At 37.1% G+C, this 72089-nt stretch overlaps 1 protein-coding gene across 1 annotated transcript; it reads right to left on the bottom strand.

The window, feature by feature from the left end:
- Nucleotides 1-28091: 28091 nt before the first annotated feature.
- LOC110461948 (insoluble matrix shell protein 4-like) lies at nucleotides 28092-68889 on the bottom strand. The gene is made up of 4 exons (XM_021515691.1): nucleotides 68860-68889; nucleotides 68276-68347; nucleotides 29749-30387; nucleotides 28092-28199 (listed from the first exon to the last, which is right to left on the bottom strand). The coding sequence occupies exons 1-4, from the start codon at nucleotides 68887-68889 to the stop codon at nucleotides 28092-28094; spliced, it is 849 nt and encodes a 282-aa protein (XP_021371366.1).
- Between the last annotated feature and the right edge of the window lie 3200 nt (nucleotides 68890-72089).

Genomic DNA, 72089 nt, shown 5'->3' with positions numbered 1-72089 from the left:
TAAATATCTAAATCAATCAATAGCAACATATAATATAAGTCTACCTCTTCGGGAATGTCAAAGGTGCCCGATTCATATTCGAAACATCTTTAGTTTATACGTAATTCCCGTTTTAAATTTGGAACGCTTTTAGGTTGTATATTATTCCTTTTTAAAAGGAAATCGATAACTGAGTTATCCAAGAGCTTGTAACTAGCGCCTGGTATATTGCGACAGAAGCAAACGCACGAAAGCTCTTTACAGTGTTCGGCAACACATGTCAAAATCTGGGACTAAAACCAAATTAATAGTCCCCGCTGGGGTTCTCCCAGGGGTGACTAAAAATCAAATGTCAATTTGAATATTGAATGTGGCTTTAGTAGTGATATTTTTTGGAAAAGACCAACAGTGTCAGGGAGTCTAGAATTGTTGATGTATTCACTGTTTCAAAAGGAGATACTAGACTTATTATCTGTCTATACATTAGTGTTACTGTAACATTGATGAGTTATATCTTGCAGTGATGAAATAACTAACGAGTAATTACTGAGAATTTATTCCTTTTAACAGAAAAGGGAGGAATACAGAGCATTCGGATAATGCTCGGAAACACCAAGACAAGTCTGGACAACGGAGGCATATAACACATTTAAAGAATACACCAACACCGATACAAATGTCTGTTAAAAGATAACTTGGAACTCGCAGACAGGTGTATTATATATACTGTCTGGAGGCTTGATTTGGATTACTATCGTCATGATATCTCTTCTTTATACATCATTCTAAAACAAAATGGGATGTTCCAGACAGTGTTTGTCTTAGTCGATGATTGTAACAGCGCTATCGCTTTTGATTGCAATGTTAGGCAAATAACAACCGATCCTATATAAACCAGAGCTGTAAGCTAAAGGCTAACCAAGGTAAAGTATTGCAAAGCAATCCATAGTCCCTCACCAGAAATGATTTCTTTATTCACTGGGCAGAACACTTACTTAAGTTGAAAGGTAACCGAGATAATTTCTGTATTCCCTCCCAATGGCAAAACATACTTGCAAACAAAATATTGTTAGCCCTGATGAACCAGTTTTGCTGAAATCGTCCTAGTAGTTATGGAAGAGTTGTCAGATTTGTAAAAAAGAGTCATAACTTCTTAAAAAGAGTCGAAATCTGATGCATGACGTCTGGGCTTATTACAATATCTGTAAACTTTTATTGAAATCAGATCATAGTTTAGTCGACAAACACATTTTTTTAACAAAGGGCCATAACTCCTTTTAAAAGGGTGGGAATGAAAAAATATTAGTTGGATTCACAACGTCATGGGGCAGTAACCATATCTGTAAACTTTGAAAATTGGCCGAGTTGATTAGGAGAAGTTGTCAGGACAAGGATTTTTCAACGAAAGACCATTACTCCATAAAAAGGGTATGGAAAATACCTAAATGCACAACCTTTATTTAAATTTGGCCAAATAATTTTTGAGGAATTGTCTGGACAAATGTAAGATTGAACTAGAACTATAAGCCAAATGCTTTCCGCTCCTATATTGGTTTAGATTATTTCAGTATTATTTAACATCACCAGCTATGGTCATTAAGGACAGCCTCCCCTGTGTGCAAGATGCCTGCGTGTAGTGTATGCGTGTGTGTATTGTGAGGCTGCGATATATATTTGTGTTTGTGTCCTTGTGATAGCGCGGAACTGATGCTGAATTTATAGTGCTACCTCACTGAAACATACTGCCGAAGACACCCAGCAGGACACCCCACCCGGTCACATTATACATTATAACGTGCGAACCAGTCGTCCCACTCCTAAATTGCTGAGCGTTAAGCAGGAGTAGCAACTACCATTTTTACAGACTCTGGTATGAGGGGGACAGAACCCAAAGCCTTCATCACAGGGGCGAACGCTCAACTAAAGGCCAACAGTGAGGCATTGTCACGTGAGATTGGTCCATTACTTTAGAAAGTGTAGTCTATGGACTTCGTTGCGGGGTACAATAATTCATTTGGAAAATCGAAATTCTATAATGCATTTTTCCGTTGAAGGGTCCTGGCACAACACAGAACAAAGGGTAACCAGTGTCCAGTTGATTCACATAAGTATACACAAATCTAATAGTGGCGGCGGTTGGGATGTACAACTCCATTTACTAAGACAATGATTGCCCGAATCAATAATAATTGGTCTAAGTGACGTTACGTATGGACTGTCTGGGGATAAATACGCAGGACAGATCGATTGTTAAGACTTAGAAACTATTATATTGGCTATTATTACGCTAAACTGAATTACACAGACAAGAAGACGACTTCGTCACAAGCAGAATAACTAAAGGTGTTTTATACTATATCAGTCTGTCTGGTCCCTTGACAAGGCAATGTGCACACAGCACGTAATTACGTGCGGTGCAATTTTAATGTTGTTCATTCCGGGACATTACAAATCCAGATACCTTTGTTTCCTAAAGAGTACAGGAACGTTTGTCCCTGTATATCATATCAAAATCAGTGTTTTTTGTACATAAATCTATATGAATATTTTTAACAATACAAATACCAGAATGTAAAGTTATTTTGTTTGGATGTTTCAGTCAACGGTATGTTTTACTAGAGACATCGATAAAACGTCATTGTAAGGAGCACATTAGGGACAAAGAAAAGATGATGTTCCCAAATTTTCTTATGCAGACAATTGATCACACATTTTGTTTCTTCATCAATAGTTTGGTTTTCTTTTCGTTAACGTCTTATCATTAAAAGACGTGCCTCTTTGTGTGTAATGTATGCGTGTTGTGTTCTGGATGCAGGTATATTGATGCCTTTGCCTCCTTGCGCTAGCGCAGATCTGATGTAGACTTTAAAGTGCTACCTTTCTAAAAATCACCCTATTCAATGTGGTAACATTATGCTGACGACTGGAAAACCAGATGTTGCAATAACTACCATATCTAAGGTATGTACCAGCCTCGGGAGTTAATCCTTATCCTTCCCCTATTGGGCAACATCAGAGTAGAATGTAATCAATGAGGTTATGGGGAATGGTTTGCTTAACTTTCCTAGAATAATTGCATAGAATCATTACATTTTTGGTATATTATTTTGTTATTGTTTAAAGAGAACAGAAGAAAACCGGATTCCCCATTTACAATGCTTGAGAACGGTAAATTTATTATATTGCTTTCTCATTCCATTCAGCAGTGTTCCCCTTTACACTCGTTTATGAAACTGTGTTATTTATTGACCTTATCCACCGTTTACACATTAATTACCAAGTTCGGGAATTTTAGCTTATCAGCCATAACCTATGAAGTTAAAGGCCTTAGCGAGCGTTCAACATCAAGAATATGCACAGATTTTGACCCTCTGGCGTCCGGGGCACTCACTTTGTGTAGCTAGGTGATGTAATGAAGGCAAACCAGTATTAAACGTGACAAAAAGTTAACCGAGAAGGCTTAATAACAGACACTTATATAAAACATAAACTTTTAAGCATTATAAAATACTAGAGAAATGTGACTCTTATAACTCACCGATAGTCAATTGATATACGGTCGATTTTGGCCTCAGATGTTCGGATTGTGCGGTTATACAATGTTTGTTTAATCGGATGGGCGTGCATACCTGGAGTTTATGGGGGGGGGGGGGGGGGGGNCGGCGAATTTATAAAGACCTGGTCGCGTAGTTATGTAGAAACTTACAAATTGCATTGTAAGAGACGCGTGCTGCAAACAGGAACCAGGCCGATCAATCTCGTATCTCGGCAGACACAAACTTAATTTTAGCAATACGTGATAGTGACCAACGATATAGTAGGATCAAGACAACATATCTTGATTACGAAATGGATATGGCGATCGCCGCTGGTCAGGTGATACATCAATTAACTAACCAATTAAGTAACCGTTTCAGACGCTAATTGGTAATATCCTTCCCCGAGGTACCTCTGTGCAGTACACCAGTCATCTTACTGCTTAATCCGTTAATAATAACAGCAAACTGGATAAACACACAATCAAACCTCCAAATATTATACAAGCTATCATTTGCGAAGAAACGACAACTTGTTAAACAAACCCAAAAAACAGCAACGAAAACGTCTGCAGATCCGTGAAATAATCCGAGTATATACCGGAGACTCGTCACACTTTCGACCGATCATTTACGGCAGACATCCTCTCAATGACATTTGTCAGCAATTTCTCCCGCCACTTAAAAAACAGTGAAGAGATGTCGGATAATCAATTACAAAATCACAACAGTCAGTCACAGGGAAATGTTGACACTTGAAACGGTTTCGTGCTATGATGTGTTCCAAAAATTTGGCACTCTGACGTAGACTGAACCACATGAAAACAATAATTGCTTTTTCTGCTTGTTATCAATTTGTCTTCAGTAGTCTGTTCATATAAAGTTTTTGTTACTGCGCCATTTTCTACTGTGTTCAGGTTGCCATCATTTATCAGCGGTGTCTTCCTTGGCAACCGTCTGCACTTGTTGCAAAACCTTATATCAACAGACATCATTTGTAGATACCTACGTCATAATCTTGGCTGTTGCTAGGACGCTAATCGCTGATAAAGCAATACTATTACTGAATGTATATTCTGTAAAAGGAGACAAAAAATAAATGCAAGTGCAATTCAGTTTAATTTAAGTGATCCATACCTATCTTCTGTCTTTTACGTAATGCCAAAATGACTAGGTATCAATTTGTTGTCTTTGTGCTGTTTTTACATTTCATGAAATGTCACTCAGGACCAACGAACACTTAAAGTATAGTTCACAGAAAGAAAAGCATCAAAAGTATTTAAAAGATTGAAACTCATATCAAAAGCAAACGAATTGGTTATACACAAAAAAAAAAATTAGTAACTTGTACAAAAATCATTCAAAATATCTACCCTTTAAAAATGTACACATGTTCCATTGCTAATTATAAAAATTTCGAGATACGCATATGCTGCAAAATGTGGTCCCTTTCCCGGAATCCTATTGAAAAAACTACTTTCAATAAAAACAATATGATTGTTTTCATATCGAAGTTAGGGGTGCAAAACCTCTCGGCCTCATTTTTTATATAAATGTTATTCTTGCAAGATATCAAGTTCACAAAGGCACAGTATATAAAAAGCATTTTTGTGACAGAACGCAACATCTGTGGTGAGTATTTCTAATCATACTTACGTTGTCCATGCTATACGCGTACACATGTACTTCTTACAACTTATCGAAAAATAAACTGTATTAAATTACGAATCACGTACTCAATTAAATCGAAGGCTAATTTCCTTGTTGATGCCTTCTTTTCTGTAAAGTTATGCTCTCAAACTAGCTATCAATTTCTCTACAAGTACATATTATCACTTCTATCTAGCGTCTGTTCGAGATTAAAATGTAAGAAGAACCGATTCTTGTCATCTAATACCAGAAGGTAAATCGTTTTGGTAGATAATTACTGCATGCTCTGTTTACTGATCTATCTCTCAATCACTTTACTTGAAATTAAATCGTTCTCAATAGGCTTGTACTTTGTATTCGTGGTATATTGTTGGTATTACCTACCTCTCGCCTTTATCAGGAACAACGCCCAATCCTATCCATATGTGCAGTGTCGTCTGAAAACTTTCATGTCGATGGGCTACCTTGGCTATCGTTCAACACTAAAGCCAAATGGGGGGGGGGGGGGGGGGGGGAGGCAATAAGAAACAATCCCTGTGTATCAAGCCACATCTCTCTGGATTTGTTTCTTGGTCATAACTTTGAAACTGTTAGTATCCCAAACCTTTAGCCTCATCAACAAAAGCTGAGCACGAATACAGTCATGGTTAACCCACCCTAGTATATTTGGGGACAATTATGACATGATTTTGGAACAGACCATATCACGAAACTGTTTCAGTTGTCAACATTTCCCTGTGACTGACTGGCACAGTGAAATGGCCCTGATCCGCAGGTCTTAATTGTAATAATAATTTCATTAAAAAACAGTGAGCAGTACATGACCTCTGAACCTCTTTTTGAAACAAAATATGAGTTTAGAAAATGATAGGAAGAAGTAAAAACAATGCAGATATGTCCTTGGGTAAAAAGATTTATTCAATAAACCACTGAATTATTTTTCGGTAGAAGCGGTAAGTTCAGGTATCTGCCTCTCTGCAATAGCGCAGGTCCGATGCTGAGTTTGTATTGATTCCTCACTGAAATATCATGGCTTAGGCAAGAAGCACAAATGTTGACCCTGTTACAAATAACTTTGAAAACCCTAATAACAACCGGTATGGCTAAATGTGAGATACTGTGTCGATAGGAACGAAATGGCTTTTTCAAGAAATTATAAGATCCCTAATTTTGTCGCCTCCTACGAGCATGCAATGGGGGCAGCCGGTACAACGTTTACGACCTACCTGAAGGGGCTGTACCCTGAGTAGAATACACAGAAGAAAACAACCTTTGCGAGTATGCAAGAGCCCTACAATAGTTGTATGACAAGGCAGTGGGACGTTCAGCTGGTATTTCCTTCTCCAAAATGCACCTTTTATTGTTACACTGGAGTGAAACATGAATCTAATGAAGGCTACTCCTGAATGTAACCCCTTGAAAAATAGAGAGCCCAGACGTTTACAGCATTACTTTTTTGTTTTGTTCAAATGAAATGCTACCTAGAGTTTGTAATAACTAACAGGTTTTTTGTTACCAATTAGTGAGTTTTAATAGCTCATACTACGAACTTAGCAATAAAGAAAAGATGCAGTTTTTTAACTAAATAGCTTTCCGTTAAATGTGCCAAGCAATTTCACGTTTATCTCGAGGATATAATGAATATTCCAAGTATTTAATTCTATTTTTAAACACGTAGTGCTTAAAGAATGAGTAAAAAACGTAAACATTATTAGGTTGAATCCAAAATACTTTATGGCCTGTATTTTCTTGCGGACTACCGTCTTTGCTTTTAACACGAAAGCCCTCGCCAAATTCATGTCAATTATTTCATGTTTACAGTAGAACATCGGTAATCTTGAACCTAAGAATCAATAGAAACGCATTTTTAAGATAGATAAAACCAAAATTGTTTAATTGATGGGGCTATTTAAAACTCAGACACATAACGCATTCTTGAAATTAGACAGCACAACGCATGTAAGAATTATAAATATCATGATAATCAGATTTTTCTGTTCATATTTGAATTTGAATTAAAACGAACAGGTTAAATTAGAGCACCTCAGGGAGAATTTCAAACCGCAGAAAGTATGAAATAAATATATCGCTCGATCATTTATAACGATGTTTCAGATTAAGATGATGTTGGAAGATAATTTTGATTCAGAATATATGCATGCACTTGTATTCCAGAGAGGAAGGTGAGTAAAGCGAGACGTTATCTTCTCACCTCGGCTAGAAAGACATTTTTGTTAGCTAGAAATTAACCGACAGCTGCCGCTAAAATCTACGGCTGTCCAGTAACTGATTTAAAACGCCAAGAAATTATGTCTCTTGTCAATTTCTCGACATGAATTGTTCATAGGGAGTATCAAACGAGATAATCATGAAGAATTTTGTGACAACGAAAAATAAACTAGAAATATTTCTGGAAGACATGACAGTGCTCGCAAATATTGAAGATTCCGCCTGCTAGAATCGTAATTTTGTTTTAGATCCCAATACTGGTTATTTTGCAACGGACTATAAATTCATGTATCTGAATGTAGCCACATGTAATAAGTTTCATTTGTATACATACATGTATGAAGTCACGGTATAATAGTCTTGTTGGGTTGAAATCTGCCATGATGTCTAATGTGTGATGTTGAAGAAAGGAACATCTGAAATAATTTGGCCAAAACTCAGCTGTCACAGAGTGGGTGAAAAGGATTGCCAAGATTATAACTTATTGTGCAGTTTTATATGAGCTAACAAAGTTTTGTTTATCATTGGGATTTATTTGATAATATTTACATTTGGTGTGGCAAAGCCCTTCTATATTACTACTAACGTACTGCCAATAGCAGCTTCATCTTAAGAGACTATAACTGAAGTTGGTCTCTGCACCTCCGAGCGACTTAACAGTGTCACTACCGAACTTATTGGTATCTTCAGCTTTGATCCCGAACACCAGCTGCCTGTCTCAAGTGTCTGTGTGATCAACAAACAATTGTATGCCTGGATTTTTCACCAATTCAACCTTCTCCGGTTGCACGATCAACATCAACAACATGCCGGACTTCAAATATAACTCTGACCTGATTACTGCAGACTTCCGTTGAGTGCGTGCGCCGGATATAGGTCGCAATAAAATCGGAAAATATTTTACGACACTTGATTGGTTACTTACAAAATGTTATTTGTTACTATTTATGAATCGAGAATATAATATGTATATAAATTAAAAACAAATGAATTAAATTGTGTATGGGAAATAGCGCGTGACGTCAGCTGTTATCTTTGTGCCGTTCTAGATATTGACGTGACAAGACGGTAATAAGCGGGGAATTTGAAATTTGGAAAAGACATAAATTATTTTTTGCGAATTCTCATTATGAAAATACAAATATAAGCAATAAACTGCATAGTTGTGGCAGACCAACTGGTATAACTGCCACATGTGTCACAGACAAACTGAATGGTGCGCTAGCGCGCACCATGATAATTTTGTCTGTGACACATGTGGCAGTTATACCAGTTGGTCTACCACATCTGGTACGACTGAAAGTCATTTGTTGCATTTATTTGGTTGTCATATAAGATGAGCTGTTTGTGTTTCGCACTGGGCACCAATTCATCATTTGCGACTGGGGGTTATCTCGGGAACGTTTTCACTCCAACTGGTTGGAGTCTGTACATTGAAGCTCAACACAACAATCGCATTAGTGCGTTTTGGCTAAATTGATCAGCCATTATGTTTCGTGCCTTATTAGAATGCTGAGGTACATATAAGTGTATGTGCTGCTATTCATTCATCGAGCAGTTGATCGGTCCAGGCCTCAATTTTGAAGGGGGGGGGGGGGGGCATCTCGAAAGACATTTTTTATTTTCCTCGACATCCATGATAAAGTAAAAGGTACATCTGGTCACTAATTTACACCAGCAGGGTGGGGCTACATCCCTAATATTCTGATTATTTCATACAAAATTAATATTATTTTTAAAAAAATCGAATGTATAAATTTACAAACCTTTGCAGCTTGGACTTTAATTCTGGTACACATGTGTTTGTCTTATTATGTAACCATTTTTGGTCTTGCTTGAGCATAGTCTCGTAGAGCTTGTGGTGAATTTTATTACTGTACTCGAATGCTTTTACTGTTGTAAAAGTCTAGAGTTTAATGTTGAATTGGTTCACATATATTTTTACAGAAAACCTGTTGCAAGTTTTAATACCTTATTAGTTATCATCAACATTTTGGCTTGGTATAGTTATATCAAGGGGTATGCCGAGATGGGAAGAACGTCCAGCCGAGGATGTTAAGTCAGAAGGAAAAGACGAAAGGGGCAGCCCTATGGCCTCGACATAGTGGTACCCAGCCAGGTGGTGGATGTAGCTATAGGTCGACACAAGGATGGCGAGTCTGACCAGATTACAGTTTCCAAAGCCCAGTTAAGGTCGAGGAAAATTATTGGACCAGAGCATTGAGGTTGTGTCTAGAGCAGCTGGCATCAAGTAATGCAGGTAATCTCCCTACTAACAACACTGATGACTTGGATCCGTATCGGGTTGTCAGTGTACATAGTTCATTAGGGGCCAACGTTTCTCTCTGATTGAAACAGAAAATATTAAATGGGGAATATGTTGCTTTGAAAGCAATGTTGGTCAACACTTGGAACATTGATGAGCAAGCTAAGACATTTGGCTTGGTTGATGGGGAAATCAATATTGTCAATAAGGGATCAGGCAAGAAAATAACTGATATTCAGGCATGGACTGATGTCTTTTTGATTTTTATGTCAATTTATGTTTTTGCCAATCATGATGAAGCCCCTGCTATGTTGAAATATATAAGCACTGTAAGGTCAGGGGCAAATAGAGGAGGGGGAAACGGCTGGCTGGAATACGACCAGCAGTTTCGTTTGCAGAAAGCCAGGGATCAGAATATCTCCTGGGGAGTTTTTGATCAAGAACTCTGATTTATTTACATTCACAAGGTGCTTCAGGGGCTTGGTAATTCGCATGAACCTACTGGTGTTAGACAGGATCAAAACTTGAAATGTTATGATTACAATTTTCAGAAAGTGTGTGACAGACCAAACTGCTATTACAGTCATTGCTGTTTGAAGTGTTCAGGAAACCATCCGGGTGTCGATTGTTTAACAAAGAGCATACACAATAATTGAGAATGAGAAAACTGTGCAAATACTGGTATTTTTGGGTTTGGAAATTAATACACTGGATATGTCGGTCAGAATTCCACAAGTCAAACTGGTTGAGTTCAAAGCAAAACTTTCATATTTTTATAGTGTTCCCACAGACAATTTTGTTGTTAGGAAAATGTTGCGGGGCATGTCTCGTTTGAATAAGAAATCAGACTCTCGTTTACCAATCACACAAGATATCCTGGTTAAAATTCTTCGCTCCCTCCTTGCAGTATGTTTTTCAGTGTATGATAACTATACTAGATGTTCTAAAGTTTAACTGAACGCTAGACCTAAGCTTATGCATTGAAAACAAAAAAAGAAATTCAAATATCAAAAAATGCAATTAAGACTGATACAGTTGTGTGACCGAACAGCGTAAACAAACAAACAAAGTCACCGAACAGCGCACCAAAAATAGCGTGCGCACATCGTGCAAACATCCAGCACACACCGTCCGCACATCGTCCACATATGGTGCGCACAACTGTGCTATTTAACAATCATTCGCCCCGTTGTGCGCTTCTCTCCGCACAAATGTGCGATTTGCTAGAATTGGTTGATCAATATTACGGAATGAAAAACATCCGAAGCCTTCATATGGAATAAGGAGCACAGTATATATAAATTGCTCATAAAAAATTAATAAGGATTATATTTAATTTTACAATGCGTGTTAAACATCATTGCAATGACCGTTAGACTATCAAGAATGTCTTAAGCTTCCAGGTAACAGAACAGGTAAATACCATGTTTATGATTGACCGGAGTTTTATCTGACCCGTGCCTTACAAAGTAAGTATTTGTTATTTGCAATTGTTTTGGTCTATAGCACCCCTTCACCTGGAGTTTTCCACGTTGGCGAGTTATGTAAGTGCCCCAAGTGTGGTAAATTACGGTCAGGGTACAGATACAAAAAGGCTATGTTTACCTGTATACATGACCGTGTCAATACGTGCAAGTGTTATTTTACATGTGTCTATTGGGTCGCTTAAAAATCACCGAAAACACCATTTCTAAATTAAGAAAATATAGATAGAAAAATCAGCTCATATATGTAGCTAGAGTATAGAAATATACTTAAAAAACAACTTTATATGCTTAAACATGAGGCCGTATTTATTGTTAAGCCAATTTCTCAATTTACACCAACCACGATTGTCATCGCACAACGTTCGTCCATCGTCCGCACAAATGTGCGCAAGCAATACTCGTCCAGATTTTAATCGTTCACCCATCGTGCATACATCGTGCACACTCCGTGCGCACATCGAGCGTACATCGCACATCGTGTAACGTTGTGCGTTCCCACAACTGTATAATGAGTCTCGTTTATCCAACCTTTGTTTTTGAGGGTGTCAATGTAGTGTCTTTTAAAGTATAGGATTCTTTGTTTGTTCCGCCTCGCAACATTTTCGGTCTCAGTAGTCAAAAAAGACGAAAGACTTTCCATATATCAATCGCAATTATAGTATTTAAATCGATACCATTTTGATATAGATTTGTACTCTATTAAAAAAGCCTATTTCTTGTAAAAAATTTAAACATTATCATACTGACATGTCACATGAATAACAGAACTCCCTGAAGTGAAGTTTTGTTAGCGGTTAATTACAATTCAACCACACTGCAAACGTTCCTTCTTCATATCAAATACCTTCAGGCAAATTGCATGAAATCGATTAACATTTTAAAGGTTATGTCCCTTAATAACAATTATAATAATTCGAGGTTCTTATATACCGCTTTTTTACAACCTAGTTCGTAGGTCGTCTCAAAGAGGTTTAGGGTCCTAACTTACTGATTAGGGCGCTGATATGAAAGTATTGCTAATAATCTATACAACATTATAAGATCTAAACTCGATGATGGACCCATGTTTTATGGATCCGTATATTTAAACTTGCTGGACACTGTACATCACCAGGGCGAGAGACTCGCACTTGGAGCGTTCAAAACCACACCATTTGCAAGTCTTTACGTGGAAGCAATCGAACCATCATTATATAATCGCCGAGATAAATTTTCGCTGCAATATGCAGTCCAATTAAAGTCAAACCCTTCAAATCTAGCCTATTCATTTGTTTTCAATCCAAATTACCAAACTCTATTTCAAAATAAACCAAATTGTATTCCAACCTTGTCTATTCGAATTTCCTCCTTCCTGGAAAATACCCAAAATAATATCGAGACAATCCAATCCTTTGCAACGATTGCTATTTCTCCGTCGCTTCTTGTTTCACCGGAGGTGGATCTCTCACTTCATGAGACATCCAAATCTGACAGCGAATCTTACCTTCTTCTTTCAAATTTCTCAAAACCTCAGTTAAAATGAAAGGACTTTTAGTCGTTTTTTACTGACGGTTCGAAAGATGATCATAAAGTTGCCGCGGCGATTGTAGCGAAAGATGCAAATGTTGGATGTCGGGTTCCCAAAAATGCGTCAATATTCTCCACAGAAGCCCATGCTATTTATCTCGGCCTTGAGCACATGCATTCAAATGATGTACCGCAATCAGTTATCTATTCTGATTCTCTATCTATTCTACAGAGCCTTTGCAACAAAACTTTGAAGAATATCTCAATTCGAGAAATCTTAACAGTATTACATAATATTACCGCAAAATGTCATATTACCTTTTGATTGGTTTCCGGACATGTGGGGACACCAGGTAATGAAAAGGCAGATCGTTCCGCGAAAGCAGCACTTATTCTACCACCTGAATATTTAAAACTTCATTTTACTGATTTTAAATCCCTTAAGTCCAGCCTCAATACATAGCGTGTCAGGAACCATTTACAGTAAAGCACTTGTAACTAGATTGTATCGACTTTCAGTCATATCGAGAGCATTTCTACAATAATATTACATGTCTTTAATCTCTTTTCGGAAACATAACTGCCTTTTATGATAACTGAAAGCTGTTGGTCTTTTTTTAATACAATTTGAGTCACCGTAGCCACTTTCAATATTTAAATTGATATTTGTCTTTTACCTTTTAGTTTGTTTTATGTTTTTATTTGCATTTGCTTTTGTCGACCATTTGTTGGCCCTAATGACCTGTCTTGTGTTGATGGGCCGCTAATCATTAATATTAATAATAATAATAACTTTACCGAACAATATATAATTGTTCAAAGAATTCATAATTGTATTGAAAATAAATAATAAATAATTTCTGTTGGCTATATATGATGACAACAGTCAAATATCGATAACGTGCATTAGTGCTTTCCACCATTTGTTATCTAATAAACAAGACGTAGAGACAGCTGATCGCTAAATAAGCCGCCATGAGACCAAAGTGATATATAGGTTTGTAACTTCATTTTGTGCGGCTTTCACGTTCTGGTCAATGACCCTTTTGTGATGTGATGTGATACGACCTCTGTGTTCCAAAACACCATTGACAAGTATAGTATCATTGTGCATTTGGCTATTTATGTTAGCAGGTTCTATAAAAGTAATGCCCATACACGATCCCTTTGTACGAAATCCCCAAGGGTAACCGTACCATTAAATTATGAAGATTAGATTAAGGTAAGTTTGAAACTTACTACCATGTAAATCATAAATAAGTGGGTTTTTGTTTAGGTAGTTGATTTGTAACGTTTTCTTAATTAGTTATTTAAGGATTAACCTTTTATTTTGTTTTGTTTATGAGATAATAAATTCTATGGAGCAAGAGGTAAATTGCGTTTACGAAAAATTTACCGACTGCTTTATTGGATTTATTATCTCATAAAACGATTTAAATAGGCGGATACATGCATTTACCTTGTGTAATCTGCGTTCAAAATTATTTTGACGTCATGTTAATCCATGCGAAACAGCCATTCGCAAAAGCCGTTGACAGACAGCTAAACCCCGCCCACTTTATACCTGACAACAAATGAATAAAGATCCTCCATTTCAATATTTGTATTCACATAAAATATCCACATTTAACTTCATACAATATCTTCATAACTGTATTAGTTGGTAATGAAATAAATAATTTTATGTTTGTATGAAATTGAGGCCCTGGGGCAAAATACTTTGTAAAAAATACTAATGACCGCGGACGTCCATTTTTTAAAAGTGATGCGCCCAAAGGCGGGAAATAGAGAGTGCTACCATGTCGTCGAGCGATAGTGACTAGCCTAGGCATGGTGGAAGTCGAATGTGCAGTTATTGAAATTGCTGTTTGTAAGCAAACCAGAGGTTTGTGCAGATGACATGTACACTGTATGATGTGTATAAATCGTTTGTCGACAGAGTGACTTGATGTGACATTTGGGAGACAAGAAATTTGACCTACATTTCTAGGAACGATAGACATCGTTTCTGTGCGGACACTCATAGATGAGAGAGTGGAGCTGGTGGAGCATTTTTGTATCGACGAGCAATCGCGACTGTATCATCTGACACTAGCTTCATTTTCATAACCGGTCATGAACATGATCTGTCTTGTCTCGAACCCGACATCATTTGGTGTCTCGAACGCACGGTAGTCTAAATGCTAGCGTTTGTTTGTAAACATTCACACGATGTTTGCGGAAAGAAGTCTGCCCAATTTTATATATATTCATACGCGGTGAGAACTGGATCACGTTCTACACTCAAGCTATTGAGAAATAAACAGACTTGCCTACACGTACGTTATCGATTCCGAAACAGTGGCAATTGTAAATTTTTAGTTTTAAACTGCATGAATGTTATTGTCTAAATCAACATCATGAGTGAACTGTATGAAACAGGTGTTGAAGGTAATTTACCAAATGCTAATTCAAACTATTTATCAGACACTATATTTCAAGTAAGGAAACATCCATTTACAGAAAATTTTCGTCTCGCTGGAATTTTTTTTTTTTTTTTTTACTGAAAATAAAAGATATTGGTAAAACATCATCTTCATCAATAAAAAAATCAATTTTATCGGTCAAAACACATGATATCATTAAAAGACAGTTGCAGCAAACTTAAAATAATTTAATATAATGGCTGATGAATAGGGGTTTAAACTTTCAAGAAAAAAAATGATGTGCACGCATTTTGATCAATTACGCTCAGCAATTTCGGAGTGGGACGGCTGGGCTGGTTCGCCCGTTGTCAGTATAATGTGACCGGGTACCCCGGGGTGTCCTGCTGGGTGTCCTCGGCAGTATGCTTCCGCGAGGTAGCACTATAAAGTCGGCATCAGTTCCGCGCTATCACAAGGAGACAAACACGAACATATCGCAGCCTCCCAAAACACATACGCATATACTACACGCATGCATCTTGCACACGGGAGAGGCCGTTCTTAAATGACCATAGCTGTTGATAGGACATTAAACAATACTAACACGCTAGTTAGCGGTAAAATCCTATGTTCTGATTTACATCTCAATAGAACGTAGATGCAGCAACATCTAACACTTTTCACGGAATATGGTCTGAAAAGAGTTTTTTTTAGATCAAATATGTCTGTAGCGATTCAATTGGAAATTGATGATAGGATCGTTAACAATAGAAACATATTGTACTGATATGTGACCCATACGTCTGTCTTAATGTTCAATCAAGGACAGATATTCTCCTTATTTTTTCTTTAGCGAAACAACAGCAGTTTTGCGCAACAAAAGTATAAGTTGTATTCAATAGCATGGCCATATGATGAAAGTAATTGGAATTGGGATGGCTAGCAGAATTAGTAGCATTCTTATCGAGAAAAGGTAACTCCAGCACTTTGGACCCAAAAGCTTTTCTCTGTTAAATAATAATCGTATTTTTATATTAAGTGTATTTCTTTAGTTTTATTTTACGGCCTATCTTCAATTTATATAATTTTGGACCACACAACAAGGAAACTCATTAAAAAAAATAACGTAACGTTGAAAAATGTAGAGCTCATATTAATTTGGTAGAATTGTAACCATTAGAAATGAGATAGGATGACACATAGTGATTGCCTGGCCAGATGAAAAACAATAATTGATACTGTATCAAGCTTTGAATGGTCTCATCTGCTAAATTCACCGTTTTTAGCTTACCTAGTGCAAAGGACATTTGCCGGTCGGAGATCAAGAAAAGAATACGCCTGCTGTTACTCACGGTACGTATCGTAAAGGACAACTAATGCGGAAACCTCGTGCAAAATTGGGGATTCACAAAAGCGCCAAAATAAATCTGCTGCACCAATTGCAATGTTTTGTATCTATATATATTTCTCTCCACTTCCAACTACCCTTTATTTTCCAGCACCTTGCTTTGCAACACCTCATTCTTTGCTTTAATGTTGAACGTTCGCCCAGGTAAGAAAGACCGTGTTTTATGTCCCCACGTTCAGCATTTTGGAAAATGGCAACATAGCCGGTCTCCGATACAAGTGATTGTTTGGTAAGACTTGAAACCTTTACATTTAAGGCTTTTCTAAATAAAAAGCATTTAGTTGATGTCTGCTTTGACCTTAAAAGGCTTCCGACTCATAGTCAACCTCACTGACAAATGCTTTCATTCCTAATACGAATGCTCTCTAGTACCATTGTTGTACATCACCTATATTTTGTGTTACACGAATACTTATTACTTAGAATAAGCTGTAATGTGCGGGGAGGATGTGCATTTACTTATTGTGTATTTAATGTGTGTGTATGATGTGCTTCTACTTATTGTGTATTTAATGTGTGGGGAGGATGTGCTTCTAGTTATCGTGTATTTAATGTTTGGGGGAGGTTGGGCTTCTACCTATTGTGTCTTTAATGTATCACGATTGATCTGGTGTTCCATGTTCATGTAACTTAGTGCGATACATGATCATTGACATATTGCCTATTTCCACAGCAGAATTGGGAATTTGCTTTAGCGCCCTCTGCTTGGAGAAACAAAAGCGACCAAAAATAAATTTGCTGCGCCCATTACAACATTTGGGATATTTACTTTTTTAGGACCAAGGTGAGCATATGTCATACCATGGCGTCCGTCGTCTTTCGTCCGTCGTCCGTCCGTACGTCAACACTTTCTTTAAACGGACTTTCTTAACCACTGATTGGCATTCAACTAAATTTGACTGGGATAGTCCCTAGGTGGTATGGATTCAAACTGTACAAATGGTGGGGCTGACCCCAGGGGGCTCAGGGGAGGGGCCAAATGGGGCCAATTTGTTTATATTGCTTTAAGCGACTTCTTCTCTGGAACTGAGTGATGGGTATCAACCATATTTGACTGGAAGCATCCCTAGGTAGTGGAGATTTAAAACTGTACAAATAGTGGGGCTGAGGGGCGGGGCCAAAAGGGAAGCAATTTGACTATATTGCTACACACGACTTCTTCTGTAGAACTATGCACTGAATATCGATCATATTTGGTCAAAAGCATTAACGGGAGGCAGGGATACAAAATTGTACAAATGGTGTGACTGAGGGGCGGGGCCAAAAGGGTTATTTCGCTATATTGCTTTTAGCGACTTCTTCTCTGGTACTAAGTGATGGATATCAACCATATTTGACTGGAATCATCACTGGGTGGTGGTCTTGCCAAATTGTACAAATGGGGCTGAGGGGCGGGGCCAAAAGTGGGCAATTTGACTAAATTGCTATAAACGACTTCTTCTGTAGAACTATGCAATGAATATCAATCATATTTGGTCGGAAGCATTCATGGGAAGCAGGGATTCACAATTGTACAAATATTGGGCCTGGCCCCCGGGCTAGTGGGCCCACCGTATAACCATATATACAATTGCTGAGTATAAAGAGAAGAATGCACATTTGCTTCTAGGATGGCCATAGGGTCTGGCCCCACCCTTGGAGACAATGTCCCTGGGTCATAACTTTGAAACGGTTGAGATCCCCACCCAAAAACTATACATACAAATGCTTGGCATAAAGAGACGAATGTAGTCATGATATTAGAAAATACCCTTTGGTCTTACCGAACCCCTAGGGACCTAGTTTCTTAGTCACAGCTTGGACACATTTGTGATCCCCACACTATAACCATATATACAATTCCTGAGTATAAAGAGATGAATGTACATATGCTTCCAAGGTTGGCCCTGGGATCTGCCCCACCCTTGGAGACTTAACCCCTGGGTCATAACTTCGAAATGGTTAAGATCCCTACCCGAAAATTATATATACAAGAGTGTGGCATAAAGAGACGAATGCAGTCAAGATATTATAATTGACCCCAGGGTATGCCACACCCTTGCAGACGTAACCCTTGGGTCATACATTTGAACCAGTCGAGATCCCCATCCCAAAACTTTAAAGACAAAAGCTTGGCAAAATGAGACAAATGCAGTCATGATATTATAATTGATCCTGGAGTCTGGCCACAACCCTAGAGACCTAGTTTCTGAGTCACATCTTCGAAACAGTTGAGATCCGCACCACATAACCATACATTAAATTACTGGGCATGAAAAATCGAATACAGATATGCTACAAGGATTGGCCTTGGGGTCTGGCATATTTCCTTGGATATAATTTGGAGAATATTTTGCGATGATTGCTTAGCTATCTAGGTGAGCGATAAATGACATATGGGCCTCTTGTTTCTACACGACCTTGTATTTCCAAGCGCATAGTCCCTGCAGGTGGGACGTAAAAATTGAACCTGCTGCCACCCATTCCATGATCGTAAGAGGCGACTAAATTTGGGATCTTATCTTTTCTCTTCTTTTTCCTAATGTCTCCCTTGACATTGCCTCACTTTTGGCCTTTCGTTGAGCGTTCGCCCCTTTGAAGAGGCTTTGGGTTCTGTCCCCTGACTGAGACATACCAGAGTCTGTACAAATGGTAGTTGCTACTCCTGCTTAACGCTCAGCAATTAAGTAGTTGAACGACTGGTTCGCCCGTTGTCAGTATAATGTGACCGGATGGGATGTCCTGCTGGGTGTACTCGGGAGTATGCTTCAGTGAGGTAGCACTATAAAGTCGGCATTAGTTCCGCGCTATCACAAGGAGACACACACGAACATATAGCAGCCTCCCAAAACACACACGCATACACTACACGCATGCATCTTGCACACAGGGGAGACCGTTCTTAAATTGCCATAGCTGTTAATAGGACGTGAAACAGTACTTAACCAAACCAAACCATCCAAGCGCCTAGCTTAGCATTACGTAATTTCTGGCTTTAATATTGAGCGTTCGCCCGGATGAGGAAGGTTATGGATTCTGTCCCAAGGCAAGGACATATCAAAGTCCTCAAAAATGGTAGTTGTTATTCGCTTCTTAATGTGCAGCATTTAGGGGTAACGGCAACAACTGGTTCTATCGGTGTCAGTATAATCTGACCGTGTGGAATGCTGTGCTGGTTGGCTTTTGCATGGTATGTCAGTGAGATAGCACTATACAGTCGGCATCAAATCCGCGCTATCACAAGGAGGAATTTACACCAACATATCCCGTCTCCTACGGCAGACATACATACTAGCACGCTTACACAATACACATGGAGACACGTCATGCAATGACCTCATATGTTAATCCGACGTTAAACAAAAGAAAACCAAACCAAACCTTTGCACAGCCCTAACGCCACCAAAACAAATCTTTCCTTGGCAATGGAATAGAGAAGGGCATTGGTTTTGGTCCCAGGCAGCGACATGCCAAGGTGCTTTACAATGTTAGTCCCATGTTAGGCGTTCAGTGTTTAGCGTAATCGCAACAACTGGTAAACCCATTGTTAGTTTAATGAAATACAGTTTTTGGAAGCTTTCGGTATCATCTTGTGAACATTGATAACGAAACATATCAAATTTCGAAATATCAAATACAAATTAACTGGTTAGTATCAAGTAATCTTCAAATTAATTATCCTTGCGTTTTGTCTTATTTGCTTATTTAACAAGGTGACAGATCTATATCGAACATGAACGTTTTTCTACTTATTTTCTGACCACAAATTAACGTCAACCGTTTGATTGCCTTTTAAGAATTGGTCATAAACTAATTTCAGCATAACCTTTTTTTTATTTGATTCATCATTACGCAATCTAAATCAACTCTTGTTACGAAATATTCCGAGACATAAAAATTTAAATGTATCAACTTACTGCCTGAAATGCCGTTTTTTTTTTTGTGAAACGTTTTCTGAAAGAATATTCATCTCGTAGCCAGGTAGCGTATACATTTAAGGTAGCTATGCATCATACAAAAGATGCCTGTGTAACGGAACACTCTAGATATAAAATGTCATACCAAATAATGACTTGACAGACAGATGCAAATAAGGTTACATTGAATTCTTCTTACATAATACATAAAGTGCTTAGCGGTTGTCAATTGTAATACGTGGTCTATCGACTCTGCAACTAGGGATTGGCTCGTGTAGGCGTGAAACATTATCTTGAGAAGCACAGTTCTCCGATAAGGCCGTGCAGACTATTATGAGATGGTGTTGTGGTCATTGTCTAATGTCCATTGTTCATTTTCAGAAGCACGATAACAAGTGAATGACACGTTAATTTTAGATAAAATTAAATTTTAGGGTACGTGCGGATGTCCTCTGATTTAATATGGTCACATGTGTATAAGGTATACACTTAGTATATTGGAATACTATATCGCAGTGAAATACCATGTACAGTTTTAAATCTGGCCACGTGGTACTAATCAACACATCATCAATGCTAATGTTACATTTCGATGATCTATTCCAAAAGATATCACTAACCTTATTCAATATAAATTTCATATTGATGTTCGTCCTGTAACTTTTACTTTCTTTGATAACTTTCCTTAACATTTTTGTATCGATCCTTGATTGGCCCTTATTACCTCTTCTGCTTTCGGTAAGAAGGTAATAACGGTACCAACTGCTACTCATTTACACTTAATGTGATATGGTATGATATTGTACTGGGAACGACGCTTACCCCACTAAATCAAACATAACCACCTACCCATTACAGATTTAACGTCAAGCTGCGAGCACAAGTAACAATCTGAAGCGAATTGGTTCGTAGCTGTAATGAAACAACACCCACAGTCGTACTGGAGTTGTGCATCGTATGTCTTTTTGATGTCTTATATTATTTGTGTCTTGTCTAACATTCATTCGGTCATTCTTTGAAAGGATAGGTTAACGACCGGAATACGTATATTTATTTAATACCTTAATTGAACTGTGATTATGAACTAATACTGAACACCGGGAGAATCCATTCGATAGCATCATTTATCGTTTTACTTGGACATCCCTACATATAACTAGGGAGGAAACATATATGAGTCGTTTACGGCGTCTGTTTGACCCAACACAGTCTGCTTTATTGCCAATTCGCTAAAATATAGAGATTGACAGATTGGAGTTACACGATTCTGGTATTCTCGTTACATGCTTGTTGGTACTTTCATTTATGACGGAATAATTATGCGAAAATGACTTCCGGTCAGTCAGGCGTAAGTGTTATGAGTTATGAGATAAAACGTATGCATCATACAGACATTTCCTTTTATTTAATCTTTAATGAAATTTAAAATCGAAATGTCAAACATTAAAAGATAAAAAGGAAGCTTCAAACCTAAAAACGATATTTGATGAATACAGAAAGATATATTAGAAGAATGAGTAAAACATATTCCATTACATTTAAAATAGAAACGTCATTTTAAATACAGAATTAACAATTGTAACAACTTTGCCTGAATGTAGTCAGCTCACGCGCTTCTATTTCATTGTACTGTATTAATAATTCTGTTATGTAATGTCGTGAGAAACTGATGATTCAAAAGAATATTACCCGTTTTTCAAAACTGACATCTTGTTAATACCTACATTTTTTACATTCCACATATATTGAACGGGTAAATAATTATTTAACATAAACAGTGCGTTTTGTTGTTGTATGAATTTGTTATACGTATTGATCGGCTTGAGATTAAGGACTGTTACCCTGAGATCTTTTTTTTTTCGGGCAATTTTAACAAAGACGTTTTGACGCTGACATACAAGTACATATACTTTCTCTTTATGAGGAACATTTATTTCAATATGTGTGCATGTAGTTTTCGAAACACCAAAATTAAAAAAGTCTATTTATAAGTATTTGTCAGGATCGCATATTTGCAATGGAGTGTTGAATATTGTATGTATGTACTGATTATGTATATTTCTTTATCACTTATTTGTATTAATATCGGGTTTTGAATATTCCCGCTTCGAGGTAAGTATGCGTTTGCATCTAAAAAGCTCAGGGGGGAATTGATATTTTCTGAGCTTATTATAGGGGTTGAAATGAGAGAAAAATACTCTTTCATAATGCACCTACGTAGGCGTCATGCATTAGTGATTGTACACGTATAGACCCGTACACGTTCGCTGTTCCACTTTCAGCGTACCGTTTGCGTAGCATTTCCGTACCGTTTTCGTAGCACTTGCGTATCACTTATATTATTCCAACTATCATGATAGTCTGAAGAAAACCCCCCACAAAAATGACGGTTTACACATACATGGACGTAACAGCCCTCCTCCCATGGGCCTACTGTGTGTTCCCCACACCAGCAGCTAGGCCTTAGAGGTAATTTGAATAACAGGCATACAGCTGGCCATGTGGTAATGACCTGTCCCTTGTTGAAGGTATAAACAACTTTAGTGGCCGTTATAAAGGTTTTTAGGGCAACATGACCACCCGCTGACAGATATTTTTCTTTCAATATGATATCTATATACCTGAGAATGTAGGCAGTGATAATGCATTGACCATTCACCTGGGTTCACATTGGATTCTGATGTGCTGTACCTGATCAAGCCCACATTATGTGATTTCAAGGCAATTAAGTCCATGTCAATTAATCCAGTTCATTGTCTATCCATCACGTACAGCTGTAAACAGGTATATCAGTTTAGAACAGTATATATTGATTGGAATTCATTTTTATTGACAGTTTTCGGTCGGTCCTATTGTTTGTCTTTGTTTATATATTGAACTTTGAACTTTTTTGAACTGATAGTGAACGCGTTCACACCTGAGTGGGACACTGCTGTCACGCTCCAGTGGTTTTGGTTTTACCTGTTGAAATGTCACACGAGGAAGAAACTGAACTGTGGTAAAATAGTTTCCACCTAGTATGTGACTTGCATCAATATGGGTAAAAATAAAAATAAACAAGAAGGGAGAAGTAAATGACAGCTCGGACGTTAGCAATCAATCAATTGGGCTACTGAGTTTTATCCTAAATGCAGCCAACGGAGTGTTGTACAGCAGTCCAACAAAATCCAACAGTGTAGGACCGTCATCATCGTCAACGCCAAAATTTCCAAAAAGAAGCGGTCACTGATGACGTCACAGAAATTAACAGAAAGTTAGACTTCATTTCAGAAAATTTAGGGAAGTTGGACAAGATTGATGACAAGTTGAATAATCTTACTGCAAAGGTAGATGGTTTGGAAAGAATAGTTGTAACGGTTGAAAAGAGGGCTGAAGTGTTTGAACGGTCAGTTAATGTTGTAGCAAATAAGCTAGAGGAAGTCGAAAAAAGGAATTTGGCGGTAAACAGTTATCCCAGAGGATAGGAAAGCAGGAGCAAGTTATAAACGAATTGTGTCAAAAGAATGAACAGGTGCACGAAAACCGGAACGCACTACAAGATACAGTGATAGATCTACAGTGTCGATCCATGAAAAACAATATGATTTCCACTGGGCTTGAAGGAGAGGTTAGAAATGAGGATTCAGAATCCCTTTTACGAGACTTTGTATTCAATGAGCTTAGTCTGGATCACATAATAGAATTTTGGAATGTGCACAGAAGTTGTACCCTGTGCTAAAGCACCATAAACAGATCGGCAATGATGCGATGAAAATCAGGGAACTGATGGTCAAAGGCAATCAACGCAACCCCATGATGGTCACAGCGAAGCGGCCAACAATCGTAACGGCCAGCTGCATTCTAGATACAGGAATGATGCCCACGCGTCATCTAACAGGGCCCCTCAATGGCCTTGGGAACCACCCGCCGCTGAACAACAGGTAGGACATACAGGAGGGTGACTTGTCATTTCTGTCATGGAATATTGGTAAAGGACTTGTTAACTAACTTAAACGTATTTACAAACGACAAGAAGGTGACATGCTGGATCGTTTAAAAAGATCAAGACCAAAACATTTTTATATTTTTTTCGCTAAGAAAACCCCCCCCAGTAATAGCTCTGTTCTAGAAAATGAGGATTTTTATCAATATTTTATTAACGTCATGGGTGGCAGAGATGCGAATGTTTTAAACCCCTACCCACTACTCTACTCTATCATGACTAATTGCCCCTGGACCCTGATCAGAAAGCCATGCCCTTAGCCCACACCCTCCTTGATCCACGCCTGTTTAGGTACAAACGTACATGTACAATCGGAGAAATACATATTATAGATATATTGAAGTTTGACTGTGGTCTCAGTCCCTATGCTATCTGACATCAGACTCATATACCCTCTGCACTACACACCCCTCAGGGTGTGCCAGACAGTCATAGTTTCTTCAGACAGGTAAGACCTGGTAGAACGCATGCGTCAAGGTGTATGGATGTACTTGAAAATGGAGAGAGATAAACTACATAATTACATGTTTTATTGTGCAAAACGTGTGCATTATTTTAACAAACTGTGTGTATAGACTACCAGTAAGTACCTGTATAATCTATCATTTACCAATTGGTCAATAATATGGACCTCACGACGATATATCCTATGAGTACAAATGGCGCCGGGCAATTCGTGCATGAGGTCATGGCGGGAAATGGAGGTCTCCAACGAGTCAAGGTGACGGACTGTCACGCGGAAGGAACTGTAGTTACAAATGGGCTCAAGTCGACTTGTGGCGTAAGTGAAAACTTTGTAAATACCCCTAGCCTACATGGTGACTCTAGAAAGCGACAATTGTCCACAAATGATGATTCAGCTGAAAACAAAAAATCGCGCAGTGCGATAGAAAGGGACAGTTCTGAAAACCCACAGTCGGACAATCTATACGATATGATGAAGTTACTTACTCAAAATGTCTTAAAACTTTCGTCAGATATAGAGAATGTGTCGGCGAGATTAGGAGAACGAATTTCACATATGGAGACGAACATGGAACAAAAATTGATTGACAAAATGGCGGAAAAAATGACGGGAGTAATGGAAACAAAAATAGATGAAAAATTGTCGGAAATGAAACTTGATGTAAACATTGAAATAAATAAAATGCACGAGGAAATCAAAACCGTGAAGCAAAACTGTGCTGATTTTACAAACAACCAAACTGTTGATAAACAAGTGAAACAAAACATAGTGATTCGTAACATGCAGTATGACGAAAGTGAGAAAGACAATTCTGCGATAACAATGAACAAAATTCAGGCTTTGTTTAAAGATGGATAAGCATTGTCCGATGTCGACATAAAATCAGTGTGTAGAAAAGATTCCAGGAACCGATACCCCGGCGTGGTTTTAGTGGAACTTGGTAATATGAATCAGAAACGGGATATCATGAAAAAGAAACGTGTTCTGAAAAACCAGGCTCGGTATGAGAAAGTTTATAATGAAAACGACGTACCGACTGAAACACGTAACTTCCAGGCGTCCATCAGAACTGTTTTAAAAGAACTGGGGAGAGATAGCAATTATAAATTCGTCGGTAACCGTCTCGTGGAAAAGAAACAATAGGATTACGTGCGGCTTGTTGATGGAACTGTAGGAGTTGGTCTCTGAAACCCAATTATAATTCAAATTTCCGTCGTGCAGTTTTAGATTATTCAAATTGTGATATTTTAGCACAATGTGAAACGATTTTAAGAAAACGATGAATGTCTTCGAATACCTGGATACAGTTGTGGGATCGCACAACGTTACACGATGTGCGCACGATGTGTGCACGGTGTGTGAACGATGTGTGCACGAAGTGCGAGCGATAAAAAATTGGACGATCATTCCTTGCGCACATGTTTGCGGACGATCGACGAACGTTGGGCGATAACAATCGTGGTTGGTGTAAATTAAGGAATGGCTTGACAATATATACGGTTTCGTGTTAGAACATACACATTTAGTATGTTTCTATACTCTAGCTACATCTATAAGCTTATCTTTCTGTCTATACTTTCTTAAATTTAGAAATGGTGTTTTGTGGGGTTTTTAAACGACCTTAATCGACACATGTAAATTTACAACACAGTCTCGGCTAAACTGGTAAACATTGGCACTTTGTACCTGGACCGTAGTTTACCCCGCCCGGGGCACTTAATTAACTCGCCAAGGTGTGAAAACCAGATGAAGGGGAGCTATAGACCAAAACGAATGCAAATAACAAATATTAACCGTCCAGTTGAGTTTTCATAACGGTCATACGGTATCATATATCAGCTCTATGTGTCAAGTACAGGCCAGGTAAAACTCCGGTCACTCATCAAATTGTTATTTACCTGTTCTGTTACCGACGAGCCAAACCCATTCCTGACAGTCTAGCGGTCAGTGTATACTGTATTACACGCATTGTAAACTTGTGCATAGTCTTAATTATAGCATACACGTATACGTCTCTGATCAAAGTGATGAGAAATTACAGTGATATATGCAGTGTACATTATTGCATACGAGCATTCCGTATTTTTTCCATTCCGTAATATTGATCAACAAATTGTACCATATCGCACAGATGTGCGGAGAGAAACGCACAACGGGGCGAACGATTGTTAAATCGCACAGTTGTGCGCACCATGTGTGGACGATGTGCGGACGTTGTATTAACGAGGTATGCACGGTATGCGCACGGAATTTTTGGTGCGTTGTGCGTTCCCACAACTGTACAAATGGATAGGAAAAAACAGAACTTCAATAAATAAAAGCGCTAATCGTGGCTCCGGCAGAGTAGGTGTCTTGATCAAAGAATTTATACTGGATACATTCGACGTAGTGAAGCTAGATGATAGTGTAGATGACAGTGTGGATCCAGCTTGTGTCAAAAATCAGTAATTTTACGTTGTGTTTGGCTGTATGTTACATATCACCTATAAGCTCCAAAAGTCCTACAGATGGGGACACTTTCTTTAATAATCTGTTACAGCAGGTATATTGTAACCAAACCAAAGGAAAAAATGTCCAAGTTGGAACAGCGAACGTGAACGGGTCTACAGCGTGAGGCAATCTCTGTAAGGTTACGGTACCTCTTCATTAGTGGTGAAATCCGATATTATTGTTGTTAGTATTCCTTATAATAACTTGTATGGTTGGAAATGTTCTAATCATCCCTCATAATAAGTATTAATGAAATACATGCACATGATTTGTACTAACGTCCATATATTGGTAATGAATTGCATTATATATATATGTAGCGAGCCAATATGTATATACAAATTAAAGTACGTTCTTTAATGACCCTTGTTGTCAATAAGGTTTTAAACCCGAAAAAGCCAAAGTATGTATATCTCAACGCATATTATCGTAAATCATAAGAGTAGACTAATGTGCCCTCTCCCTATCTTTCTGTCCTTTGCTTATACGTTGGGGATTTCGAAAAAGCCAAAGTTAATTTTGCTGGCATTAAACCTCAGAAAAACATTTTGAAACCCAAACAATTTACAGACATAGGCAGAACTTATGAACAAACAATTCAGAATATGAATGGATGGTTTGATCAATACAAACGACATTTACATATCAATTATATGACAAGTATATACATTTATTTCTTAAAAGTCTGGAATTTTGCTTTGGTAACCAAGTCTTGTTTTTGCCTGATTCTAAAAAAGGCGACTTAAATTGTATGTAGACACATTCGTTAGAATTATGAATTGTGTGATGTGTCATGTTCCTGAGGATACAACCAGTTCTCCATTAAGACCTTTCAATTTGTTTGAGTTTGACTTGTTTATGGCCAATGGAAGATGCAAGTCTTTTTGGACAAAACAACACTGAACAAATGGACATTCACTATAATCAATTCATCAAACTTCAGTTGTGGGATCGCTCAACAGTAAAAGATGTGCGCACGATGAACGATAAAAAACTGGACAATTATTGCTTGCGCACATTTGTAAGGCCGATGAACGAACGTTGTAAGATGACCATCGTGGTTGATTTGAATTGAGAAATGACTGAACAATATGTGATAATTCTTTAGAAATGTCTCACTTTCTGTCTGAAAAACAATTAAAATGAATATAAAAATATGGACCACAATTTGGGTTTTGTTTGTTGGGCAAAAAATAGTTGTCATGGCAACGGTTTCTTATCAAACGACAGCAAGTATGATCCTCCCGTTATAGTAGCACACATACACACTTGCACGTTTACGCAACATACATGGAGGCACGTCCTTAAATGACATTATCTGTTAATAGGACGTTAAGGTATTTCATACAGCGTCATGTCAGTGAATATATTTTGAATGGGCTCATAACTTTCCTCAAAACGAATAAAGTAAGGAAGTCGCTCCGTATACTCATGCCAAGAACAATGTCAATAATTACCTTTGCAGAAATGTTTGTCGAAAATATTGTTGTTTTTGTCTGAAAAGTAACTTTTGAATGCAGAATTTGGATAGCGCAAAATTGCAATGAATTTGAGGTTTTTGAAGTAAAACCAATTTTCATGATGTAATACTTACCATAACTTNGTTATTATTGTCAAGAAAATGTGAGAAAATGCTTCAAATCTCGAGAATAATGACATTTTATTTATTGGATATTTTACAATAATGCATAAAGCTAACACGAATTTTGATACAAGTCAAGCCATACTACCTGAGTGAGAACCTGTAGTGAATGGTGTCGGTTAAAATCTCACTTGCTTTGCATGCGTTTTTCTAACCTCAGTCAGCGTTGTTCTCTTTGTGCTCAGTTGTATTTATTCAGGGGAAATACATGCCATTATTCTTGAGATTTGACACATTTTCTTACATTGTTCTCGACAAATGCATCTCCATGGACATTTAACCTTATGATATTTACAAGGTTAAATGGATTTTGTCCTGAATTGTGACTTGTATTCAGCTTGGAAAATGAAAAAATAAAAAAGGAAGTTTTTTCATCAGTTACATATTGTATTAAATATATTTTTTCCGAAATTTAGTGTGCATGTACCTCAAATATGTTTGAAAAATATTGGAGGGGGATCTTTTTTGGGACATTGATTGTTTAATGCTAACGGAATGCATTATTGAATTTGATATACAGTTTGGTGTGGCAGCCATATTGGAATGACCTTAAACAAAATAAAACCAAACCAAACATTGTTCTTGTAATAAAAAAAAATGCTCATAATGTGACACTTTTCTATTACTTTGAATGAATTATTATAATGTTTTATATTCAAATTAATCTAATATCAAATTTCATAAAAAGATATAAGACATGTCATGTATATTATAATCTTTGTTGTGAAATATGATTTCCTTAAAAGTTTTCTTTGTTCTTTTATGAATACAAAAAGCAATTTGTGTAATACATAGGCAACCTTTACTGAGTGGAGTGATCCAAAATATGTTTCCAATGCAAAAATGAATTCCTTGTGCATATCTTTTTTTGTATAACCATCCTCTAAACCACCCTCGTTAACACCCTCTGTGATACCGCTCTCGTTAACACCCTCTGTGTTACCGCTCTCGTTAACATCCCATGTGTTACCATCCTCGTTACCACCCTCTGTGATACCGCTCTCGTTAACACCCTCTGTGTTACCGCTCTCGTTAACATCCCATGTGTTACCATCCTCGTTACCACCCTCTGTGATACCGCTCTCGTTAACACCCTCTGTGTTACCGCTCTCGTTAACATCCCATGTGTTACCATCCTCGTTACCACCCTCTGTGATACCGCTCTCGTTAACACCCTCTGTGTTACCGCTCTCGTTAACATCCCATGTGTTACCATCCTCGTTACCACCCTCTGTGATACCGCTCTCGTTAACACCCTCTGTGTTACCGCTCTCGTTAACATCCCATGTGTTACCATCCTCGTTACCACCCTCTGTGATACCGTTCTCGTTAACACCCTCTGTGTTACCATCCTCGTTACCACCCTCTGTGATACCGTTCTCGTTAACACCCTCTGTGTTACCATCCTCGTTCACACCCTCTGTATTACCACTCTCTTTGCCACCCTATGTGTTGTATCCATCTCCTGGTCTGTCAATCGGAAGATCGGGCATAAAGTGACTGGAAAGCCAGAAAGTGGACGACATGTCCTGTCGTGTTTTTCCCCACATGATGACCGCAGTCTCGTTTTTTGCTCTATGTTGTGGCTCTACAATTCTGTAACTTAGTTTATCTAATACAGTAAAGACATATTTACTGTTAGGCAAGGAGATGGACTTAAGAAAAATGTGTTTTTAAGTAAAAAAAAAAAAGCATTGTAGGTTAAGTATGAAACTTTCAGAAATTGCATATCATAATTTGACTAATATATAAGTTGCATCCTTATCCCAAAATGCTTTTTATGTACAATCAAACTTTATAATTGGAAATAGGCGGAACTCATTTCAGCCCCAGGTGTTGAGCACATATTATATCATATTTATAATATACAGTATTAACTATTAATATCTTATAGTTATAGCATATAAAGGGTGTCCTGCACCTTTTAATTCACTTAAGATTGAGATATTTGAAATTGTCAAGTTTTAGATGTGTCCAGAATCCATAACTTAATATAAAGCAAAAGGAGAGATGTAATGAATATGCATTTTACGGAAGTGTACTCAAATTAGTAAATTTATAAATTTCAACTCAAAATATTCATTAGAAAGGAAATAAACAAAACACTTTTCCAAAAACCCAGGGATGACCTTATCATCTAAACTAGGTTAGAAATTTTATCCGTAAACTCATTCATACGGTCAAGCTTCGTTTTGCTTCCGTTCTTTAAATAGCTAAGGTCATTTAAGGACGTGCCACCATGTTTGTTGTGTACACGAATGCGTGCTTACGTGTGTGTGCAGGAGGAAGGGTTAAACCTGTTTAGAGATTATTGTGGAGATTGCCCCGGTGTAGAAATTGCTTTGTTGGCAATGTCAAAAACAGCAAAACCAACTTGAACCACCGAAACCGTCACCGCCCTATAATCAATGGGTTTTTTCTTTTGACGTCTATTGTTGACGTGGTTATGGCACTTAATGATTAAAAATGACGATCCGTCGTAAACCAATAAAAACCAAAACAGAATGCCTAGTTAGCCCACCAGCCTACAGAACTGGCCTTCAAAAAGTCGAATGACAAAAGCAAAGTTTTTTAATCTTTATATGTTTGCAAAGCTTTACAATTTCCATTGTAAATTCTGTCAAAGATCTGTATTATAAAAAGGCAACATTCAACAAATACGTTTTAAAAAGCTTTACTACTTACTGAGCGGTATTGTGTTTTCCATTTACCATGCGTTGTAAGTACTGTAGTACTGCTTGACCTCGATAGAGTGGCACTTCAACCAAAGCCGGCCTACATTTGATTTATTTTAGGAAGGTCAACTGAAAGCAACTAATCGAATGAAAGAGTCAAATTAACACAATACAGTATGCCATGAACTGAAGTTTATATGATTATATTTTGATTAACTCCTATTGACCGTTCAGGTCGTTGTTTATGCATGCATGTGTGTATGTGTACCGTTAGATGCTTATATATCTCTATTCTAATAAATAAATAGTATTGTTTTTATAACAAAATAATTTCTTATGTTAATTCAGGTAATAAAAATGATGTTATCTGCTATTTTAAGATTACTTATACAACTGTTAACTACGTACATGATACACGTAAACGACGAACAACTGGTTAAGCCATCGTCAGTATCATGTGACTGGGTTGAATACTTTGTCGGGTGCCTCTGGCATGGTATTTCAGGAAGGAAGTAATCAAAAAACGGATTTGACCCTCGCTATCGACGAGATGCAAGTACAGCAGGAAATATGACGTTAAGCATAATAAAATGAAACCAACCTCAACTGTCCATAGGACGCTTAGCCTAATAAAAAAAAAAAAAAAAAACACTCAATAACACACATGGAGGCACGTCCTTAAATGAGCCTAGAGGTTACTAGGCTAAACCCAAATAAAAACAGCCCGTATACCTACCGCAGGTTGATGAGCATGTTGTGTTTTGATTTTTGGGTTTTAAAATCGTATTTTTTACAGATTAAGAAGTATGGTTATATGTATAGATGCTTGAAAGTTGGACCGATCCTAAATGTTACCGTTAGTGAGAGGTTAATTGTATGACTTTCCATAATAAATTGGCATTAAAGGACACGTAATATATTTAGATATAGTTCGTTACTAGTGTTAAAACTACACTCAATGTGAAATAGTAGAGAAATTTGATTGTTTTATCAGCTCCAGATTGATACATGATCCTACAATTGCATTTGTGGCACTTATTATGAGTATGAAGTCTAGACACCTGGTGATGACTTTTCCTCTGGGTGTGCTGTTCGTTTCTATCTACAATTTATATGCTTCTGTAATCATAACCTTATCCAATATCCATGTTTACATTAATTTACTGGGCGCAAAGTAGGTTTATTGTGTTTCGAATGTTGCGCAAGCCCGCTGGACACGTATACCATGCTGATTGATACTCCTTGACAGATCTGTAATATCTGTACATAATTGTTTATCATACGAAAACCCTGGTTTGCTAAGTCTGTAATATGCTGACATTACCTAAAAACCAAATCATGCAGTTTTATCATATTAATAAATGTCCAGACGGGATGTCAATGAGCTTGGCAAGCTGGGATCATATATCATGTGACCAGTGGCAAATAAGGAACAAAACCGTATGCATATGATTTTGAGATGGAGGAGTGTTGAAGTATGAAGTACAATAAACATGAATAAAGGATGAAGGTGTCAGAGACGGAAGACAAGTTTTATTTGAAAATAAATTTAAATAAAAACAAAAAGGAATAGAATGATTGTTGTGTTCATAAGGCAACACAACTTGTATAATTTAACTATTGCAGCTTATACCAATAGGTGTTTCCCTGATTAGTTCTGTCATTTCGATTGCTTATCCTTAGTGACCTTTTTGTAGCCAATTGTCAGAATGTTGCGAGATACCAGTACGATGTGAGTATACAATAATCAAACTTATCATTAGCAACAGCAGCAGCATTTAGAAACACAGTTGTCCAATGACTTCACAACAGATAAAACATCGTTAAAAGCAATAATGATGTATTTTATTTTCTACTTTGTATCACTTGCGTTAACATAAAAATGGCATAATATGTTAAAAGTTTTGCAGAGATGTGTGAAAATTGATTTCATTCTATACTCGAAAAATCCAGGAAACCAGGAAAGGTGTTTGTTTCCACGCAAACAGCAGAAATAATGAAAATTGGAATTACTCGGTAGCAAAAGGCACAGCTAGGGCATAAGCGTAATAGGTTTATTTGTTTTATAGATGTGCATAAACTTGATATCGACTGTCATCCTATTGTGGTAGTGGCACGGTGAATAATATACACACTTTACTCGTTTTGCAATATAAAATCAAACGGTTTCTATGAATTTTAACATCAATATAAATACTTTTTATCCACCTCCGCTTATGTTTCAGCAGTAGTTTAACGGTAGGTCTAGCTTTGAATGAAGTTGAAAATAATAAATCCAAAACCTTCTACATTGTACTACAAAGTATTAAATGTTGGAACTTTTGACAATATCTTCATACAAAACCTTGTTCTTCGTATAAACAGGATTTTAGTGTTTTGGCACCGGATCCTAATTTGGATACCAAGTCATGTCGGATTAAAAGGAAATCAGAAAAAAATTGGGTTTTTTAAGCTGGTCTTTATCTTCAATTGAAAGATATTAAACAGTTAAATTTGTATTCAATACATTTTCATTTGTGATATTTTTCAAATCGATAATTTGCAATTCAACCTTATGTTGATCCATGAGTAACTAGTCGAGCATATCGCACGGAAGAAGTTATCTTCTCGTACTATATCATTGAGCTTTTTCCCGCAATGCACAGGCGGACAGACGAAGCTAAATTAAATATTCCCCGCTAACGCGTTTCAGATAAAAATGATTTAATTGCGTCCGCCTTTTTTTGTATCAAACTTATTTCATTAATGTTTCAAGTGTGTTGCAAAACATACCGACGAACAAGCACGACAAAGAGTGAAAATAATTATAAAGTGAGTCGGAGTACGTCTGAAATAACAGTCGCCCGAATGATACAAGACACTTGTCTTCGTGTCTATTAATTGTTTTGGTATCGTGCTCATCTGACGGTTGGCAGCCCTAACAAGTAGGATGACTTTCTGTGTGGTATGTATCATGCCTCTGTTAACTGGCTTTAGCCACCAGATACCGACATGTATAATTACATTTGGATAGCTGTACAAGTGACCAGACGATGAACCTTGGGGCCAAACCAGAGGTGATGTAACTGTAATCAGCACGTCAGTGTGGGTGAGAAAACTAGACGCCCTTTGTCGAGGCCATGATCTGTACAGAAAGCATTAACCTGTTATTCCTCTATAAATCAGACTAAAATCATTTCACCTTTGCTTTACATGTCCGTTAATTTCGTAGTATATAATAGTAGATGGCTAAAGGTCACTGCATTCACATAGTGGCGCTCATACATTTCGACATAAGTCTCCTTTAGTTTATTCTGAATCCAACATACGCTAACTTATCCTGCCTCTTGCACACCACCATGCACGCGTTTATTAATCAAATAGAGACAGGTCCGTTAATGACCTTAGCTGTCAACAGGACTTTAAAGCCAATAAAACCATTCCAATACCAGATTAATTCTGCATTCTTGTAGCATTACTATTACGTATTTTACAATGCCCTGACATTTTAGAAAATTAAAGTAAATAGTCCACTTAATTGATGTATCAATATAGGAGTTGAACACTTTACAAGACAGACTACATTTTATAGATCTATTAGTTATTATATAAGTGTAACAGTACTTAATTTATCACAAACACCGCATTAATTGCATTTGGAAAAAAACATCTCTTGCAATTTTCCATGTATTGGACCCCTGCAAGTTTCTTTCCCGGAATGAAAAACCATCTTTAATTCTGTCATAACACTGGAATATTAGTAACTTATGTCCCGTTAACCTTTTTACTTTGATCATTCATGTTCTCTGCAACACTATACTATGTCATTGAAATATCGACGACATGTGGATAGCCATTTACTTGGTAACAGGTAAAAAAAATACCTCACTAGCGACATCCAAATGTTTTCAAAACAGCAATTAAAATATAAGGATTTTAAGTCGTTTTACACGGAAGGTTCGAAAGATGATCATAAAGTCGTGTCAACTGTAACGAAAGATTCTACAGTTGAATGCCGAATGCCCAATGATGTGTCAATATTTTCAGCAGAAGCCCATGCTTACTATCACGGCATTGAGCACATTGAATCAAAAGATGTACCACAGTTACTTATCTATTCTAATTCTCTATCTGTTCTACAGAGCCTTCGCAACAAAAAATTGAAGAATGTCTCAATTCGAAAAATCTTAACATTATTACACAATATTAACTTTTGCTGGCTTCCCGGACATGCGGGAACACCCGTAAATGAAAAGATAGATCGTGCTACGAAAGCAACACTAATACTACCACCTGGATATTGTTAACTTCATTTTACTGATTTTAAACCACCTGTTACAACATGTATAAGATCACAGGGGTAAACTAATTTGAATCAATGCGTAGAAAACAAATTCCATTCTATTAAACCTGAAATCGGTGAATGGCATCCTAGCTTCAGAGAGAGGTGCCGAGACGAGGTTGTCCTTGCCCGTCTCTGTATGGGTCATTCATACATTACACATCGTTATTTACTAAAACGTGATGTCCAGCTTCAATGGAACCGTTTATAGTGAAACACTTCTTATTAGATTGTGTCGACTATAAGGCATCTCGAGAAAATTTCTATAAGAACATAACATGTCATTAATCTCTTTTCGAAAACTTCACGAGACTGTCTATTCAATTTAGACTATCTGAAATTGTTGGTCTTTTAAATAAAATTTGAGTCATCATAGCCACTTTTAACATTTAATTTGATGTTTGTCTTTTAACATTAGTTTATAAGATGTTTTTATTTTGCCTTGTTTTTTACGACCATTTGTTGGCTCTAACGACCTATCCTGTGCTGAAGGGCCGTTAAGCATTTATTAATACTAATAAAACCTAACTAGCGCTAGCATGATTCAGTTGTGTGGTCGCACAACGCACCAAAACAGCCGTCGCACAACTGTGTGACACAGTAAGACTGGTTGATCAAAGTTACGGAATAAATTAACAGGCAACAGGTAAGGCTGTTTTGTTTACATTTTATCTGAGTGTATTGTTCGTACATGTATATGACCTTATATCTATTTAATCAGTTTCAAAACAATTCTGGCACGTGCTACGACCATCACTGTTAGATGAATAGATAACCAAGTTCATCTGATTGAAACACGGCAACAAAGTTAATTTAGGAAAGACTGAAATTACCTACAAAATCGTATTTCAAGGCATATCTTAATACATATATCAACCACGAGATACCTATCAAACAACCGGCGATACTGAACAATGTAGCTATTGCAGTTATGCGAACGTTATTATGTCAGTTTTAAATCGTGCGCACACCGTCTATCGTGTAACGTTGTGCGTCCAACAAGTGTATCCACTCTTGAAGAAATTTTGAAGTGAAGTCGATCTGAAACCCATTGATTTGGAGCCACATCCAAGTTAAAAACAAGTCTGGAAAACGTTTTTTCGGAAAATGTTTCCCTGCTATAGAAAAGGGCGTCGAGACGTGGTTTCCATTGCACATATCTAAGTGGGTCACGAACCATTTGTTTGGTGTCATATCTTTTAACATGTCATTGTATATTTATTGGCCCCCATGACATTTTCTCTATTGAGAGGGTACATTGTATATCTTCAACTAGTAAATCGAAAGTATTCTAAATTCAGGCAAGTAATTGTTTTCTTTTCCGTATACATATATATGTTATACAAACAACACTGGTATTTCTATATTATATATATAATCAATCTTTATATATAAATGTCGTGATGTACTTAACAGGGAAATCCCTGTCGTTCAGATATATCGGTTGGCTGTACATCTTCAAACGTGGTCTAAATACGTTGCTTAACGGCGCAGCAATGGAAGAGTAGAATCGGACCGGACAACAAACCGATAACACAACTTACAGTAATACACCAAAATAAAATGCATGGTAAACTTTTGCACATATACCGATTTCACGTAGATATTCAGACACCGTTTACAGATTATGTGAACAACACAATGTTTTCCTATTGGGCACATTAACATACTTGTCTCGAAAGTCTCTGCAGGTAGGGCTTAATAATTGTACCTGCTGCCCCCACTGCATGATCGTAAGAAGCGACTAAATTTGGGATCTTATCTTTTCTCTTTTTTCTAAAAAACTGTCTTCTTCCTTATGTATCCCTTGACAATGCCTCACTTTTGGCTTATAGTTGAGCGTTCGCCCTTGTAAGGAAGGCTTTGGATTTGTCGCCTGGCTGAGACATACCAGAGTCTGTAAAAATGTAGTTTCTACTCCTGCTTGACGCTTAGCAATTTAGGAGTGGGGCGACTGGTTCGCCCGTTGTCGGTATAATGTGACCAGGTGAGGTGTCCTGCTGGGTGTCTTTGGCAGTATGTTTCAGTGAGGAAGCACTATAAAGTCGGCATCAGTTCCGCGCTATCAAAGCACACAAGCATACACACCATGCATGCATCTTGCACACAGAGGAGGCCGTCCTTAATTGACCACTACACTCGAGTTTTATGCTAACACAGTCATATGTACAGGAATGGCAAAAATGGGCTGGCATTCCCGCCGAAGTAGGTACGCATGAGTATATGTATTTCCTGTGCGAAGTCATCATTGGTTTGGTTTAGTATTAGTTAATGTCATATCTACAGCTATGGCGAAGTCATGAGAAGACGACGTAATGTCTGCACAAGTTAACCAAAAAATGGCTGGTAATGGACAACATATTTTGAATGGAACATACCTGGTTGGAAATAAACACATTCGCCACACAATGATCATGTAGGATAGCTACCTGGTAAGAATTTAATTGTGACGAAACGCTCGATCTATTTTAACTCGGTATTGACGCCAGTTGGTTTACTTTTTTCGATAATACCAGAGAACAAGGCTAAAGGTCAATACTTAGATTAAACATATTTGCTACACAAAGAGCAAGACCATGTAGGTGTACATATACAAAGCTTTAAAAGGATCGCAACAATTCGGCTTAGAACTTTGAACGTTTACCTTGAGCATGTCACAATCTGGGACAACATGTGTTTTTGTCAATAACTTTAACATGAACAAAGCTACTAATCATGGCAAGATGACACCTTGTCAAATAAAATTAAAAAAGAATATTTAAATAATTTCATACCCGTTGGGTATATACCAAGAAGTAAGTATATTGATTTATCACATAATATACTGTGTTATTCAGTGAATATCCTGTTATTCTTTGGCGTATTAATCCATGTAATATGACCTATCAGCCCTGTGATTGGTTGTAAGTTTCAATTGTGACGGCACGCCTATGACAAGTACAGGACGTCACAGACTTACGCACTGGAGTCAAAATGGCGGCTTTTTACATTTCAAGGTTGCATGGAAATTGTCGTTTTACACTGATGAATGCCACAAATCTTGATGATGTGATAACGATCTAACACTCGTTTTCATTTCATTTGAAAATAATGGAACTCGTCACGAATATTTCATTTTAGCTCGCTAGCCTCCAAAGATTTTTAGACTCGTTTCATAAATCTCATTTGGAATGGAAACCCATGTAAGATCCTACATATATATACCAATTATATCAATAATGTGTTCCAAGAATTTTCAAATATAATTAATTTACTCCACATCAACACAAGGTGAATTAAATATGTCTGCATGCGTAAGCCTTTAGCTGGAAACTCTCTTTTGAGTGGGTGTTAATTAATGTCTGAATGACCAATCATCACTATCGGATTGATAACATGGAATTGTTAAATGGTAGATGTGCAGGATTTGAGATATCTCTACTTTCTGATGGAGGAATATACAAGATACAAAACATGATTTGCTGCCTCACTGAATAATTGGAAGTTTCATTTTTTGTCTCACATTTGTATATCACTTTTCTGTGTAAAATATTGTCTAGACGCCACTGATTAGCACAATACCCTTAGAATACCGCTGTGTTGGGTGTCCCGCAATCGTATTACATAACATTTAAACAAAAGTCATTCTACATTACATTTACATATAGAAATGTTATATATATCACGAAGGTCTATAAACACATTGTACCATATATAGACAGTTAGTAAATGATTTTTAACAGAGACGCGTAAACCAATACAGTAATATATAATTAAATACATGTATATACATGTATAGCGAGTTTTTGGTATATGATTTAAATTACAAGATTCACAACAGTCTCTACATCTTGGTTTGTTTTAACATAATACGAAGCGAGGGAACATAATAATCCGGATTTTACACTCAGTTTTTCTATTGACCAGACTCTACATAATCTTACTGGTTCTATCCCCAGCCGAGACAACCCTGTTTTAAGAATGGTTACTAGTTGCTCTGTGTTAAACAGCACCTTTGTATGAGCGTCGTTGTTAGTATAATGAGGCCTGGTTGAGTGTCTTTCTACTTCGTCAATGAAGGAGCCCGTAAGTGCCCATTATCGTGGGACACCGCTTTGATATGACCTTAACTCCTGCAAAGACCGGCATGTTTCACAAATTTTAAAAGAAAAATCAACAAATGATTTCTTCTGTTACCTATCGGATGTTCGTTTTTTGACATTTTAAAATTTAGTGAATTGAATTAATAAGAGGACATTTAGTTTTCTCTAAATGTACAGTTGTGGGATCGCACAACATTACACGATATGCGGTGTGCGCACGATGTGTGCACGGTATGTAAACGGTGTGTGCACGATGGGCGAACGTTAAAAAGCTGGACGATTATTGCTTGCGCACATATATGCGCACGATGGACGGACGTTGTGCGATAACAATCGTGGTTGGTATAATTTGAGGAATGCCGTAACAATTTATACGGATTCGTGTTTAAATATATAAACTTGATGTTTACGTATGTTTCTATATACTAGCAACATCTATAAACTTATCTTTCTGTCTATACCTTCTTATATTTAGAAAACTGTCTTTTCTGTGTTTTTAAACAAACTTAATCGACTCATGTAAAATTACAACACAAACGCGTATACAGGTAAACATAACCTCTTTGTACATGTCCCTGGACCGTAGTTTTCTCCCCGCCTGGGGCACTTACGTCACTCGTCGGGTAAGGCCGGGGGTGCGAAAATCCAAGTGAAGGGGAGCTATAGGCAAACGAATGCAAATAACAATTACCTGTTCTGTTACCTTGGAGCCAAACCCATTCTTGACAGCCTAACGGTCGCTGTAATACTGTGTAACACGCATTGTGAAATTGTATAATCTTGATTTTTGGGATGAGAAATTACAGATATATACACAGTGTACATTATCGCATACAAGCCTTCCGTATTTTTCTCATTCCGTAATTTTGATCTACAAATGATACCAAATCGCACAGTTGTGCGCACCATGTGTGGACGATGTGCGGACGGTGTGTGAACGATGTATGCACGGTGTGCGCACGCTATTTTTTGGTGCGTTGTGCGGTCCCACAACTGTACATACCCTGCATATTACATTATTTCGTTGATGAAGGTTTTATGTACAAGTTTATTGATCAATTTGCTAGTGAGGATGTAAAAACATTCCAGCCTACTATAAATATCAGAGTGCTTTCAAAGTGATTAAAAACCCAACAAGAGTACCACGGGGCGGAACAAAATACGCCCGTCGAATGCCATATAGTGTTATATACTTTCTTACATTGAAATAAGATCTGCATCATTCTAAGAGTGGTTAGCTGATAAGCTATAAAAAATGTAGCAGAAAATCTTCGGACATAAAATCAAATACTGAAATGAACAAAAGGCAACACATTTTGCAAAAATCGTCGAATTAAAATTCTTTTAAAGGAGACACAACTTCATATCATGATTATAAAGTATACCAAGTTTCAAAGAGATCAGTTGAAAAATGTAGGAGGAGATTGCAGGACAAAAATTAAATACTGAAATAAACAAAGGGCAATAACTTTTGAAAAAATTGTCGAATCAAAATTCTTTAAAGGGAAACACAACTTCATATCATGATTATAATGTATACTAATTTCAAAGAGATCGGTCGAAAAATGTAGGAGTAGATCTCTGGACAAAAATCAAATACTGAAATGAACAAAGGGCAATAACTTTTGGAAACATTGTCGAATCAAAATTCTTTTAAGGGAGAAACAATTTCATATCATGAGTATAATGCATACAAAGTTTCGAAAAGATCCGTTGAAAAATGTAGGAGAAGTTTGCCGGACAAACAAAGTTTACGCCGGACGGACGGACGGATGGAAAGACGGACGGACAACGCCATTCCCATAATGAATACTACCGTCAAATTTGACGGTCGTATAAAAACAAACAAACAGACCTTATAACTTCACACAGAATGTCATTGTATGTTTATGTAATATCAAATGCATGTGAACGTTGATATTAATATAATGTGAATAAACGTCTATGCAATAAAAATAATAATAATAAAGAATCAGTAAGTTTACCTGCTTGAATGCCTCTGACATGGTATTTCAGTGAGATACAAAGATATAAAGTCGGAATCAATTCCGCGCTACCAGAAGGAGGCAAACCCAACATACCCTGTCTCCTGCACACATACATACATGCACGCACACACAACACATATGGAGGCACTTTCTTAGATGACCTTAGCTGTAAATAGGACGTTAAACAAGATAAATCCAAACCTTACCTGCTTGAAAGAGCGCTCAATATCACTGATATACCCCAGCAACGGGTTAAAACGATGCCAAAACAATAAAAAAAAAACATGATAACAATACAGAGCAACATAACTTACCTTGCTTAACTTATCCCTAACTTAAATTAGGGATAATTTCTATATCTTAAGGAAAAAGAATATTCCATTGGAAATGTAATAGTAAATGTAAAACATTTATTTGCTTACTGGTGAAAGCAGATATTTTTCGTGAATCACGATTTGAATTACTGAAATTATTAAATCATTTACTACAACACATATCTTATACATAAGAAAGACTAATATCCACCACGTGCAAAAACGGACTCAAGTGAGGTATAGCAATTAACACGTCTGAGAATCCATAGAATTTTTTGTCAATTCTAATTCGCACGAAGATGTTTAAAGTCGCCCATGTGATACTGCAACATCACCACTACTTGTTATGATTTCAGGAAGTTCAGAGGCAGGGTTAAGGCTAGTCTAAACGCTTTTTGAATATTTAAAGCGCAACATTTCCATGCCTTCATAGTCAGTCGGCGTCTACCGCAGGCGATAGTCATGTCCTAGTAGATCAAACCCCACGCTTAAAGTGACAACTCTGATTCATAAAAAATGAATATCCGCTACACATAAAACGAATTCATAGTTAATGTCATAAAGGCTTCACTAATACTGAAATGCAAAATAATACCAGGCGGACATTCCCAACAGTACTAAGGTGGATCCTGTAAACATCGATTTGTCAATGAAGTTCAATACATCTGACTTGCTAACCTCTTCTGGAAAGCGATATTCGCTGTTTTCCTGATCAGGGTCTAAGGCAGCAACTCTATTATCAGACGTGTCTTTTTTACTGCCAACAGCGTTGTTCTTTTTCTTCTTTGTCCATCTCAAAAGTTTCCTTAACCAACTCGGAAATTCATTCACGTCATCAATATCCTCGTAACGATTGATGAAGATCACGGCGAAAACCAATCCGACACTGTAACATATTGCCATCAACAGAAAGTAAGAGAGACCTGGCATTGACAAGGAAATTTTGGGCAGGTTATCACTTACAAGTGTCATATACACTGCCAATGAGAGGTATACGTTCATCATGAAGCCTAACCTATCACCTGTTGGTACCAGGAATGTAAATGGACCAACGCAGCACAGAAGCCAAAGTGGGATGATTAATGATATAGTGTAGTAGGCTGACCTTCTTGACAGTACCATGGTAAAAGCGAGCATCGAAAAAGCATCTCCATACTCTGTATAGTTACTTACGTCTGTGCTTACCAAATCCCATTCACCATTCGGCGTGAAAAAATTCAAATCAAACGTTGATGATAGGGCCTGTAACTGCATGTCCCTCATATAATATCCCCAAGGCGTCATTACCAGTGAACAAGTGTGAAAATCCATAGGAAATTTTGTCATTTCTAAATTGCATGAAGATTTTAAAAGTTGCCCTGATGATACTGAAACATCACCACTACTTGTTACTAGTGCAGGAAAATCAGAGGTAGGAATAGGTTTTAGGTTCTCTGCTGACGTTATCATAACAATTCCTGGAGTCCAAACACTGTTTGAAGATTTAAAGCGCACCGTTGCCAAGCCTTCATAGTCACTCGGCGTCCATTCCAAGCGATAATCGTGCCAAAGTAGATTAAACCCCGCGCTTAAAGTGACAGTCCCCGACACTTCATCCAAATCGTTAATAGAAAGGATGTACATACGCATCTGTACAAAAACTGTGTCACTAAGATTGAAAACTGGCAAATTATCCTTGGAGTATTTACTGAGCAAGTTCGCCTGTAGTTGTTCCAAATCTTTGGCAGTTGCATTTCCAGATGTTTGATGGATGATGCTAGCTGTTGAACGGAAGATATGATGAGCCAGAATCAATAGCAGGAGCACGGAAAGGCGGCTCTTCATAGTATCCATCCTGGCTTGATTACATGAAGATTGTCTTCAGTATCCCGTCTAAAACGAAAAGAAATAAGTGATTAACATAAAGTATTATAATAGTCGTTTTATTGAATGTGTTTCTCTTTCTTGTAAACCAACGAATGGTTAAGTTATTTATGTTGATGTGAAGTTATTTCCAAAATATGGTAAGAATATCCAAAGGTTTGTGTTTAGGTTTCGTTTTATTTTATTTTAACGTTCCACTAACAGCTAAGGTAATTTGAGGACGCGACTCCTCATGTGTAATGTATGCTTGCTTGTGTGGATGTGTGCTGGAACTAGGGTATGTTGACGTACTTGCTTTCTTGCGATAGCGCGGATCTGAATCAGACTTACTACCTCACTAAAATACTATGCCGAAGTCATTCAGCACAGCAATCCACCTGGTCACATTATGCTGAAAACGGGTACACCAGTTGCTGAGATAAGCACAAATGTTGAACGTAAACAGGGAATAACAACTAAATTTGCAAAGGCTTGTGATACGTTCCGGCCGGCCTCGGCATAGAACAAATTGCCTACCCTTACACCTTGGCCAACAGTGAGATTTTGCCAACCAAGATACTTGGAAACATAAAAGTTATTGTATTACCTTTCTGTAAACCTAGAGTATTCAAAGCATTCAAATGATCGTTTGTTTATAAAAGAAGTTGACAGCAGTAGACAAAAAATGTTATTACATAACGCCAGATCAAAACGGATTTGGGTAGCACAAAAAAACGTGTTGCGGCCAAGAAGGTTTTACCGATTAAGCACGTTTCAGACAGTCATGTCTTGTTTCATCAAATTTCAAAATCATTTTCGATTACCTCATAAGCTATTAATAACAAAATTGTTAAACTCACCTTGTCAGACGATTACTTGCTGCATTTTGATCAGATTTTTCCACTTTACTTAATTCCCTTCGCACGGTTCGTAAGTTAATCTTCTTGACGTTTGTTATACACGTCACTCAGGCTCAACAGATTAATACCTATGAAATCTTTCCAATTAGAATTGGCATGTCAAAATCGAAAAGTGCATGAATAAAAATATTGTCATTACAGATATTGTGTATTGTACATTGGCACTGTCCTTGGGCTGTTCTTGCGATTGTTTATGCATGATTGTTTTATTGGTAAAATTATAATGAACATAATAACAAGGGAGGACAATAACAAATATTTAACACTTAAAACAGATCTGAATCTTAAAAGGTTAGAACGGTACACATCAGTACACAGCTTGAATAGTCAGATGTTATTCTAGAAAGAGATTGTATGGTTTTTAACTATCTCAAGCAGATATTCGAAAATCTTCGACACAGGAGAAGTGCCCATTTGGGCCTTCTGGTGGCTATCACCTATAAGTCGTAATGTTTGTATATACATACCTTGGGGCTATACCATCATGATATGACATGAAAATAAGGTCATCTTGGAGACCATTCCAAGATATGAGGGGGTAAAGTGGGAGACCAAAATCACAAATGGACGCTTTTCTTTTCATAAAACTACATGTTATATTTTTAAGGTTCCTAGGTTGTTGTGTACACGTATGCGTGCTTACGTGTGTGTGCATGAAGAAGGGTTAAACCTGTTTAGAGAGTATTGTGGAGATTGCCTCTGTGCTTTGTTGGCAATGTATAAAACAGCAAAACCAACTCGAACCACCAAAACCGTCACCTCCCTATAATCAATGGGTCTATTTTTGACGTTGTTATGGCCCTTAATGATTCAAAATGACGATCCGTCGTAAACCAATAAAAACCAAAACAGAATGCCTAGTTAGCCCACGAACCTACAGAACTGGCCTTCAAAATATACCAGGGCGAATGACAAAAGCAAAGTGTTTCAATCTTTAAATGTTTGCAAAGCTTTACAACTTCCATGGCTAACTCTGTCAAAGATCTGTATTACAAAAAAGGCCACATTCAACAACTACGTTTTAAAAAGCTTTACTATACTTACTGAGCGGTATTGTGTTTTCCATTTACCATGCGTTGTAAGTACTGTAGTACTGCTTGACCTCGATAGAGTGGCACTTCAACCAAAGCCGGCCTACATTTGATTTATTTTAGGAAGGTCAACTGAAAGCAACTAATCGAATGAAAGAGTCAAATTAACACAATACAGTATGCCATGAACTGAAGTTTATATGATTATATTTTGATTAACTCCTATTGACCGTTCAGGTCGTTGTTTATGCATGCATGTGTGTATGTGTACCGTTAGATGCTTATATATCTCTATTCTAATAAATAAATAGTATTGTTTTTATAACAAAATAATTTCTTATGTTAATTCAGGTAATAAAAATGATGTTATCTGCTATTTTAAGATTACTTATACAACTGTTAACTACGTACATGATACACGTAAACGACGAACAACTGGTTAAGCCATCGTCAGTATCATGTGACTGGGTTGAATACTTTGTCGGGTGCCTCTGGCATGGTATTTCAGGAAGGAAGTAATCAAAAAACGGATTTGACCCTCGCTATCGACGAGATGCAAGTACAGCAGGAAATATGACGTTAAGCATAATAAAATGAAACCAACCTCAACTGTCCATAGGACGCTTAGCCTAATAAAAAAAAATCAATAACACACATGGAGGCACGTCCTTAAATCAGCCTAGAGGTTACTAGGCTAAACCCAAATAAAAATAGCCCGTATACCTACCGCAGCTTGATGAGCATGTTGTGTTTTGATTTTTGGGTTTTAACATTGTATTTTTTACTGATTAAGAAGCATGGTTATATGTATAAATGCTTGAAAGTTGGACCGATTCTAACTGTTACCGTTAGTGAGAGGTTAATTGTATGACTTTTCATAATAAATTGGCATTAAAGGACACGTAATATATTTAGATATAGTTCGTTACTAGTGTTAAAACTACACTCAATGTCAAATAGCAGAGAAATTTGATTGTTTTATCAGGTCCAGATTAATACTTGATCCTACAATTGCATTTGTGGCACTTATTATGGGTATGAAGTCTAGACACCTGGTGTTGACGTTTCCTCTGGGTGTGCTGTTCGTTTCTATCTACAATTTATCTGCTCCTGTAATCATACCCTTATCCAATATCTATGCTTACATTAATTCACTGGGCGCAAAGTAGGTTTATTGTGTTTCGAATGTTGCGCAAGCCCGCTGGACACGTATACCATGCTGATTGATACTCCTTGACAGATCTGTAATATCTGTACATAATTGTTTATCATACGAAAACCCTGGTTTGCTATGTCTGTACCATGCTGACATTACCTAAAATCTAAATCATGCTGTTTTATCATATATATCAATGTCCAGACGGGATGCCCATGAGCATGGCGAGCTGGGATCATATATCATGTGACCAGTGGCAAATAAAGAACAAAACCGTATGCATATGATTTTGAGATGGAGAAGTGTTGAAGTATGAAGTACAATAAACATGAATAAAGCATGAAGGTGTCAGAGACGGAAGACAAATTTTATTTGCAAATAAATTAAAATCTTGTTAAAAAGGAAAAGAATGATTGGTGTGTTCATAAGACAACACAACTTGTATGATTTAACTATTGCAGCTTATACCAATAGGTGTTTCCTTGATCAGCTCTGTCATTTCGATTGCCTATCCCTAGTCATCTCTTCGTAGCCAATTGTCAGAATGTTGCGAGATACCAGTACGATGTGAGTATACAATGTTCGAACTTATCAATAGCAGCAGCAGCATTTAGAAACACAGTTGTCGTATGACTTAACAACCGATAAAACATCGTTAAAATCAATAATGATGTATTTTATTTTCTACTTTGTATCACTTGAGTTAACATAAAAATGGCATAATATGTTAAAAGTTTTGCAGAGATGTGTGAAAATTGATTTCATTTTATACCTGGAAAATCCAGGAAACCATATTTAAAAGTGTTTGTTTCCACGCAAACAGCAGAAATAATGAAAAAAAGGAATTACTTGGTAGCAAAAGGCACAGCTAGAGCATAAGCTTAATATGTTTATATATTTGTAGGAGGAGCGACCTCAGTCATCGTATAAGTCAACCCAGGTTCTAGTCTAGGGTTCCACGTGGTTCCTAGTATACAAATGAGCAAGTCCCAATTAACATTTAATAGACTTTATTACAGAAGATAGAAGTAAACAGACATGTACACAAGAACACGACGAGGGCCCTCACCTACGGCCACCGCTGGGACACATACCTAACATAGCGGGTCAGCTACTTGGCTTCGCCCGGGACATACACAAACACAAGTAACGTTCTACATTCACACCCACCTTATAGAAACAGGCCCGTTAAGAGGACAGACAAGATAGACGAGTTAGATTCAGCTCTCAGAGCTACTACCTAACTGAAGATTTGCACGTGTTTATACTAACTGGCAGCCAATGACAGCCAATCTAACACGTTGGAGTCGTGAGCCAATCAGCTAAGGTCTAGCTTCTGGACAGTGACGGAAATAGGAAAGTAAATAAACAACATGGACGGCACGAGTGACAGTCACAAATCCCAGCGACAGTAATGCATAAATAACAGGAACAAGGTATTTAATACAGCTTTCACTTCATTCACGCTCTCACACAATCACCGATCCACATCCCACCCCAATATTAACTTGCATGCACACATACATACCAGTATAGGCCTATACACACCCTAACAACCCGTACTTCTACATACTTATAGATGTGCACAAAATTTGATATCGACTGTCATCTTATTGTGGTAGTGGTAAGGCGAATAATATACACACTTTACTTGTTTTGCCATTTAAAATCAAACGATTTCTATGAATTTTAACATCAATATAAATACTTTTTATCCACCTCCGCTTATGTTTCAGCAGTAGTTTAACGGTAGGTCTAGCTTTGAATGAAGTTGAAAATAATAAATCCAAAACCTTCTACATTGTACTACAAAGTATTAAATGTTGGAACTTTTGACAATATCTTCATACAAAACCTTGTTCTTCGTATAAACAGGATTTTAGTGTTTTGGCACCAGATCCTAATTTGAATACCAAGTCATGTCGGATTAAAAGGAAATGAGAAAGAATATAGGGTTTCTTAAGCTTGTCTTAATCTTCAATTGAAAGATATTAAGAATAATTCAATACATTTTTAATTGTGATATTTTTCAAATCGAAATGGCAAAATAAATTGTCTGGATAAAGAAGAAGTAATTTGCGATTCAACCTAATGTTGATCCATGTGTAACTAGTCGAGCATATCGCACGGAGGAAGTTATCTTCTCGTGCTATATCATTGAGCTATCTCCCGCAATGTACAGGCGGACAGACGAAGCTAAATTATATATCCCCCGCTAACGCGTTTTAGATAAAAATGATTTAATCGCGTCACACTTTTTTGTAATAAACTGCTTTCATTAATGTTTCAAGTGTGTTGCAACACATACCGACGAACAAGCACGGCAAAGAGTAAAAATAATTATAAAGTGAGTCGGAGTACGTCTGAAATAACAGTCGCCCGAATGATACAAGACACTTGTCTTCGTGTCTATTAATTGTTTTGGTATCATCTGACGGTTGGCAGCCCTAACAAGTAGGATGACTTTCTGCGTGGTATGTATCATGCCTCTGTTAACTGGTTTTAGACACCAGATACCGACATGTATAATTACATTTTGGATAGCTGTACAAGTGACCAGACGATGGACCTTGTGGCCAAACCAGAGGTGATGTAACTGTAATCAGCACATCAGTGTGGGTGAGAAAGCCCTATGACGTCCATTGTCGAGGCCATGATCTGTAAAGAAGGCATTAACAGAGACCTGTCATTCCTTTTTAAATCAGACTAAAATCATTTCACCTTTGCTTTATATGTCCGTCAATTTCGTAGTATATAATAGTTGCTGGCGAAAGGTCACTGCATTCACATAGTGGCGCTCATAAATTTCGACATAAGACTCCTTTAGTTTATTCTGAATCCAACATATGCTAACTTATCCTGCCTCTTCCACACAACAATGCACGCGTTTATTAATTAAATGGAGACAGGTCCGTGAATGACCTTAGTTGTCAACAGGACTTTAAACCCAATAAAACCATTCCAATACCAAATTCATTCTGCATTCTTGTAGCATTACTATTACGTATTTTACAATTCCCTGAAATTTTAGAAAATTAAAGTAAACAGTCCACTTAATTGATGTATCAATAAAGGAGCTGAAGACTTTACAAGACAGACTAGATCCATTAGTTATTATACAAGTGTAACAGTACTTTATTTATCACAAATACCGCATTAATTGCATTTGAAAATAAACATCTCTTGCAATTTCCCATGTATTGGACCCCTGCAAGTTTTTTCCCGGAATTAAAAACTATCTATAATTATGTCATAAAACTGGAATATTAGTAACTTATTTCCAGTTAACCTTTTTACTTTGATCATTCAATTTTCTCTGCAACACTAATATGTCATTGAAATATCGACGGCATGCGGATAGCCATTTGCTTGGTAACAGGTAAAAAATACCTCACTAGCGACATCCAAATGTTTTCAAAACAGCAATTAAAATATAAGGATTTTCAGTCATTTTATACGGACGGTTCGAAAGATGATCATAAAGTCGCCGCGTCAACTCTAACAGTTGGATGCCGGATGCCCTATGATGTGTCAATATTTTCAGCAGAAGCCTATGCTAACTATCTCGGCCTTAAGCACATTAAATCGAATGGTGTACCACATTTAGTTATCTATAATATTACCTAAAAATGTTATATAACCTTTTGCTGGGTTCCCGGACATGCGGGAACACCCGTAAATGAAAAGATAGATCGTGCTGCGAAAGCAACACTATTACTACCATCTGGATATTTTAAACTTCCTTTTACTGATTTTAAACCACTTTTTACAACATGTATAAGATCACAGTGGTAAACTAATTTGAATCAATTCGTAGAAAACAAATTCCACTCTATTAAACCTGAAATCGATTAATGGCATCCTAGCTTCAGAGAGAGGTGCCGATACGAGGTTTTCCTTGCCGTCTCTGGGTGGGTCATTCATACATTGCCCATTATTATTTACTAAAACGTAATGTCCAGCTTCAATGCATAGCGTGTAAGGAACCGTTTATAGTGAAACACTTCTTATTAGATTGTGTCGACTTTGAGTCAACTCGAGAAAATTGCTATAAGAACATAGCATGTCTTTAATCTCTTTTCGAAAACATAACTGTCTATTCAATTTAGACTATCTGAAATTGTTGGTCTTTTTAATAAAATTTGAGACATCATAGCCACTTTTAACATTCAAATTGATATTTGTCTTTTAACATTAAAGTTTGTTAGATGTTTTTATTTTACATTGTTTTTTAAAACCATTTGTTGGCTCTAACGACCTATTCTGTGTTGATGGGCTGTTAAGCATTTATTAATAATAATAAAACCTCACTAGCACAACGCACCAAAACAGCCCTCTCACAACTGTGATTATTCAATCGATCGCCTATCGTGCAATAAAACGCGCAAATATGTGCGACACAGTAAGAATTAACAGGCAACAGGTAAGGCTGTTTTGTTTACATTTTATCCAAGTGTATTGTTCGTACATGTATATGACCTTATATCTATTTAATTCATTTCAAAACAATTCTGGCACGTGATTCGGCCATCACTGTTAGATGAATAGATAACCAAGTTCATCTGACTGAAACACGGCAACAAACTTAATTTAGGAAAGACGGAAATTAACTACAAAATCGTATTTATTCAAAGGCATATCTTAATAAATATATCAACCACGAGATACCCATCAAACAACTGGCGATACTAAACAATGTAGCTTTTGCAGTGATGAGAACGTTATTATAGCAATTTTAAATCGTGCGCACACCGTCTATCGTGTAACGTTGTGCGTCCAACAATTGTACCCACTCTTGAAGATTACAAAGGAGCGACACACGACTGAAAATCTGGTCCATTTACTGTTTGGCTACTGTGCGACTCTTTTGATTTTATTTAAAGCTTCTAATCTACCTACTTCACCATAGCATCATTCCCAAGGTGGCGCATGCATCGCCTTCGACTTTGTAATGGCATATTCTAGAGGTGTAGCGATTTTAAAGGGAATGGTTACTGTCAATCTGTTTTAAAAGAAACTGAAAAACAATGTTACTTATGGATACATTCGCTGAAAGTTACACCACGCTTTAATAACCTGATATATAGTTTATTAACGCTATCTTCGATCGTAAACCGTAGAGTATCGGCGTACCGTTGACATCTATACCTGAGTGTAGACAATATGAACTCATCCAACACATACGATTTCCTTTAGTGGATTTGGATGAATCTGAAAAGGTTAAAAACAATCAAAAAAATCTGCTGACTTTTCGCTACTAACGGGTATTGATTCCGAAACCTTAAGAAAATTCTTATACAAAACATTGCCTTTCGTATTTAAAGAAATTATATTGTTAGATTGTTATTTTGGATATCTGGTCGTATCAGAATAAGTGAAACTGATAATGTAGATAGGCCTGAAAAAAGGTATGCTATTGATTAATTACATATTTCAGACCTTTTAATCTATACAGGTTTTTTTGTGTTTTTATTTCCACCGTGTAGTTTGTCCTTTGTTGTTAATGGGCCTTTAAACAATATAAAACCAAAACAATCAAACATTCGACAACTATGAAAGAGCTCCAATTGCAGGGCAACACTGTCGATGATTATGTTTCCTGTCTTAGGCATGTTTAACAATGTGTATATCGACTTTTAGCATGGACTCACTTGAATTGTCACGTGGTCAAAACTGTATTTGTATTATTTTCCTATATTATATATAGACCCATACACCACTCCTTTTCCAGCATTTCACAATTAATTACTGTGGGTTGCTCCTGGTAGTGACATATATTATGACATTTCCGTTCTCTGAGAATAAAGTCGTACAGCGGAGCAATAGCCTTTCAGACGGGGAGCCTTGTGCGATTGATGTTATGAATACCGACTATCTTTGGAGATATTGCTTGGTAATTCATCACTTTTTGTTTCTATGGGATCTCGTTTCTACGTTAATAAACCACACAGTCGTGCGTTTTTCCTAAACTGTGATACTTTTGTCGTGATAGAAATCGAATTTTGACGCCAAACATTTACACGTTTTTTTCTGTTTCAATCAAATAGGAAGCATTTATAACACTAACAATACATCTACTCCCATTCAATTAATTTGAGGAAGTAGATTAATGAAATTAAAATACAAGTTTTTAAATATATTGTATATCAGGGGAGGATACCGATTTATGTCGGTCTATAGAATGATTTCATTAACAATTTGATTATATGTAACCTGATTGACAGGATAAGATGGTCACAAACAAATAATTAATGAATATATTGATTTTTTTGGCGTCTATATGCACCAGTAGATAGCCAATCCACTGGTCGTTTTTGTATACGTTGTTCATCAGAAGAGTTATACTTTAAAACAACTCATCGAATATACCCCTTCCTAAACGAGGAAAAGACACAACTGATCCTAACTACCGCCCTATAACGTCACGTTACCACAATTGGTACACTTCACAAATTGGTACACAGTCAGAAAATGGTTCAAATTGAACTTAAAAATTAAGTTTGAGAATTTCCCTTTGACAACATAACAAAAAAGATACTTATCAGCATTTCCACTAACCAGGTGTGTTTTCAGGAATATTTTAAGAGTACACGATGACGTTAAAGTAAACATGTCAGAAACCCAGTAAAAACGACGTACGTCGACGAAATTGTGGAGCATTTTAAAGGGATTAAATATAAGCATGTTTAATTTTGATTTATGGTCCTTATAACCGGATAATATAAAAGTTTATATATACAATTGAAGCTCAGTATGGTATTTATAAAAGCAATATATTTTGTTGCAATCGGCACATCAACTAGTAGAAATAAAAACAAGTTTCATAGCCTGTGATGTGGTGTACCAATTTGGGTCCTAATCACGACCGAAATTTCACTGCGAGTTTAGCGTTCTATTTTCAAAAACAAATTACTTATTATTTAAACATTTTCTGAAAATGAACCACCATAGGTAGTCTTTCTCAAAAATCAAGAAACATTCCAGATACAAGATCTGAATGTTTAAATATCAATGAAAAACTGTCAAAATTGTAGCAATTGTGGTAGCGTGACGTTAGCACTCACAAGCTGTATTTGTTAAACACTTGAACGAATGATCAATTCTAGGCTGATTTGGTTTTTAGAATCAATTAAGATAATATCACCACTACAGAGTGGTTTTAGGTCTAGAAAAGGTACAAATGACCACTTGATTAGACTAGAAGTATTTGTGTGCGAGGCGAGGTTCATAAAGAAGTGGGATTTAGTTGCTGTCTTCTTTGATCTTGGAAAGGCCTACGACACAACGTGGAAACTCGGAATAATGACAGATCTGCATAAAACAGGTATCAGGTGTAATTTACCGAATCTTATTTCAAATATCCTGTCAGACAGGGTATTTAAAGTACGGAATGGAACATCATTTTCTCACGTATATGAACAGGAAATGGGCAACCCACAGGGAAATGTTCTTTCTGTAACTGTTTTTTAGACTGAACATGAATGATATTGCTAAAACATTGACTCCATCTGTAGAAGGATCCCTGTACGTGGATGACTTTCTTATATGCTACCGGTCAAAACATATTAATACTATCGAAAGACAATTACAGCAATCTTTGAATAAACTTCAGGTATAGGCTGTTGAAAATAGTTTTTCCAAATCCAAAACGATCTGCATGCATTTTTGTCAATTACGTAAAACCCCCCAAAAAACTAAATTCCTAGGCGTTTATATTCGATAGAAAATTATCGTTCCTTCCCTATATCAAGTACCTTAAGGCAAAATGCATAAAGACGCTTGAAATTTTAAAGGTAAAATCCCATAATGATTGGGTTTGGAGCAACTGGATTATGGATCCATTGTTTATGGATCCATTGTTTATGGATCCGCAAGAAAGTCATATTTAAAATTGCCGGACACTGTACATCACTAGGGCCTGAGACTCGCTCTTGGATCATTCAAAACCACACCATCTGTAAGTCTTTACGTGGAAGCAAACGAACCATCATTATATAATCGCCAAGAGAAATAATCGCTGCAATATGCAGTCCAATTAAAGTCAAACCCTTCAAATCCAGCCTATTCACTTGTTTTCAATCGAAATTACAAAACTCTATTTCAAAATAAAACAAACTGCTTTCCAACCTTTGGTATTCGAATTTCATTCCTTCTGGAAAATACTCAAATTAATATCGACACAATCCAATCATTTGCAACGATTATTATTTCTTCCGTGAATGCTGGTTTTACCGGAGGTGGATCTCTCACTTCATGAGACATCCAAATCTTACCTTTTTCGTTCAAATTTCTCAACTGCAGTTACAATTATAAGGACTTTCAGTCGTTTTATACTGACGGTTCGAAAGATAATCATAAAGTTGCCTCGGCGATAGTAGCGAAAGGTGCTACTGATGGATGCCTACTGCCCAATGATGCGTCAATATTTTTAGCAGAAGCCCATGCTAACTATCTCGGCCTTGAGCACATTAAATAAAATGACGTACCGCAATCAGTTATCTATTCTGATCTTCTATCTGTTCTACAGAGCCTTCGCAACAAAAATTTGAATATATCAATACGAAAAGTCTTAATATTTTTACATAATGTTACCTCAAAATGTCATAAAAAGTTGTGTTGGGTTCCCGGACATGCGGGGATACCAGGTAATGAAAAGGCAGATCGTGCCGCGAGAGCAGTACTAGTACTAACGCCTGAAGATTTTAAACTTCATTTTACTGATTTTAAATCACTAATTACAACATTGATAAGATCACAGTGTCAAAATAAATGGAATCAATGCGTAGATAACAAATTGCATATTATTAAACCTGAAATCGGTGAATGGCAGTCTAGCTACAGAGAGAGGCGCCGATACGAGGTTGTCCTAACAAGAAGTCCAGCCTCAATGCATAGCGTTAAACGATACAAAACCAAACCAAACCAAACCCTTAATGCTGAACGTTAAGCAGGGAATAACAACTACCCTTTTTAAGGATTTTGGTATGTCCAAAATTGCGACAAAACTCATTGTTATCCTCACCTGGGCGATATCTTTTTGGAGTTTCATGTCCTTACAACAGGAAAGGTCAAATGATTAAGTTTGATTTATTTTGTTTAACGCTATACTACAGCTAAATCCGTGAGGGGCAATACAACAATTTAAAAATATACATTTACAAAAACTTAACACATAAAACTAAAAAATCAAATCACTTAAAAAAGTAAAAGGTTGTTAGAAAATACATCAATAGCAAACAAATTGGTTGTACAATATACCTTTTTCATTGTAAAGATCGATTGGGTGCAAATAATCATTTATCTTTTTCTTTTTTTAATTTTGTTATTGGCTATTGGCTCTGTCCCCTGGCCGAGACATACCAGAGTCTGTAAAACGCTTAACGCTCAGCTATTTAGGAGTTGGGCGACTGGTTCGCCCGTTGTCAGTATAATGTGACCGGATTGGGTGTTTCTGCTGGGTGTCTTCGGTAGTATGTTTCAGTGAGGTAACACTATAAAGTCGGCATCAGTTCCGCGCTATCACAAGGAGACAAACACGAACATATCGCAACCTCACCAAACACACACGCATACGCTCCACGCACGCATTTTGCACACAGGGGAGGCCGTCATTAAATTACTATAGCTGTTAATAGGACGTTAAACAATACTAAACCAAAACAAAACCTAAACCAACCAAGCGATAATGGATTGCCCAGGGGTATTGAATTGAAAAAAACCCATAAAGCCCCTGACGGAAAGCTTATCCATGCACAGAATTTGATTGTACTACATCCGAATCTGAAGAAAAAGACTTTTGAAATATTGGTTTATTTTCCCGTTGGGGTACAGCCCTGGCCACTGATGATTGGGGTAGGATTCCGAATTTTACAATTTGATACCATATTCCTCAAAGGATGATTCTCACCAAGTAAGAATAATTCCCAACTGAAAAATGCCAAAATATACCCTCAAAGTGTTTTGTCCCTATATAAACTATAGTTAACTTTACCCCTTCCCCAAAGGGAGAACAGATGGTCGGGTTATACTGAAAATTACATTTTTAATAAAGCCTCTGATGATCTTTCCATCCATGCAGGAAAAATGACTAGTACCTCCGAGTCTGAAGAACATTTTTGAAATATTGGTAATTTTTTCCTGTGGGGCCCCGCCCTGGCCCCTGGGGTTGGGGTAGGTATCCCAATTTTACAATCTTGTGGTCTACCAAGGATGATTCTGGCCAAGTTCAAAAAATTCCATCCATTGGTTCTTGAGAAGAAGTCGAAAATGTGAAAAAGTTTACGCACAACGACGGGCAGAAAGCGATTAGAATAGTTTACTTGAACAAAGCTCAGGTTACCTCATTATTTTTTCCAACCAGAGACTGCTATATGTGTTATGCACATACACATGTACGTGTACAAGACTAGAGTACACACCATCGGGAATATGTTTAATAATACGGAAGAGGATCCGAAAACCTATTTCTCCAACCAGAGTGAACACAAGAGACTATTGTGTTGTGTCGTGTAAAAATAATGGAACATTAAAAACAAACATATGTGGCACTTTTAATTGTTGTTTCAATTGTTCATTTCGTGGATGTTACTATTTCGTGTATACAATAATCCATATCGTTGATCTGTTCTGTCAGATGTGACGTATGTTATATGACATGTTGATTAATAATTATGTGGTGATAATTAGAAGTTGTTTCCTCTCTCATGATAATGTATGATTTGTATTTATGATATCTAAGAACTTCTTCTACTGTTATGAAAATAGTAGCTGTTTAATGATTGTGTATATTTGTATGTATGTACGAATGATAATTACTAATGAGACGAGATGTAGAAAGCTCTAGGTTTATATTACTTGAGGAAACTATCTAAATGTCTACTTCTCACTATAACGATGTGTCTATATGACTGTACGAAAAGTAGGTAATAGAAATGTAGGCGACGGGAATTAATTTAAACAAACAAATGTTTGTAGAATGGTTATCGTAACTTAAAGAACTTTGATTACCCAATCAAATTTCTTATTGAAAAGTATACGAATGTGACGAAAGGGGCTCTATCCAATAGTTAATTGAATTAATTAATGGGATTAATTCATGCTATATTCATACGTATCTCAGGAATGTATGTCGTGTGCTAGTTGGGGTCAGTAATGTGTCCGGTAACAGTAGCCTAAAGGGTACATGCTATACTAGGAGTAATTAGTCACGTAAGCACCGTTTATACATGTACCAAGTGGTCATGTATGTATGTACCAAACTTTTATGCAAACAGGTTGATAGGTATTAGGGCAGATGATGGCTGAAGGCAATGTTGTAATATTAGTACTGGAAAGGTATTTAATGGGGTGCATCTCATATTCGAGTCAGTTGGGAATTAACCACGGGAGGGACAGGTCAGACAGAGTATGGTTTTCGACCATGAGAGAGGACGGGCCTAGCATTGGACCCGATGAGTGTGGCCTTGGTTTGGACTCAGGCCTAGTTACTTAACTCGAAGTCAGAGACACACTGTGAAGTATTACTATACGTAGATGAGATGTTGTAACCATATGTGCATGTGCCTGTAATGTAATGTTAATTAACGTCAATGAATAAACATTACTATTATCAACTGTTACATGTGTTTATGGCTGATGTGTTATAGCTGTTTGTCAGAGAGTTCTCGAGGGGTCTTTCTCAAATCACCCTTAGATACGCATATATGTAATTTTGGGACAAGAGGAAAAAGTAAGATGGCCGACTGATGGCAATCATGAATTTGAGAATAACAGTTTGTTAGCGTTGTTTCTAAGAACGTGCAGGAGTTTTTTTTCTTAAATTTCACTTGAATGTTCCAATTGTTCCTAGTTCCGCATTTCGGATTTAGGGGATGATTGGAAAACCAAGATGGCTAGCAGGTGGTCGTATTGAATTTAGGAATAAAAGTGTTTTAGCCCTATTGCACAAAAAGTCTTCGAGGAATCTAGGCCGGGACATACCAAGGTCCTTAAAAATGGTAGTTGTTATTCCTAGCTTAACGTTCATCATTAAGGGGGAATGGCAACTGCTTCATCCGTTGTCAGTATAATAAAACCGGGCGGAATGCTGTGTTGGGTGCCTTCGGCATGGTATTTCAGTGAGATAGCACTATAAAGTCGGCATCAGATCCGTGCTATCACAAGGAGGCAAGCACACCAGCATACTCTGTCTCCTGCGCACACACACGCAAGCACGTATACACTACACACATTGAGACACAACCTTAAATTACCTTAGCTGTTAATATGACGTTTAACAAAACTAAACCAAGTTATGAAAATGAATGAGTTAATAATGCCGTCGAGTGTTTGATGATTCTGTGTGGTTCAGTGGCAGCCTATACTATGTTAATGACGGTTTTGTAAACATGAAATTGATAATAGTAAAATAGAAGATACTGATGATGTGCTGAGTTAAATGATTGTGCAGATGATGACAATTATTTTGAAGATTAGTGACAATGAGCTCATAATGCAATAACGTTTGATGATGATGATATGATGATGATGATGATGATGATGATGATAAATATGCAAATGTTATCTTAAGATGTATTTTGAAACAAGAGATCCTGTATTGAATCGGGAGAGTGCGAGATTTTTCATTCATGTAACTTTGTAATTATATTGTTCGAAAGCCGAAATGTCTATGGTAAAATATCGAGTATAACAACAATTTCGATTGATAATGGGTCTAATCCGAATTTAGGCCAAGTTAGGCGATCGGAAGCAAAATGACTGGTGGGAAGTAGAGACAAAACACATAGATCCCATATGTTGCAATGGGGGCAGCAAATCAATGTTAATTTATCCAATGCCCCCTCTCGCAGCAGGCAAGAAAATAAAAAACAAAAAAAATCATCTGCATAGGTATAAGGTTGAACGCCTCCTACGCCATGCATGTGGATATACAGCAGGCTATATCACCGAACCTGTACTTTCCTCGATAAACAAGGTGTTACGCTTACTCTCGCTCATTGCACCCTGGAATATGTCTTTACAAAATTGAAGGCTCAGTATGCGCCGCCATTGGGAAGAGACGACAACCCTAGTTTAATCCTTTGATGTATTTCAAACGAATTTCTCGGTGGCGTAACGGTAAAAAATTCTGGCACTAAAAGTCATGTGTCGCTTCTGTGTAATCGTTAAAGGACAGGTATATATATACCTGAGACCAATGAAATAGCTAGCCGCTTGCCTTCAGTGGAGTGCAAAGTATCAAGGATGAACCTACACAGGGTTAATTGGTATGAAGACTCTAAACAACAAATATTCTATGCTATATGATAGTTGTTATTGGACGAAGTTGGCATTTTAACATGCCTAACATCTAATACTTCCTTTTAGATAAAAGAAGTTATAGAAATTCGTGACGTAATACACTTCCACAAAGGAATTCCTCTGGGCCTATTTAATGAGGTTAGTGTTATCTAAACTAAACGTTTTCACAACCTTTAAAGTGTTCTCTGTGTACTCCGAATCTGATACTTAACTTGTTTTCACACAGGAATATTTTAAAAATATCCATTTTCCATATATCTTGCCTGTCGTTATCTCTGGAACATGCACAGCGTGATGGCACTCTGAAGCGGAAGATCTAGTGCTTCAATCAAAATATGTATCCAATCAATAATAAGCGTATTTGTATCATGGAGTAAATAAAAGTTGACGTGTATGATGTAAGCGCATTTCCCGTCTAACATAGAAACTTTGATCTGAATATGCACGTGTCAGTAAGCTGAATGTAAGGAACTTTTCGCTATTTTATGTCGTAGGTTTTAATGTTAAAGTGTCAAATGCATGAACTATTCTTAAGTGTTGTTGTTTGTACTATGAAGCGTTGTTTGTACTATGAAGTGTTGTTTGTACTATGAAGTGTTGTTTGTACTATGAAGTGTTGTTTGTACTATGAAGTGTTGTTTGTACTATGAAGTGTTGTTTGTACTATGAAGTGTTGTTTGTACTATGAAGTGTTGTTTGTACTATGAAGTGTTGTTTGTACTATGAAGTGTTGTTTGTACTATGAAGTGTTGTTTGTACTATGAAGTGTTGTTTGTACTATGAAGTGTTGTTTGTACTATGAAGTGTTGTTTGTACTATGAAGTGTTGTTTGTACTATGAAGTGTTGTTTGTACTATGAAGTGTTGTTTGTACTATGAAGTGTTGTTTGTACTATGAAGTGTTGTTTGTACTATGAAGTGTTGTTTGTACTATGAAGTGTTGTTTGTACTATGAAGTGTTGTTTGTACTATGAAGTGTTGTTTGTACTATGAAGTGTTGTTTGTACTATGAAGTGTTGTTTTTAATTTGCTTTTTGAATGGTTACGTTCCACTTTTTTATTTAGGGATTTCCATTTCGGATGGAAATCCCTTTTGTTTTCGTTATGTTTTTTCTTATTCTTATTATTCTTATTCTTATTATTCTTATTTCCACAGATCATGTTAATAGTTAATCTCATGAACGTGACATATTTTATGATGTACAGTTGTGGGATCGCTCAACGTTACACGATGTGCGGTGTGCGCACGATGTGTGCACGGTGTGTGAACGGTGTGTGCACGATGGGCGAACGATAAAAAGCTGGACGATCATTGCTTGCGCACATATGTGCGCACGATGGACGGACGTTGTGCGATAACAATCGTGGTTGGTGTAAATTGAGGAATGCCTTAACAATTTATACGGTTTCGTGTTTAAACATATAAACTTGATGTTTACGTATGTTTCTATATTCTAGCAACATCTATAAACTTATCTTTCTGTCTATACATTCTTATATTTAGAAATTGTGTTTTCTGTGTTTTTAAACAAACTTAATCGACACATGTAAAATTACAACACAATCCCGTATACAGGTAAACATAACCACTTTGTACATGTACCTGGACCGTAGTTTTCTCCCCGCCTGGGGCACTTACGTAACTCGTCGGGTAAGGCCGGGGGTGTGAAAATCCAGGTGAAGGGGAGCTATAGGCAAACGAATGCAAATAACAAATACTATTCATTACGGTCAAACGGTATCGCATATCAGCTCTGTGTGTCAGGCACTGGTCAGGTAAAACTCCGGACACTCATAAAATTGTTATTTACCTGTTCTGTTACCTTGGAGCCAAACCCATTCTTGACAGCCTTACGGTCGCTGTAATACTGTGTAACACGCATTGTGAAATTGTGTAATCTTGATTATTGTGATGAGAAATTACAGATATATACACAGTGTACATTATCGCATACAAGCCTTCCGTATTTTTGTCATTCCGTAATTTTGATCTACAAATGATACCAAATCGCACAGTTGTGCGGATAGAATCGCACAACGGGGCGAGCGATTGCTAAATCGCACAGTTGTGCGCACCATGTGTGGACGATGTGCGGACGGTGTGTGAACGATGTATGCACGGTGTGCGCACGCTATTTTTGGTGCGTTGTGCGGTCCCACAACTGTACCGTCTATGAACAGATTAAGTGATACAGTTTCTGTGAATTTGATATATGGCTATTTACCCTCCATTGGTCTTTATAATAAAATATGATATATTGTGCATCCAGTTTGTTATTGATGTATTTCTTTTATCCTTTACATATTTTAAGCTATTATGTTTTGGTTAGATGTGTTTATTTTCGTGAATGTATCTTTTTACAGTATTGTTGCCCTAAATGACTTGCATTGTCGATGGGCCGTTAAATAATACAAAAACAAAAAGCAAAAACAAAAACAGGGTCCTTGTCCGTCCTGGGCTTTGGTGTTGCTGGGTTAAAATACAAAGCTGTCAATCGCAATTTACCTGTGGGACCACCGTCATGTGAACTTGAGTTTAGTGTGTCAAAAATAGCAGCTGTCAATGAACACTAATTCAAGTACATATTACCCCACTAAGGGGTGGGAGAAGGGGATGGGGAAGACAGTTTTATATAGGGTAGAAGGTTGGTCAAAGAAGGGAAGCGATGGAAAACGTATAAAAGCCCGAAAACATTTCTTAAATCATTTTCTTGATGGAAATCCCGTGTGGTTTGTTTGATCGAATCTAGTTATTATTAATAATATTGTGTGTGTGTGTGTGTGGGGGGGGGGGGGGGGGGGGGGGNTATGTCGTTTGTGCTGAGGGTTCATAATCATCGAACTATACTACCTAATATTAAGCTGTTTTATCCATAAACGTTTGAAGGAAGAAAAGACTTGCTGTATCCCACAGCATGATGGCACGTACCAGTCATCACGAACGTTAATCCAGACACAATTATTACGAGATTAGAGAGAGAGAGAGCTGACTGATCAGGTAATCTACTGTCTTTCACAGCACAATCTAAGTTGTTTTTACTGATCGGCACTGTATGACGTTAGTGTGCTGATGGGTCTTAAATGATGCATAAAATAAAATCTTCATATATCCAATCTATGTACGCTACTGTTATTCGTGTGATTATATGGCACATCAGCAGCACGAAGGGAATGAAATAACAGACCAGCATTTTGGGAGGAGAAAAGCAACATCTACGGGAAGGCAATTACATCAGCAGTTAGCGGTCGATACAATGCTTCATAATTGCTGTCATTTCTACCTAATCGCTGTATGATCTGCAAAAAATGAGCTCATTATCTCTATCCTCCAGCTAGTAAAGCCAGACATAAAATTAATTATCTAAATGCAATCGTGACAATTAGGACTTCAGGTGTTCATAACAATATCCTGTTTAACTCGGCAATGCATTGGCGTGTAAATGGTAACACGATAGCGTATTAAGTGCAATTGCAAACGATTAATGCATTTTTTTTTAAAATCTCGTACAATTTTACGTTGTAATGGCTTTTTTTAGACTAGTTACTGAGTTTTACTTCTCTCATCACGTGATATTTACCTCCGAAATTCCAATGGATTAATTGTCTTTACCCTACATAAATGGCCTAGTGTTTACGTACCTACCCTCGTGAGCCAAAATCTACATATACTTGTAACACACATACCATCTAGAACTCTGTCGACACAGTACTTGTTTGTATGATGCATGTTTTATACTTTGGGTCAAATACCAGGCAGTATATTAAGTATTAATAATCAAAAACATCATTTTAGATTTATAAATATATGCAACCATACATCCCTTTTTAAAATTAAGTATATTATGTTATTGATAGGTATGGTAAAGATGAGCCTTTTCTTTAGGAAACAAACATACAGATTGTAACAATCAATTTCATCTTGGAACTTAAATGGATATTGTATGTTTACTAAGGAATTTGTTATTGGGTCTATGCTTCACAATTTCATCATTGAATTTGAGTTTTAAAGATATGTATAAACAATGGGTTAACATAAAGGTCATCAATTAAACAAGAATGTTCATTCTATTAACAGGCTGCAGCTTTGAAACCTGACTATTTGCTAACCCCCCTCCCCCTTACCTTTTACGGAGTATCTAGTTGACAAAACAAGACAGGTATGCCTACATTTACAATAATGTAGGTTTAATAATTAATAAAGGTTTGCCTATCAATTTATATCTAAAAGAGATGTGAGGCATGTAGGTATATTCCGATTAAACAAGATTGTCTTCCTTCAATAACATTTCCATACATTATTTCAGATTCAATTGAACTAAATGGAAAGTACTAAGCTTTAATGGAATCATAGGTTGGCAAGCAGACAGTTGGAGCACTAAATTTCTACCCATCTCTCAAAATTATTCATTGTTTCAAATGATCCAGATTTCTGCAATTCAAATTCAAAATAGCAAAAATAAAGTTCACATTCACATTACTTTTACAGATTAAACTAAAAGTAAGAAGAGGGTTGAGGAGAGGCAGTGGAGGATTACTGCATCTAGTTTTGTGGAAGTCACACATGCTACCTGTCGAAGAAATATCGGGGAACTTTGTGAGAGTCTTGTTTCATCTAGGACTCTTAACACAAAAGCCATGCAGCATGGCAAAAAGTATGAAAAGAAGGCTTTTAATAAATTTGAACTAACATTGATGTTACAAGTAAAGAGGGAGGCATCCAAAGTACACCTAAAGTACACCCACAGTATCCATATATTGGGGCTTCGACCGATGGAATAATCGATGAAAAGACTATACTTGAAACAAAATGTCCATTTTTTAGTTTGATTTGGTTTGGATTAGTATTGATTAACGTCCTATCAACAGCTATGGTCATTTAAGGACGGCCTCCCATGTGTGCAAGATACATGCTTGAGTGTATGCGTGTGTCTTTTGGGAGGCTGCGATATGTTCGTGTTTGTCTCTTTGTGATAGCGCGGAACTGATGCCGACTTTATAGTGCTACCTCACTGAAACATACTGCCGAAGACACCCAGCAGGACACCCCATTCGGTCACATTATACTGACAACAAGCGAACCAGTCGTTCCTCTCCTAAATTGCTGAGCGTTAAGCAGGAGTATAAACTACCATTTCTACAGACTCTTTTATGTCTCGGACAGGGGACATAACCCTAAGCGTTCATCACAGGGGCAAACGCTCAACTAAGGCCAAAAGTGAGGCATTGTCAAGGGTGACATTAGGAAGAAAGTTGTTAAGAAAGAAGAGAAAAGATAAAGTCCAAAAATTAGTTGCCTCCTACGATCATGCAATGGGGACAGCAGGTATAATTCTTACGCCCTACCTGCAGGGACTCCATTTGTAGGTCGCACACCATTTATCCATTTGTTATTCTGCAGGGACTCCATTTATCACACCAGGCAAGATGTTCCCATTTCTTATATATGATGAAAAACATGCAGGGACAAAAGCTGCTTTCAAAAGGGAAATATTGCTACTTTGTTGCATATACTTTGGTAGAACTGCTTGTCCAAAAGATAGATTTGACACAGAGTACTGTGAATTCAGTCTGTTACCCAACTAAACCTACTGTATGTGAAACAATTAAGGTCCTACTTTGCTTCTCGTGTAAAAAGGTCAAGGTCAATATCTTTGTTACTTTCTATAGCTTTTGTATTCTCATGGTTGCCATATTTGCAGTAATAAGCACGAAGGGCACTCTTAATTGGCTGAAAGGGGGTGCTTATTAGGGTAATAAGACAAGACATTTACCAGAAAAAGGTTGCTTATACCATATATATATAATCATGATCAATAGAAAAACTGTGACAAGGCAGCATTTAAGTCCCTTGTTGTTTAAAGACTTATTTGCGAGCATCAAATCCATAATCTATGAAAGATAAGACAAAAGTACATTTTTTACATATTGCTAAAAGTGATCTGGTTTTGGAGGCACACATTAAATTCCAAGCAAACATTATAGAATGAAATATGAATGGATCAGAGACATTGGGCTGATTTTTGGAGATTGTAGTACATGTTCTTTATTTCAGCATTGAACTGTTACCAGATGCAGTATACAGTCGATATGCATGCAATTTGGGTGACAGGTAAATAGAATGTGCATTCATTTCGACTGTATACTGCATCTGGTAACAGTTCAATGCTTATATTTACATTTACATGTATATAGTTTGTTTTGTATGGTAACTTAAGCAAAAATACGTTTGAATTTCCCGCTTAGCATATCAGTGACGTCAGTAAGTTCAAATCCCAGAACAGCCGACATTTCCAGAAGAAATAATATAGTCCCTCGTGTCATTGAAAACCACACGCACATAAAATGGTTTGAACATAAAGTTAACTTTATTATTTGTTTCATATGAGTGTGTATATGTTGAAAAATTGTTAATAATTGCATATTTTCTGCTTGTTTAAAATTAAAGCTGTTTTTCGCGTATTGATAGATTACATGTAGTTTGAAGTGATGCGGCGCTGAACGTTCTTGATTGTTTCCTCGGAAACGCTTATATTTCCTTCGACTGGAATATTACGTTATTTTCAGAAGCATATATACTCGGAAATGTTTGATTAAAGTGCTCCTTTCAGTAGGTGATAACGATTCCAAGGACATTTCGTTTGAAACAGATTCCATGTCTAGTCGGTCAGATTAGCATCGCTAGCAGACGACGTTCACAGGGGCTCGGTTTCGTGATTTTGAGTAATGGTTGACATCACTGAAAAACCACAACACTTAAAAAGGTATTTATACACATTTTAAAACCTTGTCGATACCCTCGACTTTTACAAGGTTTTAAAAATACTGAATTTCAGTGTTGTGGTTATTCACTGATGTTATGCATAACTCAAAATCTCGAAACCGATCCCCTTTGTGATGACGTTGACAAACTTGGTAATTTCGTATCTAGAATGACGCTTACAATAAATTTGTGGTACCTACACATCTTATAATAAATCTACATTGTCATAATTTGTCAAGTTGCTTTATTGTTTTGCTATGACCTACATTGCTAAATGCTAACGAACCCAGAGTATTTTCCGACTATAAGCCTATTGATACCGAAAGTATTGGGCGGCCATGTTTGATTACCATGTACCAGCTGTATTCCTACACTGGCCGTATCACTGTAAATTGTAGTATACATCTAAAAGGTCCGCCTTTTTATTTATCTGGCGGTCACTAGCTGAACCCAAAAAATATTGATCTATGTAGTAAACGGTACTACGAGGGGTACAGCCAATCATGGTTTTAACAGTGATACTATGCTTGTAACTTGACCAAGTCGAACCTTGGGCCTGCGAATGGGTAGTCGTCTGAACAGGAACCCCAGTAGCATCAAGGATAACCCTAGTGGTTTTGATTTTTCCCCAAAATCCCCCGGCTTATATTCTGCTACAGTATCCCGGGTAGGCCACATTGATAGCTCTTTACTTTTTTGTTATCAAAGTGATGATTACGTTCGAAACAGTTGTCTCACTTACATGGAACAGCTCGAAACATCAGAGTCTTGACGAAGCTTTCTGCTGCAAAAGCAGTACATTGTAAAATTTAGCTCTCTTGATGCTGGACCAGGTCAATTAAACCCAAAGGTGAAGTGGTTAAAATCTGAAAATCCAGTCCAGTACTGGACTGCTTTAGCATTGTTTTCAACATTCACCAATGTAACATTGAGTCACTGTACTGACTGCTGTGATGGAACTATCCTCTTCCGTTTGCAGCATTTCAGCAATACTGCCTGGTGGCAGCTCCACTTCCTGCTGCACATCACCAACAAAGATGTCCAGAATGGTTCTAACATCTTGGGAGTTGCAGCCTTCAACCCTCTTTTGTTGTCTCTAATCTCTTGGGCTGGCTGATATTTGTGCAGCCCTGAAAGTGAATATTGAAGGCACAACTCCATCCTTATCCATAAGGCGCCCTCGTTCCCTGAAATGGTATCGGTATATAACATCAGTGTAACATTAATCAAAATAAGAACACAACTCTTGTTATCACTATTTAAAAAAAGTACTGTACAGATTTTTATCAAATTTCATACACATGGTCCTTTGGTCATTGGTTGTGGGCTGATTGAGGGGGAAACAATAGCCACCAGACAGGCATCTTGAATTTTGACATTTTCATTGTTTTTTTAATATTGGTACAGTATATATTTGGTTATAGTTAAGTGTATCAAACAAAAGTGTTCCTTATCATAAATTGATGTCCATCCAAAAGTTGATTTTGAAGTCTTATTTTTATCCATGTTTGAAATTGAAAATTAACCTACCTCCTTCCTATTCTTTTTCGTATGTGTCATTTTGTCAATGTCTTCGAAAAATAAATGAAATGAAAACCGCAAAGCAACACGAACAAATGTAACAATCAATTCTCATAAAATAGAAACTAATGATTCATGTCCCACTCCGGCAGGCAAATTACTACAGAATTCTACTGTATTTAGATATATATAACAGTAGCGTGGCTGACAGGTAAACAGGTAACTCAGTAGGTTAAGTATACCGATCTGTGGTCTGGAGCTGAAATCATGGGCACATATTTATGAAGCCATTCTCCAAGTCTTGCTCAAACTCCGATTTTGTGATTATGAAAACTCTTAGAGAGACTGATCACTTCAAACAAAAAACCCTTCAAACCAAAAGTCCTTATTCCTGAAATAACAACAATGTTGGTTTGAGAACATGATTAAGCTAATACACATACCAGAAACATAAATTTCCTGTTTTTGCATAGTTCTAGTTTTTAGCAGTGCTACAGGGATCCTTTAATGATAATAAGTGTTAAGGGCTTTCAATTGAACTGTTGCATTTTCATTTTCAAGAGTAAAATAAAATTTCCTTTAATTTTGGGAGTCAAAGCATACTCTCAAATATTGGTTTAGCGTCAACTGAAACACATGTTAATCTGGCTCATACTTCCTCTAATTGTACAGCAAAACATATTTAGCTTCCATAGTTTTTTAGGTATTGATAGTTATAAATTTAAGTACACTGTACATGTGAAACCATTGAGCATTTTTTCCGAGGTAATTTCATTTTTATTTATTTTTTATTTTTTTAAGGTTTCAGTAATTGTTATTTTTAAAAGCAACAAAATTGCTATTCGGTATTTTGCAAAGAATCTGCATGATGCGTATCACTTTTAAGTGTGACCGCCTTAGTTATCATATCAAATTATTAGTGGCCTCAGCATGTGTCCTGCCCCTTTCGAAGATATTTGTATGTTCCTATGCCAATGTTCCATTTTCTGCCCCTCAAACTTGTATGAACTGTATTACAATAGCAATGCCATTTCAATTAACCTTTGTTGTTGACTAAGGTACACATAATTAATTGTTTGTTATTATGATGTTCATATTAATTGCCGGAGAGGAGCCGGTGTGCATGCGCAAGAATTTGTTTATTTCCGGCTTCCTCTCACGAGGGTAGGTAGGTCATTTCGGTAGTAGTCAGAGCATTACTCATTATGTATTTTGGAGGTATCACATGATTTCGCTCGTAAAATCTAGATTAACGAGGGAAATCTCATTTGTTTATCGGTATTCTCTATTGATGAATTTTTTATAGAACCGCTCTCTTGTTTCTGCTCTAAAACAATATTGTACACTTAATAATGTTTAAACCATTCTACGGAGTCATGAATGCTTTGAGATTTTAGATAAAGTGCAACAGGTTATCGAATGTATTATAGGATAGTCAGAATATATATATATATAAGCATTAGTGACCATCAATTGTTGAATTACTTATGGTCAAACAACGACAGAAACCATGGTATATCTATGCTGTGAGCATGATCAACCCACCCCAGTATTTTGACTTTAAACCTTTAACTTTAAAATGTTGTTTAAGTGTCAAATGCATGTATAGCGATATCAAAGAGTAAAGTCGTATCAGATCAATTTCAAATTATTCGCATACTCGTTACGGTGTGAATACTTTTGGAAATTATTTCATTATATATTCATGTATAGGTACCTGAAATGAAAGTAGGTGTCGATTTGGGGAGTACCCAAGCCCTTTTCTTCTTATTAGTTTATGATTCAGTTGCTGTTACACTTGGACGTTTAAACACTCGATAAATATGGATCTTTACTTTGCAAACACTATTTAAGACAGCACAGCTATGATTCTTTCGTTTGTTTTCTTAGGTAGTGCGTACTCGCGACAGATATAATCTATGAAGACGGTGTATACCGATGATCACTTGCCTCTAAAAAGCGCCATCTCACTTAAATGCAATAACCTTGTAGTTTGGCACTCCACCAACCGATTACATTATACCAACAATTAACTGACATGTCATTACCGACACCAATTAACAGCTGAACGAATCAGAGAGCAGTGAGTACCATTTACATGAAATTGGTTTTCTCTCGGTCAGGGTGCAATACCAATCACCTCCCTCACTTAAACATGGAAGTGTGTTACTGCACCCGGTCACATTATTCTGAGGGTGGGCTAATCACTAAAAATTGTGCCTACTCTGAAGTTGTTATTGTTGACAATGACCTTTCAATTTGACAGATTAAGTTCATGTTTGTTCCTTTAAAAGTGCACCAGGGCAAACATTAAGCAATATAGAATGTAACAAAGTCCCGTTCTGGAAACAGACATTATGTCTCCCGATATATGATATTAGTTATGCCTTATGTCTTAGTCCGTCTCTGACACGACGAATAACAAAGTGTGAAACGTAATTAACCGTCCTCGGAACGCCTATAATGGGAATTACAATGCGAGTTCAACTCATTATTGAATGTAAAAAACACTTATAAATCACTACGTATTTTACGATAGATTTTCAATGTTTCTCGGGAGAAAAATACAAATACTCGAGGGATGTCTAACATTTTAAGTAGCGCCATCAAAAACATGTCAATTCCCAAAACTGAATGACTGTGTCAAATTGACATTAACGGTTTGAACGCTTTACAATCGTGCGGAAACTTTAGGGAAAAGAGGACGCCAATTATGTCAACATTTTCCTTAAGGCAAAGGGTAGTGAGGCCAAGGACATGATAAAGTAGTTGATGTAACATAAGATACATAGTAGGCAAAAAACGACCCAGTTTGATATTACGAGGCAGCTTTTAAATAAACATACATGGTTAATGCCGTCTGCTGTCTTCGCCCTCGAAAACAATTTCCTTAATGCCCGTTAAGACCGGCTGATTTGGAGATCGATTGTTAGTTAGAAGAAGACACATTTTGTTTTGTTCCTTTCAAAGCCCTTGCAACAGTTAAGGTCAATGAAGACAGTTTCCACCAAAGATGGGAGCGCTCAATATTTACGTTAACGCTCCATCTCGAAGACATGTCTTAGCGCTGACACGATGTTATGACACCCAACCTGGTCACAGTATAATGACACTGAGGTATTATGTCTTACCGACACCATTTACAGCCGAATGTCAAGTGAATTATTTTTTTTGCCAATGTCTACGACTGGTTTATCTCGATCGGCGGACAAACCAAATAACTAACTTGGTAAACTTTT

This window comes from Mizuhopecten yessoensis, unplaced genomic scaffold (genome assembly GCF_002113885.1).
Source record: "Mizuhopecten yessoensis strain PY_sf001 unplaced genomic scaffold, ASM211388v2 scaffold10711, whole genome shotgun sequence".
Taxonomy (NCBI): domain Eukaryota; kingdom Metazoa; phylum Mollusca; class Bivalvia; order Pectinida; family Pectinidae; genus Mizuhopecten; species Mizuhopecten yessoensis.
This window is presented reverse-complemented; position numbering and strand designations above follow the sequence as displayed.

Bases quoted from the DNA above. Each gene is read 5' to 3' on its own strand.
- LOC110461948 (XM_021515691.1), bottom strand. From the start codon at position 68,889: ATGACACATACGAAAAAGAATAGGAAGGAG. The intron at 30,388-68,275 runs GTCAGTACAGTG...TACAACACATAG, and splicing joins AGGATAGTTCCATCACAGCA to GGTGGCAAAGAGAGTGGTAA. The intron at 28,200-29,748 runs GTAAAGGTTGCC...CCATTTGTTCAG, and splicing joins ATTTTGGATCACTCCACTCA to TGTTGTTTTGTCCAAAAAGA.